This window comes from Podarcis muralis, chromosome 1 (assembly GCF_964188315.1).
Source record: "Podarcis muralis chromosome 1, rPodMur119.hap1.1, whole genome shotgun sequence".
Lineage (NCBI taxonomy): Eukaryota > Metazoa > Chordata > Lepidosauria > Squamata > Lacertidae > Podarcis > Podarcis muralis.
This window is the reverse complement of record NC_135655.1, coordinates 58,429,656-58,501,744: the sequence shown is the minus strand read 5'-3', so window position 1 is coordinate 58,501,744 and position 72,089 is coordinate 58,429,656. Positions and strand designations below refer to the sequence as shown.

At 42.5% G+C, this 72,089-nt stretch overlaps 1 protein-coding gene and 1 long non-coding RNA gene across 3 annotated transcripts; one reads left to right on the top strand and one right to left on the bottom strand.

Moving 5' to 3' along the window:
• Nucleotides 1–22,695: 22,695 nt before the first annotated feature.
• LOC114596889 (uncharacterized) lies at nucleotides 22,696–36,739 on the bottom strand. 2 transcript variants are annotated; one of them, XR_003706647.2, is made up of 4 exons: nucleotides 36,537–36,739; nucleotides 26,972–27,057; nucleotides 26,645–26,732; nucleotides 22,696–24,882 (listed from the first exon to the last, which is right to left on the bottom strand). It is a non-coding gene; the product is annotated as an uncharacterized LOC114596889 (long non-coding RNA). The 2 variants fall into 2 exon arrangements; XR_003706646.2 differs by lacking the exon at nucleotides 36,537–36,739 and adding an exon at nucleotides 32,249–32,831.
• A 3,743-nt stretch (nucleotides 36,740–40,482) lies between these two features.
• Nucleotides 40,483–63,096, top strand: CCND1 (cyclin D1). The gene is made up of 5 exons (XM_028728711.2): nucleotides 40,483–40,984; nucleotides 42,583–42,798; nucleotides 43,760–43,919; nucleotides 50,044–50,192; nucleotides 59,621–63,096. Exons 1-5 carry the CDS (start codon nucleotides 40,787–40,789, stop codon nucleotides 59,774–59,776), a joined length of 879 nt encoding a protein of 292 aa, XP_028584544.1. The 5' UTR covers nucleotides 40,483–40,786; the 3' UTR covers nucleotides 59,777–63,096.
• The last annotated feature ends 8,993 nt before the right edge of the window (nucleotides 63,097–72,089 follow it).

Genomic DNA, 72,089 nt, shown 5'->3' with positions numbered 1-72,089 from the left:
GAACTCTTCTAGTTCAGACCAAATGCTCATCTTTCCTGCATCGTGTTCCCATGTGCCCATCCAAACGCCTACGGGGAGCCCACAAGCCGGACCTGAGTGCCAAAGTAAAACCTTGTGATTCCCAGCCATGGGTTTTCAGATGCATGCTGCCTCTGACAGTGGAGGTACAATGTAGACGTTGTTCGGGTCTCACTGGGCACAGTCTTTTGCTATCCACTTTTGCTACTTTGAACTTTTCATCCTCCTTGTGCGCTTATTTACTCACTTTGAGTTTTATGTGGACTTCTAAATGTAAAAAGTGGACAGCAAGTTGTTCCATGAAAGAGTTGGTGCATCCACTCGTTGTGATTATAGGCAACTCCCCCAAATGTATGCTAGGGTGTTAGCGGTGTAGACCAATTTTTACATATTTGAGAGGTAAAACTTAAGTTTGCTGAGCAAGAGTTGGAAAAGATATTTAAAGAAAGGAACGCCATATATTTAAACACTGAAATCAGAAAGAATTTCTGTATAATGCTCAGATGGTATAATACCTTCGAAGGTATAATACCTTCGAAGTTGAACGGAATCAGTTCTGGAAGTCCGTTCGACTTCCAAAGCATTCAACTTCCAAAGCACAGAATCGGTAGCCATGGAAACCCTGCTGGATGTTTGGCTTCCGAAAGAACGTTCGAAAACCAGAACAGTCACTTCCGGGTTTCGATCATTCGGGAGCCAAAATGTTCGAGAACTAGGCTGTTCGAAAACCAAGGTACTACTGTATTGTTATTGATCATGATGGGTCCTTTCTTATGATTTATGTTGCTATAACAGAGGCCTAATTTGGTATCAATTTATATCTTAATGTGAATTTATATCATTTATATTTTTATGATTCTTTTCTTTCCATGTTTTAGTCATCTGCTCTGTCTTTTCCTATGGTCTCAATTTCAACTTTTTGCTCTGTGAACAGAAGGATCTTTCATACGGAAAGAGTTGTGCTCATGGAAAAGGTCCTCCTGTTCTTAAAGCAAAAAGTGAGGACCCAAGTCAGTGGTGGACAACCAACAGCTGCTCCCACAATGTGGCTTCTAGTCCTGTACCCTCAGCAACTCTGCTCTTGAAGATATCTGTGCAGATTTTCAGGGTGCTTGCAAGGCTATAGAAGTTGGAGAAATCCTGTTGCGCCAGCACAAGTCCATTCCATTGGTGGGTGGCATTGTGGGATTCTACCCTATGTTTTCAGTCAAAATTATATCTAAACCGTTTTATAGAGAAATTACAGTGAGACAAATCAGAGGGGAGGGGAGTAGAGTGGATGAAAAAAGAGAGAACACATAGTTGCTGACTTCATTCAAGGCATCTTTGACCTCCTTTATGAGAAAGATGGTCAACAGTGCATTCCATATTTTAACATAAAGACGTTTGCACCAATAAGTGTTAATTGCAGTTTTCTTTGTTAGTTTTCTTTTCATTTATATTAGCATGTTGTTTTGAACTGTACCATAAGTGCCAGCTGCTATTAAAAACCGATTTGTTAATCTTTTTTAAGAAAGAGATTTTCAAAGAAGACAACAATAAACCATAGTACTGTAATGTGTTTCAGACAGGATCTGCAATGTGTCGTTTCTGCACACTGTATTTCTTTTAAAAAAGTAAAAGTAAAAAACCATTTTATATTTATGTTGAGGATCAAGATTCAGTTCTTATTTTTGCTGTTTGGGCATAATAATTTGGGGTAACTCAGGTCAATATTCATTGTGTCTTTCATTTCATCCCATTTCCTCCATCCTTTCACATCTTTCAGCCTTTTGCAAACTTTTGCTATTGTTCAGCAGTTCTGGACCCAAAGCATGCTGGCGCTTATTTCTGGGAGGATGGGAAAAAGTGATCCAGGCATTTCCTATTGGCTCAGGATCCTAGAAACACCTGCTCAAATCATGTTGGCTGTGTTATGCTTTGACCTGCCCGTTAATGGAACTAAACACAGATTTACAGTGAAAAGTATCAAACTACATGGGGAAAAATGCAGCCTCTTAAAATATAGTCATATGAACAGGCCTAATGAGGCCTATATAGTTGCAGCCTTGGAACTCCTGGAGAAAGAGCAGAGAGAAAGTTTCCGAAAAATCTTTAACTGTATGTCTGGGAAAGCCCTCTTGAAGGCACCCCCCTCCCCCCAAAAAATCCTCATGCAGGCCAGTTCTTCTGGTTTTGTTAAAAATCCTGGAGGCAGTTCACGCAGACAGTGGCGGCTGCTCCGTCCTAATAAGGGCACTGCAGATCCTGAATTCCCACACTCCAGCACAAGCCACAGAAGCCATATCATGCAACAAGCCCTCTAACCAGTGGCCACATTCAGGCAATCAAACTTGGCTTAATAAACAGCTGAGATACATGAGGGTCAGATAACTGAAGATAGCTGCTTCACTCCTGCCTTCATGTAAGGGTCAATGCAAGCCAAGAAGCCATACTTAACCATAGTTTCAAATACCTCTGAGCTGAGAATTAGTGGCTTCCAATCAAGCCAAGATATTGAAATCAGCTTCAAACCATGGTTTCCTGTTCTGGCTTGTGTGGAAGCCATAACCGTTAGCCATAGTTTCCCAGCTCAGCCCTAATGGGAACCTATGTTTAACTGCAGCTTATTGATTAGTTTGCTTGCTTGCATAAAGGGAAGAGCAAAGAGGTTGTATGCAGGTCCCCGAAGCTTGTCCAAACACAGTCACTCTACATGTGGTTGCAGCCAATTCCTACAATCGCAAGCTCATTTTAAAGACGCATTATGATGTGGAAATGAGCAGTGCTTGTGTGTGCAGTGATCACATGCAGAACTAGTAACACAAGACGGTCTTGGCACAATCAGCTGATATGCAGAAGCTCCAAGGCAGCTGCTCACCTTATTTATGCAGTTGCCGACCTGATCTTTGCGACATGTTAAGCACAGATCAAATAATTAATTTCTTTTTCTTCTTTTTTTACTAAAGTCAGTGAAGGCTTTCATGCGAGGAAGATGGAGGCTCAAGCAATGATATAAGAAATCATTCACATTTATTTAGTTAAGTAAAATTGTGCCCTGCCTTTCCACTGAAGATGTTTTATTGTGTTTTTAATATTCTGTTAGGAGCCACCCAAAGTGGCTGGGGTATAAATTTATTATTATTATTATTATTATTATTATTATTATTATTAGCCCAATGGTGGTTAACAGCAATAAAAATAACAAATCAACACTAGGAAAACAAAGCAGGAAAAGTACATCAAGGAAATAGCGCACAATTTAAAGAGTCTTAGTTTTCCACCCTAGTTTAAGTGATTATGAGAAATAAAAGGGGGGTGTTGAAGCTTGCTGGCATGCCTTAAACAGCAATAATTAATATTTACATTATTTAAAAAGGTTATTCTCCCTAAATTGGATCCAACTAATCTGTACTGAAACACTCCCAGAGTGTTAACACATCTAGCCAGAGGTAAGTTGTACTGAGTTGAATGGGACTTACTTCCAGATAAGGGTATATAGGATTGTAGCCCAAAAGCACTCCCAAAGTTATATTTGGTCTTTCCTAACCTATAATCTCATGTGCTGAACAGCATCATTCCTTGCCTTTGAAGCACACATGAAATGGTGCTAATACAGGTATGAAATGTGGAGATTAGCTCTTCTTTTGACACAACTTTCCAATAAAATCTAAATAAATACTCTATGGGCAGCTGATGCATATCCCAGAATAATACTCCCTCTTCTTGGTCACAAATAACGTACAATGAGGGAAGGTTGGCATGTCTACAAAGTTGTTTCTTTTTTTTAAAAGGGAGGCTCCTTCTGCTCCAGTGGCAGATGCATCACTTTGGGTTTCCCGTTCCAAAATGCCTTTGACAGGTCACTTCCTCAAGTCACATGCATTTATAATTGGGAATTCAGAGCTCGAAATCAGGTGTTCAGCTGATAAAAATGGCTGATGCTTGACTGAAGTCAACAAGATAATTCCGATTTGCACAAGCCAAATACGTGATCCAAGGATGACAGCATTGTTGTGTTTTTCCAAACCTCAGTTCAGCTGCGGCTGGTTGTACAGAAAACCCCATGTACAAGCCCTGCAGCTTTTAGAGTATTTAAGCCCTGCTTTCCAGTATAATAGGATGGTTCTTTTAAGTACAGCAACCTTTACGGATTTGATCTTTCTGGAAAGTAATTCAGAAAGTAATTCATGGGGGGGAAGAAAGGTACAAAGCATACTGGCCGCATATAACACAGCAGGGCTGAAATGATGCCATTCTCAAATAATCCTTTTATAATCCTTTCCTTTGCAGACATGTTGCTTTATAAACATGACCACCCTGGGCACCTTTTGGAAAAGCCTGTTCAAAGTTTATTTAACACTGACTTTGGGTTAGATTTACAGCTTTTGGGCCTGTTAGCCAGCAAATAACATAAGGGCTTTCCGTATACAGCTTTTAACATGGTGACATTGCCTTTCATTTAGCATAAGTGATTGTATACGTTAGACTGTCAAATCACTGCATGTAGTTTTTTGTGGTCAGGGACTTGTTTTATCATAGAATTCTGCTGAACCACTTCCAAACCAGAACTCCCATGTGTCTAATTATATTGTATTCCCATTATATAAACTTTATTTTTTAAGACCAAAAACATATGAAATAATGATGGGAATAAGCCCTTCCTAGACCACCTCCTCTTATTTGTGGGAAGAAAAGTTTACAGGAGGGACTCAAAGGCTGTCATTAGTGCACAGGTAGGATGGATGGACAATCATGTGATCACAATCTCCCAAGAACTTTGAAACACAATCCCCCCCCCCCCATTTCTAGAAGGTTTTAAAGTTAAGGCAGGCAGATGAAGAGAATCTGTGCAAAGGTCAGGAGGGAAGAAGAAGCTTGCTGGAAATGCTTCACTTTCAGCATATATGGAGATCAGCATCCATGGAGGAAATAAATATTTAGGTCAAGGCTACTTCCAGTGTAGCATTTTGCAATGAAGAATTCAACAGGAGATACAGCAATAGAAATGTACAGTACGCATATAAGGTCATTTCCATCAAGGGGACGGGGGGTGGGGGGTGGGACCACCATTGTTGTTAAGCGTCGTCTGCAGGGCTATTTCTGCTCTTCCCAAGTCAGTGATTTATTCCAATACTAAAAGTTTAACAGAAAATTCCCCCAAAGAAGGAAGCCTTAGACTAACATGACAAGCTTGTTTGTTTGTTTGTTTGTTTATTTGTTTGCTTGTTTTATGGCATTTATTAGTTGCCTACTTTTTTTTACGAAAAGGACGAAATAATACGAACATTTAAACCAACTAAGAACACCAGGTCAAAATAAAAACCTAAAAACACATCTTTAATGTATATAATAAGGCAGGTCTAACAAAACCCACCTGACCCAAAAAATAAAATAAAAAGCATTGAAGAAGCCACAGATGTACGCAATGCCCTCCAAATTAAAGGACAACGAATTAAACATGCTGAATAAGCATAGGGGAGGGAATCCTGTGGAGGTGTCCTTTTACAAAAATGATACAGTGAGGTTAAATTTTGAGCCTATCTGGCACTGAGGAGTTGGTCTTCTTGTTCAAAATCATCCATAAATGTCAATCAGACAAGATGGTTTCATCTTCTCTGAGAACTTAGTACGGATGACAAAAGAAAGAATAAAGACCATAGGAAGCTTTCTTATACTGAGTCAGGCCATTGGTCCATCACATTCAGTGCTGTCCACACCGACTCATAACAGCTCTCTGGGTTTCAGGCAGAGACCTGCTGGGAGCTTTGTATACATAGGAAGTGCTCTGCCATTGCCTTTTTTTTTTAATCCTGAACTCCACAGAAGTATATCTTACTGAAAAATAAAACCCTCAAAACCAAGTCTGTAATCACTACAGTTCAGGAACAAGTGAGCAGATCAAAGCACACACCACCAAGCACATGAGTCATCCGAGATAAAAGCTTAAAATCTCTCAAGGAGAGCCAATGTAAGGTGATATGAAGCAAAGTCCTCAAGGTAGGCTTTGGCAGTAGCTCCCGAGTGGAACATTTCTGCCCCAACCTGTGTGAGGAAGAGGTTGAAGCAGGAGGGCAGCAGTTTACCCTTATCATTGGGCAGTCCCCTGTGTAAATCAGTTCTAGTCTGCAGGGCAAACCAATGATAAAAGCATCTTGGTTTCTTCTCTCCCACTTCAGAACAAGGTACTCTACTACTATTTCCACAAAGTTAAAGGTGCAATGATACGGAGAGAAAAGATTTGTCTAGCAATCTGATTTAATATTCAGTTAAGGGGTTAAAAAAAAGAAAGATGAAAGTGATTTTGTTTAAGATCCTGGTTTGTCCCAGACCTGTTAACGTGCAATTTGAAAGAAATTTGAAAAAACGTGCAATTTGGAAAAAAATGATAATAGGATTGTTTGTTTCATGTTCCATTCGGTTGCCTTTGGACTGCAGAGAGGAAGGGAAGCCTCTATCATGCACCAGGGGATCAAGAGTCACTGGAAGGTCCCACACCAAGTCTTCTAGGAAAAATATCTTAACAAGTCCAGCCTGGCCTCACCTATGGCTAAAGAAGGAGCAGCTACAGGGAGCTTTCTTCCACTAACCCTCCCTACCAGGAAGAACACTGTTTTCCATATGCCAGTTCTCTGGGGCCTGCAAGGTACAAGGGAAGCATGCTATAGCCATCTATCAGCCAAAGGATTAAGGGCTGCTGGGTTGTGCATATATCTGAGTTTGTGAGTGTACTCCCATTTGGGATGATTGTATTATTACAATAATTTTATTATTACAATTAGGGATGTACACAAAACACAATATTTAGTTCAGATCCCAAATCAGTACATCATAAAACAGCCTGATTCAGCTCGGACTAATCTGGAGGGTGCTCAATTTGTCTTAGGGAACAATTCCCTATTTACTGTTGGGAAAATGAAAAAAACAACTGTGACATTTTCCCCTGTTCACAGAAATGGATGGAATTTGCTGGCACATGAGCCCTACCATAGTAGATAAACCTGCTAAATTACAGAGGAGTGGGCATGTAAAAGCATATAATATATAATATATCCATCCAACACTCTTAAGCAGAAGTATTCCAACGACACTATTAGTTCCCTTTGAAATCAAGGAGGCTAAACTGACTTAAATCACAATACATCAGATTAACTGGGAAAGGAGCTGAGTGTTCAGTAGGATAAACAGCACTGCATATTGATACCCATCATACTTTTTCTTGGGGCACTTGCTAGCCACATCCTACCTGCTGATCATGCTCTCCATTCAGCAAGCATGCGTAATGGGCAAATGCATGTAGACCCTGTCTATGTATTTACATCAGTATCACATGAGGTCCCTCCTCACACTCACCAAACATGCAGTCCCCAGAGGAAGTCTCCATAAGCCCCTTGACCATTCTTTTAACACATGACAGGGATGTCCGAATCATCCCTACAGTTTTGCAACACTGGAGTGAAATATATTCCTCTATGCAATAATACATTCATGATTTAAGGAAGCATCTCAAGAGTAATGCGTAGATTCGAAGAGGCAGACTCCTGTATACTACAACATTCATAGAATCATAGAATTGTTGAGTTGGAAGGGACCCCAAAGGACATCAAGTTCCAAGCCCCTGCATTGCAGGAATCTCAACATTCTAACTGTGCAATCCATAAAGCATGTTTACTCAGAAGTAAGTCTCAGTGCATTGAATGTGACTTGCTTTCTATCTGGTATTTTTCTTTCTTTCAGAGTGCTGTTTATGAGTCATCCCTCACATTTAACTATTCTACCTCATAATCCATTAAGAAGTTGATGGATGTCTTATGAATCCTCTATGTGCCTTCATAACATGCATTTTGAAGAATGTCCTTTCAATAGCTCGGCAAACATTCAAAGAAAAAGGATTGACTGGAATGCAAATGTGCACATCTGGAAACAGACTATGATTAAGGTGTTTTTTTTACAGTATGTTTATGTTTTCAGGAGTTTTATATTATGCATGCTTTGTCTCCTGGAAGGCATGTTTAACCCCAGCTTCTCGGGAATAGAAAGACATAAGGGGAAATACAGGGTTCACCTACAAAAGTCATTAGGTTTCAATCAGAGATGAGATACCTGGTTGGACTTCGATAACCATCAGCCCAAGCCAGCATGGCTAATGCTGAGGGATGATGGGAGTTGTAGTCCAACAACATCTGGATGACCACAGGCTCCCCAGGGATGACAAAAAGTAAATTGAGTGAATAATTGGGGGGGGGGGGGTTAGTCAGAAAAATTTTAAAAAATCACTGTGATTCATATATTGGTAACTTTGTGATTGGACTTCTGTAATGCGCTCTACATAGGCCTTTCCTTGTTCTAGAAGTTGCAGCTGATTCAGAAAGCTGTGCCCAGGTTGTTGAGTAGAATACCTGAGTGCACATATATAGCACCTATGTGCTATGTGGAGGGAACTGCACTGTGCCTATCAGATGCTGGACCATGTTCAAGGTCTTGATGTTAACATTTAAAGCCCTGAACAACTCAGAACCAGGTTACCTGAAAGACCTCCTGCCACAGTACAGATCTGTAGAATTACTGCAATCTTCATGTGGGGAAATTCTGCCGGTGAGACTGACTCAAAAGTGGACATTTGCTGCTGTTTCACCAATGCAATGGAACACCCTCCCCTCTGCCATATGCGAAGCAGCAACCATCAGTTAACCTCAGATGTCTTGTAAAGACTTACCTGCAGGATTTACCTAGACCATACAATCAGACCCCTGGTTTTTTATTTGCTTTTACCTGTTTTATTATGCTGCTGTTGGTTTTAAGCGGCATTTTGTGTTCATGCTGTTGTGTCCAGATCAAGGGAGCAGGACCCAAAACAGAAACAGCTCCCCAGGGGGGGCAGAGCCACAAAGCTAGCTTCCTGGCAGGTGAGTCATTGTTGCTTCCTGGGAGGGAGAGGCCAGCATGGTACAAACAATGGCAGGAGTGTGGGATTTGCTCTGCTGGTGTGTTTGCACTGCACTAACCTCCCCGCTGCCTCACCTCTCCCCATGTTCCTCCCGGTAACCAACAGTGACTCACCTGCCAGGAAACTAGCATGGTGGATCAGCCCCATCCTCTCTCTCCTGAAATCCTTCCCAACAAGATAGTTGATGCTAGATGGCTCAGTGGCAGTGGCGTAGGGGGAGGGTATGCTCCGCCACACAATTGCTATCAGTCATCCAAAGTTTGAACTTCCCCAAGAGTCACAAAGCAAAATATCTCTGACCGGTGCTCTAGTCCTTGTGTAGAGCAATGGGAATTAGCGATCAAGCAGCATATCCATGATTAAGAATGCTTTCATGCATCTCCACCTGCTGGCTGGCATTTCATTCATTTCAGTCCTCTCGAGGGATAATAACCACGCGGCTCTGAAATAAAACACGTTTGTTGAAAACAAAGATTTACTGAATGAATAAGGGCTATAATAATACATAGTATGATAGACAGCACTTTAGCTTACCAATAAATGCAGTGGATCTGCTTATAACCATGGTTAAAGCCTGCGACAAAAAAGCAGAAGTCAAACTAAATCCTTACAACTCCTATTGTTATAGTAATAGATGTCTAAAACAGAGAGCAGAGTGTTTTGCAGCACGTTGTCCTGATTTCCAGATTCCAAACAGCTGCTCCTGTGGTTCCTTTTACTGTCTACTTCCTTTTGCTTGCTATTTTAAAAGCACCTTTTAAACGGTCTTCTGATTAGAAAACAAGAGAATGGGACCTTCTCAGCAGAGGATTGGTTTATAACAGAATGCAGGACTCTAGTTTCATCAGGTGGGATTCGATCACACACAGGCAAATTTAGGATGGGCAATGTTGATTTGACGCTCTTGTGCAACAAATCTGCTTTCCTCTCCCCCCAAAAATGGACTTTTTTCAATAAGGAAACAGGGGAGGAATGCAATGGAAAGTGTGGGATAGCAGTTGTTTGACACATCGTCATATAACCTCCCTGCAAATAAACAGCCAACATTGTCTAACCTTCCCAGAAACTTTATGTAAATGAATCAGGGTGAATGCTCAATAAACAGGTAGCCTACAAGCAAGTACCAGTCCATTTTCTCTATACGTATCTGATTAGGCAGAAAGGCAGGATGCAAACAGGGGGAGAAGGGATAACCATAACTTTAAAAATTGCTGGGGAAGATAAGCCTACTAATGAAGGAGTAAAGAATGACATGAGCTGGGCATGGGATGAGCAACATCTACTGGCCCCTTGGCTCACCCAGGGCCAGCCCTACTATATGACACACTGCAGCAGCCACCTCTACTGGGCTGCTGGCCTCAAGCATGCTCTCCCATTGCCAGCATTGATGTAAGACTCAACCACCAGCCTAATTGGCTTCTGAATATGGAATCAGGTGTGTGGGGGTGCCAATTTATCCTTTGCCTCAGGCAGCAAAATGTCTTGAGCCAGACCTGGACTCACTTCTCTGGCTTTCATACTCAAGCAACCTAAAGGACCAGTTCCTGGGGATATTCTTGTTAGACTCTGTCCACCCTGTAATTTATGTCCCTTGGGTACATTGGTCAAATGAGAATGCAAATCCTAACCCCACTTAACTGGACATAAGCCCCATTGGATTCAGTAGGCCTTACTTCTGTATCAACGTAATTAGGATTCTGCTGTAAGTTGAGAAGCAGATGCAAGAAGCAGCCGCAAGTGTTCTCTGCATATAGCTGCTCATTAACTTATACAGCGAAGAAGAGGGTCTGTTCTTTACATGCAAAGGAGCATGTGAGGCACAGGCCGTGAAACCCATTTCTCTGTCCCATCTTACCTCACTGTGCTCCACTGCTTTTGGAAACCTTCTCCCAGACTGGCTTGCTTCCAGTATCAGAGCCAGGTTGGGAGAAGCGGCTTAAAGCAAGGAAGCTTCTCCTCCTTGTGGACGCTCCTTTTCATGTAAATAATCGGTTTCCCCCACCCCACCCTTCTTTCCAATTCCCACTTTATATGTCAGTGGAGCAGACACATGCAGATGGCTGTCCCATCATGTCGAGTTTGGCCCCCAGACTGGAACTCCTACATTTTTTGGCAGCTTGACGTCAGAGCCATTATTTGCTGTGTCTGTTGGTGGAGAGCTTCAGCATTTAAACTGCCTTTTGGAAATCCTCAATGATTTACACTAGCTAAGGGGCTAGCCAGCTGTTCGTACACATCTTCGCATAAGCAACCACCCAGCGCTCAACTGGAGATAAAGGCTGTTTTCCCAACAGCATTAGAAACAATCCAAGGCATGAATTCTTTTGTAATAGGAATGTCAAGAGTTCAGTTACTAATGACTTGTAACCTTGCTGGGCTGGGATCACTCTGTCTGGAGCAGGTTTCTTTATCCTAGTCAGTTTGGTAGGTCTACCAGAAGTACCACAAGAGAGATATGCAATGCTGTCTACTCCTCCATGGCTACACTACTTTGTGACCTTTCCAAAAGTTTCCTTTCTCCTTCTTTAGTTCCCCACTGCATTGCTTAAGGGCAAAATCACTTTAAAAACGCTGTTGCACGCCACGCCTATCTCTGAGGGGTGCGAGATTTCAGGGGTTCCAGGCTCTTACCCAGGTTTTTGTGTTTCCTTCAGAATGAGGTACAAAGGAGACTGTGGTATCGTTATGATATATGGTTTATTTGCACATATACATAACCTGAGCCTGTGATGGAGGGGCTCACAGCAGGAACACTCCAAGAGGGCCTTGCTTCCCCCATAGCCACAGCCTTGGATTCAAACATCGTTCTGACTCTCTGGCTTCTCAGCCTGTTGCTTCCTGCTCCTAGCTCACATCTCTCAACTCTCACCTTTGTCTTTCTAACTAGCAGCCACTTGAAGGAGGGCTCCCAACCCCCAGATCACCCAGCCCACCCATGTGTCATCTGGCACAGATCCACTTCATAGAATCATAGAATCATAGAGTTGGAATAGACCACAAGGGCCATCGAGTCCAACCCCCCTGCCAAGCAGGAAACACCATCAGAGCACTCCTGACATATGGCTGTCAAGCCTCTGCTTAAAGACCTCCAAAGAAGGAGACTCCACCACACTCCTTGGCAGCAAATTCCACTGTCGAACAGCTCTTACTGTCAGGAAGTTCTTCCTAATGTTTAGGTAGAATCTTCTTTCTTGTAGTTTGGATCCATTGCTCCGTGTCCGCTTCTCTGGAGCAGCAGAAAACAACCTTTCTCCCTCCTCTATGTGACATCCTTTTATATATTTGAACATGGCTATCATATCACCCCTTAACCTCCTCTTCTCCAGGCTAAACATGCCCAGCTCCCTTAGCCGTTCCTCATAAGGCATTGTTTCCAGGCCTTTGACCATTTTGGTTGCCCTCCTCTGGACACGTTCCAGTTTGTCAGTGTCCTTCTTTTGTTCCCCTTAATGGCCTGTTACCTAGACCAGGCATAGGCAACCTTCAGCCCTCCAGATGTTTTGGACTACAATTCCCATCATTCCTGACCACTGGTCCTGTTAGCTGGGGAACATGGGAGTTGTAGGCCAAAACATCTGGAGGGCCAAAGGTTGCCTATGCCTGACCTAGACTATCACCGCACCAGGAATTCTGGGAATTTTAATCCTTGCTTATATTTTAACACTTGCGAGAGCCCAGGATTGGAAGGGTATCAGCACACAGCCTACTCCGACTTGCCCAAATTCTTAACAATACACAACAACATCACCCTGTTACACTACACCAAGGGTTGGATCCAACAAAGTTGTCCTGTCAGCACAAGGTCTTCGGTTTACACATTGGCACTGCCTCTCCTCCCCTGTGCACCCTCCCCCAACAGAACTGAGGGGTGAATTTTGCATGTAGTTTTCAGGCAAATATACTATCTGTCCAGAAGAGGACAGATCTCAACATGACTTCAACTTCTAACTCCCCATTAACTGGAATCATGATCGGTTCATGCGTCAAATCCACTTTTTTGCCACTTACATAAATTACCATAGCCGTTAAATGATTGTTATGTATCGTTTATTATTATGTGTGATCATTCATACAATATAATATAAGATCTATAATGCTTTTGCTTTTACCGCTGGTACGGTTTGTGTAATGGTTCAGCCACAAAAATTCTTTTCTCTGCCATGTGGCTTCTTCCATTCAGGGATCCTGTCTGGGATAAAAGAGTTTAAAGTAGGGAAAGAAATAAAGGTCTGGTAGAAGGGACTCGTAGGGGAGGATTAGCAGGCATGTGAAAGTTTAAGCTTCCCACCTCTGCTCTCTCTGATTATACTTGTCAAATGCTCTTCCCAGCCACACATTAGCTGTATGAGAGAACACAGGTCTATTGGGCCCATAAAGCATAGAGCATCCTTTGCAGGTAACTTTGGAAGAAATATCCATGATTAGAAACTGAAGGAATTATGCCTTCGGCTCTATGTATAGGGTATTGCCAGGTTCTGCTGATAAGATCATTCCTTTCCCCATATTTTTGCATCACTAGGGCACTAAAAGAAAGCATTTTGGCAGATACGGTGTTCCTCATATAGAGTAATGGAGGTGGTACATCGCCATAGGAAAGCATGAAAGGACACCGACTGGAATAGAATTTCCTTGTACTAATTTATATTAGTATGATCATTTATTTATATACATTTAGTTATATGCTTAATGTCAAGATGACATCTAAGTGGTTTGCCAAAAAAAAGACAACAATTGCACAACATTGCACAGAATAATTAAAACTACACCATAATTAAAATACATAATAAGGTGATGCTATCAAAACGTTAAAATATAAATGTATGTGATTAAGATATGCTGTAAAATAAAACAAGTATAGCTATTTTGTATCGATATGTATATACACATATTTAAATTTAAGTTTTAATAAAGAAATGAATACTATGCATCTCACCATAGTTGGGAAAGACCATGACCAGGTGTGTGCCTCCTCAGTTTGTTTCCCAGGTACTAACTGTTGATGGACAGCTTCAAGGCCCATCCTGTTCCTTCTTGTGGTTCTTTTATCTTTAAACTACACTTGGACTGGACAGAGAAACTATTTGCTTGAGAGCTATGAAACCTGGGATCAAATCTCTTTTTGGCTGACTGGATGGCTTTGGACCAGTCATAAACTCTTGGCCTCATTTACCTCAGACTTCTTTCCACCACCCACCCAGGAATCACTCAAAGAAAGAGTGAAATACAAATGAATATATATGGAGAAAAGTGAGTGAGAGAGAACCTGGAAAATTAAATATTAAATTAACACTTAAATTTAAATTAAGATCTTCCCCTTCCTGAGGCTCTCATTTCCTGAACAGAGCATGCATTCACTCAAGGTACCAAATTTTCAAGGCTTTGATTTTCAGAAAGTGTTGAACCATCTACCGTATTTTAAATTCTATCTTGGAAATCCTAATTTCTTAATAATAATAAAAATTAAACCCCAACCTTGAAGTGCTTTAAGCAGACATAGGAACAATGAAGGCATCCCAGGTCACCAGTCACTTTCAACAATCTTGGGCTAGGATCATTATTAAAGAGAGACCTCTGCTGCATTTTCACGTTATCCACAATAAGCTCTGATTACAATATTGCCCACGGCCATTTGAGTCATTACTGTACACTTCATGAGAAATCGAAGTATGAGAGCTATGGAAATTAAACTCCCTGACCTGAACACATTTTTTCCCTCTTTGATGTCAGTCTGAATAGCTGTTTTGACTGGGATATAATTTTACTTTTTAGGCATACAAGCTCTCATGACAGCTACAACACTTGACTTTTGGAACCTTAAAAGCCACGCATTGTTTTTGGTCCCCTGAATGACAGGGAAGTCAGAATAGTCACAAGAATTTTGTAAATGCTGTGGTTCACAAAACTGTTCTTGTGGCAATGTTCATATCAGACTTCTGTTTCTCAGAGGTAGACCATACTACCTGTCAATGCCCAGGCACCTCAAGAAGGATGATACTGATGATGATGATGATGATATAGCTGCTAGGAAAATTTCATGGTTTTATTGTATAATTTACCACTGAAATAACCGAACATTGATTTTCCAAAACTCCTTTATGTTTAGTAGCACCTTAAAGACCAACTAAGTTAGTTCTTGGTATGAGCTTTCGTGTGCATGCACACTTCTTCAGATACACACAAGTGTGCATGCACACGAAAGCTCATACCAAGAACTAACTTAGTTGGTCTTTAAGGTGCTACTGGAAGGAATTTTTTTTGTTTTGACTATGGCAGACCAACACGGCTACCTATCTGTAACTGGAACTCCTTTATGTTTGTGAATGTTCACACAGTATTATACTCTTAAAATTATGTTCCTGTGGTGGTGGTGGGGTGAACAGATGGACAATGAAAGTGGACCCTGAGATCTCTCATGTTTGCAAGGAGATTTATATTGCGAGCCTGAAAGGATAAACATTCACATCTACTTTTCAGTCTCTGACGTCCTCACTGCCCTTTCTACATTTGAACATATACATTTAATCGTCCATCTCCTTTAGATTCCTATTTGGACACATGGACTGCCTATATTAATTTATATTTTTAAGCTGTTATTAACTAATACTCAATATTTGTTATCAGATGCAAGTCTTAAGAACCACAAAAGATATAATAATTGGAAAAGGTTTATTGAATATATGGAAAATAACTGTGTACTGCTGAAAACGCATTAAGGTAAAATCAACAGGTCAAATAAATTTGATGGATGCAATAATGGAAAACCGATTGGTATAGTTTTTGTAAAATATGCAGGGATATAAGATATGTAAAATGAAGCATGGAAGAGAAGTCATTGATATCTTAGGTATGTAAAATGTTTATTTGAAATTGTAAAACAGAAAATTTAATAAAAAATATATTTTAAATAATAATAATAATAATAATACTATCAGTTTGGGAATATATTCTTAGTTATCCTGGAAGCATCTTACAAAGAACAATTCAAATTAATCATATCATTTCTTCATATTTCTTTCACACTGTCACATAAACAAATATTCTGATGCACCAAAAAACGAGAAGAAAATGGGACAGTCATGGCAACAGGCACTACCATTAGGGAAAGCGAGGGAGCTGCCTCAGGCAGCAGATGCTGCGAAGCAGGGAGTGGTGGGGAGGTACAAGAGGGTAGTCATGGGGCTACCCTGCACCTGCTAATCTAGCTTTCTGCCCACCAGTATGGTGAAAAGCACTGTCCAGTTGCCACTGCTGAAGCAAGCTTCAAGCACCAGTCCAATTGGCTTCTATACATAGAATGGGGGTGGGGAGATGACCATCTTCTCCTTTGCCTCAGGCAGCAAAATGTCTTGGACATTTTGTATAGGACATTTTCTTGCTCTCATTGTCAATGAGAATATTTCTTTACCAAGCTTTTAAAAGTTGGATCCACCCAAGACATCCATATACGGTGGTACCTCGGTTTAAGAACAGTCCGGTTTAAGAACGATTTGGTTTACAAACTCCACAAAACCGGAAATAGTGTCCTGGTTTGAGAACTTTACCTCTGTCTAAGAACGGAATCCGAATGGTGGAAGGGCACCGGCGGCGGGAGGCCTCATTAGGGAAAGAACACCTCAGTTTAAGAACGGTTTCGGTTTAAGAATGGTCTTCCAGAACGGATTAAGTTCGTAAACCGAGGTACCACTGTACTCTCCACCCCAATATTCAATTGTACTGTAGAACATCTGCAAGGAGACCCTGCACATGGACAGCCAATGTGTTGTCCTCCTTGCCAATGTTTATACTGATTTTGTAGATCTCAGAAGTTAAGGCCAGAAGATGCATAGACATGGAGGGTAAGGCCAGTGTGAACAGTCGCACTCCTCCTCCTTGGCTGTGGGATATGAGTGGCGAGCTTGTGAACAGCCCATTAGTGCCTGCTTTTCCCCCAGGAAATTAGGTCCCATGGTCTTCTCCCATGGTCTTCTCCCATGGTCTTCTCCCACTTTGTTAGTTTAGATACTGAGAGTTGACCCAGTGAGCATCATGGCTGACTGAGGATTTGAACCCAGATCTCCCTGGTCACAGTCTAACACTCAGAGTAGCTTTCTGTGGGCTGATCCATGCCTCTAACCCAGTTTCATGCAGTGTTTGTTTATCTTCAGAAAGGTATGTGGAACCTACCTGAAGTGAGATACAGACCATCATTCATAACATCTGCGCTCCCAAGAACATCCCCACTTTGGAGTTACTCAGTTTCAACATGTTATTGAAATATGTGCCATGTTCCCCTCTCCACAAGCAACTCGGCAACCTCGAAAGCACAAGGAAACATCACAACCCTCTAATGCAGATATTCCAAGTAAATGAAACCTTTTTCAGTGTGGTTGCCTTTGTAATAACAGCCTTCTTATATGGTAGATACTTACATAACAGAAGATGAAAAGACATTTTATAGCCTTCTGGCCAGAGGACTGAAAATTAACGGCATACCTGTGGCTATTCAAAGCCAGGGAGGGAGTCACTTTTGGGCCATGGGAAACTCCAGGCGTTTTGCTTCTTCATTCCTGCCTCTTGACTAGCCTCTACTATTTGCATAGGCCTGGTTTCTTTTTCATGAAGCTGATACATTTCAAAGTAAAACAAATCTCCCAACATCTGGATGGTAAAACAAATTCTGAAGAAAGCTTAATAATGGATTTAAGTAATGAATTAATGAATTAACCTTATGTAATGCATTTTTTTAAAAAAAATACAATTGTATGAATAAAAACTAATTTTTTAAAAATATTGAAGCTTCTCATCACATGTCAGCCCGAATAGTATGTGTCAGATCACTGGGAACTAGAAAGCACTTGCATTTTGAAAATGGCATGCATTGTCATGTGTGACGAATGCATCCACATATACTTTGCTGCTGAAAATATATAACAGGAATGGTCGGTGGCGCATCAAAATGGCCTCCCGACAGTAGCGTCACGGCTACTTACCAAGTCAGTGAAGAAGCTGCTGGTGCACCCTGAGTACTCTCTTAAAACATGAAGGTAAAGTGGCTGACGAACATATTGTCGATCTTTTATTTTTATTGTTATTTTTAAGAAGCACAAAACACCTCTTTTGAACTGGGACAATCTTTGTCTCACCATCTTAACTTTAGATTTATTCATTTCAGGAATATATAAGCTGCCTTTTTAGGACAAAACCAACCCAAGGTGACTTCCAACAGAATACGAGCAATATAGAAATATAATGAAATGAAGAAAACATGATGATGAATCAACAGAAACCAGCAATGACCTTAAAACACTAGGCCCAGTAAAAACATACAAATGTAATAACCGAAGTAGAGATAAAAGCAGCACCAATAATACAGCATCCCAATAATATTGTGAGAAAGTCACAATGAACCAATAAGTTTTTAGGACCTGCTTAAAGGTGATGGCACCTGCCTTCAAGTTTTACAAAATCACTAAAGGGTTGGATATGTGCAAATCATGTGAACAGCAGCATTCTGGGATAAATATGTCACCTTTTCGGAGGGGCAGGTGAGGGTGAGCAAAGATAGGCGAAAGGAAAAGAGAGGGCACTAGGAGACAGTGACCACTAATATTCCCAAGAGCCTCTATTATTGTTTGGCTGAGTTAGAATGCCTATGTACATTGACACAGAACTATTTAGAAGGGAGATAAGGAACTCAGTTCACATTTGGCTTCCATTTCAACATGCCTGTTGTTTCACTGGTGATTGGAAATTTTGCTTAGCCTTTTGACCATAGTCAAAAATGCTGTTGTTGTTGTTAGGGGTTGAAGAAGTATGTAAAGGTGTTTAACCATCCCTGATAAACTCTATTGCAAGAGTGTCTAATCTTCCTTTACCTGATAGTTCCCTGGTTAGGAATGCGCCTGCATGACCTCTCAAACCTCCCCAATTGGTCTTCTGTTTATCTCAATTTTGTGCAAAGAAGGTTGGAAACATTTTCTTTTCTCTTTTGTATGTCAAAATGAAGTTCCATGCTTCCGGAATGGGGGATAGAACGGGTGTACAAAACATATTAAAAAAGAGTAAAACTACTTTCCTCGTGAAAGGTCTTTTCAGGGCCGGCCCTGAAGACTGAAACTTGCTGCTAGCACCAGAGTCACACAACCCCGGTAAGCAGGTTTCAGCAGGGGTGGCCCCTTCCCATTTCGCCTCAGGTGGCAAAATATTCCGGGCTGCCCCTAGGTCTTCTACACATATAACAATCACTAACACGATACATGTCACGTGCATTGGGGGATTCTGGGGCCTTCGTTCCTTTGACACTCCACTCCACCAGGAATGGAGAATGTGTGGCCCTCCAGATATTGATGGCTTCCAACTCCCCCCCACCCCCAGCCAGCTTGGCCCATAATCAGGTATGATGCAAGCTGAGGTCCAGCCCTCTTTATTCACACTGGAAAGTCATTCAACTCAAGGTCACGAGCTTGAAGGTCTTTGGATCAGTGAGTGACTTTCTCCAGAACCATGCCAGCTAGAGGGAGAGAGGTTGAGTTTCTTTGGGATTATAGGGCTGAGAATTCTTTGGGTGGGGGGGAAGAATGTGTTTTGAAGGTGCTTCAGAAGTATAGTGTGTGCATAGCCCAAGACTGCTCCTCCACAGGAGCTAAATGCTAGCAAGTGTTTCCCTAGGGCAAGAGTGGGGTACCTGTGGCCCTCCAGCTGTTGTCAACTCTAACCCCCATTATCTTCAGATATTATGACCCAAAAGTCTAGGATGATGGAAGCTGCAGTCCAGCAGCATTTGGAGGGCCACAGCTTCCCCAACCCTGCTGTACGTTATGGTACTGGCAACTTTTTAATGTACACATCAGACATCAAGAGGAGGATTTTTTCCCCCTCAAGCCTTGGTACTACAATGCTTACATTTCTAGAGTAGAGATTAGAAGCAACAACACTGTGCACTTGGGGGGGGGGGGCTTTTTCATTCACATCTTGCCGTGTAAATCCCCATATTCTGCTCCTTTCCTGCTGGATTTCTGGTTTCATTGCAACAGACAGTGCAAGGCAAAGGCAGTCTTTTTCAGACCATAAATAATATAAATCCAAAGCAAAATCTTACCTCATACTTCAGGACAAATAACTCCCTTGGGGAAAGCCCACGTTCTAGCTTAAAGCACATGCTGATATTTGAAAAGTCCAACACCCCAACCAAGTCCCTTTGTAATAAACTCTTACACTGTACCTTTAAAACTTAATGGTCTGTGAAAGTTATTATTGGATGTTTTTAGCATGACGTGCCATTCAGACTCAAGTTTATGAAGTGCACGAGGGCTGCTTCAAAATGACATAGGAATCACTGTGCAGCCTAGGTGGGGTTGTTTGATGGCCTTATATGCACCTATTTGTGTATCTCTTTTAAATCTGAAATAAAATCCTGAATTGCCCAGAATAACCAATTTTCACTTATTAGGATACCATGTGTGCATGTGTATCCCATCCACAAAATAATGTATGTATTGTGATGTTTGCACATATAAGGGAATCCAGTTCACAGCAAATCTTTGAAAATACAGTAGTTTTTCAGCATTTCAAGCAAAGCACACATACACTTTTCATTTTAAAAACCCCACACATAAATAAAATATTGTTTATCATCTTATAGAAGAATAATAGTGAAGTGAATAATTAATGAATTTATATCCTTTCTCCCAAATAAGTCCAGGCCAGCAAACCACCCAGAAAAATTGTGTTACTGAGCAACCTACATAAATGGCACAAACAAACAAAATAAAATTATTATTATTATTATTATTATTATTATTATTATTATTACACTGCCTCTCAACCATATTCTCAGGTATTTGTACAAAGAATTTAAAAGTTGAAAATTGCTGTGGTAGATAAGATGGAAATGTGTTTTTGAAAAAGAGATAGCTTTTGAAGGCTTCCATGCTAGAATGCAACCGAGGCAGGGGCATTTAAATGGATGGTTCTTCTAGACTGTTGCTGTTTTTGGGTGGGATTCCTTTTATACCAGCAAATTTAAGTTGCACAATGATAGTTGATTGGGAGGTCTTGCGCAATGAACCAGCTCCATCCCAAAATTACCCCCTCCCTTTTGGCAATAAGGAAAGTGACAGGAAAATGCACTGGAAACTGTGGGCTAACACATGCTTTGGCCCAGCGTTGTCTAACCTAACTGTGAGGTAAGCCAACATCATCTAACCTCCTTGCAAACAAATCAGGATGAATGCCCAGGAAAACAGGGTGTCTGGAAGCACCCAGAGATTCAGCACTAGCACAGAATATAGTGCTATGTCCTCCAGCAGTGCTTTTGCCACACAAATCCTCCTCTGACTACTCACAAGGAAGTCCAGCTCAACAAAGGTCCTTTCCAATCTTAACTTAAAATTCCAAGGTCCTGTGTATTGTTGCTTCCTGTTGAGCGTGGCTGGGGAATTAGTGATGAGCACTTTTATTTGTCTTTGGAAGAATCTCTGAAGTCTTATACACTCTTATCTAGGGGTCCCAGTGAACACAGCGGGGATTTCTTCAGAGTAGACCTGTATAAGATTGCACTGTTAATTGCCCTCACGTCAGTTTCTGGCCCGTAGGGAGTAGGCTTTAATTACTGATTTCCTCACATTTTTTCCTTGACATTTTTATACTGAACTAGCATACAGAACGTAAGGGGGAAACAGCAATTAAAGCTTCTCTCCGCTGATGCCTCAGCTACAACATATTCCCTAGGCTACAAAAAATTGGGCAGGATGTATGAACTGGAAGCTTGTTAAGGAAAGGCACAGCAGCTCCGAAAAGCCTTCAGAGCACTTAGCCTGTCCACAATGGTGCCTGCAACACATTTGATTGCAAAAAGAGAGACGCTAACCAGGTCTTTCTTGACATTGATGCATGCAGGGGTAGCCAACGTGGTGCTCCCCAGATGTTGTTGGACTTCAGTTCCAGTCAGCCCCAGCTGGCGTGGGCAAAGGTGTTTTGGTGAGAGGTACTTTAGTGAGACCTACCTTAGGAGATGTTTGGCCAAGAGGTGAATCGGAAAATAGGAAAATGGAAAGTATCTCTCCATTGTATTTTTCATCTGTCTACCAGTGGCTGGCTGAAGGTCACCTCGTAAATTTCATGGCCAAGAGAGCATTGGAATCATACTCTTCAGGTCCTAGTCCAACACTCCCATAGCTTTTAGGGTTCTTGCCTTGTTTGTTTTTCATAGTTACTACCTATATCCCATGCTTCCACTGAAGAACAGCGCTCAAGGCAGCTCACCCCAAACCGCCAGCAATGGAGGACGTAACATGAAATAATGATGATCGAAGGACACAAAATCAGAGACGGTGATGGCAGGTCAGATAACTTCAAAACAAGGAGCAGCATTATTTAACCTTCCAACGGGTAGGTTAGAATGATATATAAAAAGAAGCCTAAGGTCAACAAGCTTTGTGGCTGAAAAAGGAATTCTGATCTTGGTCTCTCTCCCCCCCCCCCCCCCAGTATAGTATAACAACACTCTGTTTCTTATGCCACACTATCATCTAGCCAGCTTGCACTTCAGCTGGGGCCCCCACTTTTCTAAGTGCCTCCCCTCAACTCACCCTGGCTCTTTATAGTTCTCCTCAGCTGGGAAAGGGGTCTAGCATAATCACTGCTTACTAGGGGTGTTATTTCCAGAAAGAGGAAAGCTACGTAAGATAGTTGAGTACGGTTCAGTTCCATCGGATCAGAAGGACATGGACGCACACAACACTTGAGTAATGTATGCCCGCTGTGATCTGGTGCAAACTGCAAAGTATTATTATTTATTATTTATTGAATTTATATACCTGGAGGTCTCAGGGCGGTTCACAGAACAAAATCAAAATATAAAACCATGAAATATATAATCAAAATAAAACAACAACCCAATAACATGCCCCCCAAATAAACATTTTAAAAGGGAAAAGGGCAATAAAATGTATAGTCAGGCAGCATTTATATATTTTTCTTCCTATACTTTGAGCAATATGCTTGAACACTTTACTCAAGTTATAAAATGGGAATAGTAAGTAACCAACACCACAGGACTGTTGTGAGAGGAAATGCAGTGAACACTGGTAATTTACGGGCAAACTGAAAATGCTGAATAAATGATTAAGTGTGGTGCAATTATTTTCTGGGTCTCATGTGTATTTTTAAAACATTCAGTTTCAATCCATAAGAAGTCAGCATTAAAGGGAGAATAAATGAGAGATAAAGGTTTGAGCATTTTAAAAACACATAAACAATGCACACTTGCAGATAGAAAGAAACTGAAGCCAGGGCCTGAAATGTTTTTGCTCTGCATTTAAAGTCAGAAACAGGAGCAAATTCTTTCATACTTTCCCAGACTATAGCAATGCCCTTGACAGTCAGATAACCCATAGTCCGCAAAATCTGAAATATGTCATCAAGACTTTATTTTACTGCCCAATGTTCCTTGGCCCTGTTGCGTCTCTCAGGCTCTGCTCACCCCCACAAAGCTTACTAGACTATACAAGCAAAAGCTAAGCCAATGAGAGGAAGGGGTGGGCTAAGACATCAAAAGAAGATGCGGTGAAAAGGGGAGCAGGGCTACATACGCCACGGAATGGAGCAGTACAGAAAACAGTGAAGTAAAATATGACGGAGCAATCTTGCTTTTGCCTCCCACTTCCGTGAACAATGGGAGGTTCAGGGACGCCTTCAGCAAGAGTCTGGGGGAGCGGATCAGGGAGAGAGCTTTGCAGACTTAGGATGATTTTGTTAAAGCAACAACAGCAACACAATACTATTAATCTGAAATGTCTAAGTTGAAAAGTCGGAGGTGCAGCAGCAAGTATAGACACCGCTGGTCTCAGACTATCGTTTCAAAGGCCAGCTACCTGAGCGCACAGGCTAGACAGCTGTCTTCAACCCAGCAGCTGCCACAGAACTATTGTCCAGCCCTGTGGACAGTGGCAATACATGTTATGTGGAGCTACCATTGGGCTTGGTCCAGAAGCTTCAGCTGATGCAACATATTGACAGCTAGACTGTTAGTCTAGTCGTTTCTGGTGCTTGCAGTGGCTGCTCATATGCTACCAGGCCAAGTTGCTGTTAGGTTAGGCTTTACTTGAAAATTTACATCCATGAATCAAATTAAATTATTAAGTAAAGCAGCGTTGTCTTAAGGTGAGACAGTTATCTTAAAATTCAACAACATAGAAGGGAAGGTCCCCCCAATATATGGTGGCTCACATTGCTCAATCCATACTTTCTATCAGACCTCTCTGAGTTGGCCCACCTCTTCACCATAGTCACCATTGCCCTTTCAGTGACACACTCCCTCTGGGTCCAGTGTTCCCAGAAAGAACATCAGGAGGAAGGTGGAGGATGCTGTTCCAGCTTCTCACTCTTGCCACTGCTTGCCTGCCCAGAAAGGCAACAGTAGGACCAGGAAGGAAGGAAGGAAGGAAGGAAGGAAGGAAGGAAGGAAGGAAGGAAGGAAGGAAGGAAGGAAGATATATGATTTTAAATAGTATAAGCACATTACAAACAACAATTCAAAATCCAAATATCAAGATTATTCTGAATCTCCTGACTTCCCCCCATCCCTTCCAGGGGTCCTGATGGTAATATTTACACCTGTATATCAATATTTATCCAAATTCTTATCCTTCTAAATTATCCATACTTTCTGTTACTTTACAAGTGTGGTTAATATCCTGCCAGTGTTTTAACCCGCTTGCAGTGGTCTTGTAAATAAATCATAAACTTTTCCCATTTTCTTTCAAAGTTCATGTCTTCTTGATTTCTAAGCTTCCCAGTTAATTTTGCCATTTTGACATAGTCCATCATCTTGGTTTGCCATTATTCTCTGGTCGGGGCTGTTTCTTCCTTCCATCTCTGGGCTAGTAGTATCCATGTAGCTGCTGTCGCATACATGAACAATCTTTTCTGGTCCTTTGGAATCTCGGTACCTATAATTCCTAATAAATAAGCTTCTGGTTTTTTAACAAAAGTTATTTTAAACATTTTTTTCATTTCATTATATATCAACCCCCCCCCCCAAGAAAATTAATTACTTTACATATCCACCACATATGATAAAAGGTACCTTCTTTTTCTTTACATTTCCAGCAAGTTTTTGTGCTCATTCTTTACATTTTTGCTAATTTAGCAAGGGTCAAATACCAAGGAAACTCTATTTTTTCAATTATGAAGAAGAATATGTATAATTTGGTACCCTGTTTTGTTGATCAAATAAAAAAAGGGTGACATATAAATGGTCCGTATGTGAGTTTCCCATATAAACCTTGTTAACCAAAATATGATGTAATGTAGATGCTATTGAAAACTGGTACTCTCATTCCCCCCCCCCCCAATTAACATAAATATTCCTGCCTTTCATTTCCTTTGTATCCCTAATCTTTTGTTCATTTAATTCACTGGTAAGTGCTAAGCAAGCAAGCAAAAAAAAAAAAAAAAAGGCCCCACCTTCCCAAGTGAAGATTACCCAACAAAAGAAATTCATTTGGGCTAAATAGGAGGCCATTATCATACCTTGCATTCCCTGCTGTCACAAACTATATTTCCATGGGCAAATGAACAGGTAAAACTCCCCAGATTGGGGAACAAGGCACATCTTTGAGGACTCTGTTGAAAACCTCAAAGTAAACAGCAATCTGGAATGTATTAAGGACAGTTTAGATGTAAATGGTTCTAACCTTCACAAGAACTGTATTTTATCTTTACCTGTTTTATTGGGAAGGTCTTTCAAATTATTGCATTAATATCCCACCTTCATTGACAGAATTCAAGGCAGCATACGCAGGTTGATGTACCCAGTGTTGGCTTTGCACCTGCAGAATGCACTTCCTCTCGTCCAAGTCAAAGCACTGAATTTTCAAAGCCCCATGCCCACCACCAACTGCAGTACTCTGTGCCACCTTCCAGAGGGTTCACCAGCACACACAAATTGGGAACACAAAAATAGGTAGGAGAGCTCAGCAAAAATGGGGTGCCTTGCCTTACATGAGTTGAAGCACTTTCTGCTAGTGCAAAGGCACCATCCATGGTTCCCAGGAGGTCTCCCAGCCAGGCACTGAGACACAGATCTGATGATTGTGAACCTAGATGATGTTCTATGCCTATAGCGTACATGGGATTTTGTTTGTACCTGGGATGGAGGGAGGGGAACAGTGTTTGTCTACTGGCACATTCAAAGTTTCTTCCACAGATATGGCCACTGTTTCTTCTTTTGTTAAAAAACATATCTATTTAAAATGTATGTCTTGCTTTTCCAACTGAAGCTCATAGTAGGTTAGTGGAACAATCATTAAAATAATATAATAAAATATTTAAATAAGAAAACAAACATCTGTACAACCAATACAAAAAAACACTAAGCAGAATAGCTTCTAATGGTAAAAGGTGTTGCCGTAAGTCATTGCTGCTAATGTTGGTAACTTTAGTAATTGCTTCTAATCTGATTATGTTTTCTCATTACTGTATCTTACGAAATCTGGTACCCCACTTTGAAGGAGCAACCACACTTTAAAAGGTGGTATATAGATCAGCCAATAGACAGACTAAGAGAAGTAAAGGAAATACTTTGCAAAACCATGTTTAACTTTCCATTCTAACAGCTAAAGGCGGCCTGCACTAGCAAGTAAACCCAGGAAGCAAGTTTCACAATTGCAAGAGCGGAACAGAAAAGGCTAAGAGCAATGCTTCATTGAAATACCTGACCATACAGGTGGTTGGTGAAGGGTGTCAAATGGGAAGATGCATGGCTGGTTCAGGCTATCCCTAGAAAAACTAGCATCTTGGATTTTGCCTGGAAACCAAAGTGCCAAAGCATATCAGTGATACCCATTGCTTGATAACAATCAAATCAGTAGCCTCAAGAAATACAGTAAGTTTAGAATCCTCAGGAATAGCCCCACAAAGCCCACATGTTACAACAATTTAAAATCCAGTATTAGAAATGGTTAAAGCAAATTACGGTCCTGGGAATAGGGTGGATCCTGTAAACACACAGTGTTGATAATCCATGCTATAAAAGTAGGTGAATACCTCTGCAGGGGCTGTAACTTGGCAGGTTATCAGACACACTTGTCCAAGGATCCTGTCTGCATCCTCTCAGGCAACAAAACCTGAAACTGACCCAAAACAATTCCGGTAAACAGGAGTTATGAGAAACCTCTGGCCCAGACTGCAGCAATGATGGAGTCCAAGCCACATCACAACAAACTCTGTCTCTTAACTGCCTTCAAATTAGGCACGGTCAGCAATTGAAAATATGCAATAGACAACAGTAATACCAGCGTGTAAAAGCACCCAGGAGAAAACAAGCTACAGTTCAGAAAAAGAGAGACTGCGCCACTTTCTTCCCAATGTATTTTATTTTGGGAGGAAATGTTTTCTCAACCCAATGCAAGACTTACAGATCTGGAAATTAGCTATGCATTGATTGTTAAGTTTATACAGTATAAACAAACTTTTAAACTCTCCCCCCACTCCAGATACTTTATTACAGCTGTTTACACATAATTACTATATTACATTTTTATCCTGCCCTTCCTCCAAGCAACTCAGGGCAACATACATGGTTGTGCCTCTGCCCATTTTATTCATACAAATACACCATGAAAGATGGTGACTGGCCTATAGCCACCAGTATGTTTCATGGCTGAGTGGGCCTTTGAACTCATGAGCCACATTGGGTTGGACCTGGTCTAAGGTTTCGGTGGCTTGTTTTCTGGTGGTGATCCTAACAGATTCGAAGCACAGGACTTCTAAACAAAGCAGAGAAAAGCATAGTGCTAAAGTTATGGGAAAGGGTACCTAGAAACAAATCTGTTGATACTGTAGGGGCGCTCCTCAATCTATGGCTCAGCCACAATAAATAGGTAGCTATCATTCTCACCTCCCAGAAAGTCCCCCAAACCAGTTAGCTCCAGATCATTTTCTCAGGAGATCAGGCGGACTGAGAAAGGTGGTTAGAGATTTCAAAGCAGTGGCCACCAGTCAGGGATGTTGTAGTAGTTAATTCCCTACATTAGCAGGGGCTTAGACAACATGACCCTTTAGGGTTCCTTCCCACTGTATAATTCTGCTTAGGACAAAGTTAAATGGTGATTGCTGACCAGGTCTGTATAGCTTGAAAGCTGTGATCTTATATACATTTACAAGTCCCGCTAAACTTGAGTAGAATTGCGCTGCTAGTCAAAGAGCATTCAAACGCGCAGGAAAAACATGCATGCATTCAAAGGAAACTGGCACATTCTAGGAAACGCCGCTCAAATTAAAAATTGGCCGTGTCTTGTTTTACATACAGTCAATCAATCAAATTCAAAAGCTGATTTTTCTTTAAACTATTTGGGTCAAATTTTTCTTCATGTCTCTTGTCATAGCCTAAGAAGACCTTATCAACACAGATGAAGCCAAAAGTTCCCTTTCTTCATTCAAAGAAAAGTGAGTTTTAAGTGTTCTTCAGAAGATAACAAAACCCAAGGTACTCTCCAGTCCAGTGTCCTTGTGCTGAGTCACTTTAACTATTAACATCCTGGCCTACATTTGTTGTTATTTACATTCTGGAATCACAATGCAATTAATGACTCTGCAGTGATGTCCAAGTGCCCTTCTCCTATAACTGCATGTCTGTCTTTTGAAGCATTCATATGCTAAGGCCCTTCACAGAAAGTGACTATTGTTCCTCTTTGGCCTTCCTTCATCTCCACTCAGGCTAGTCTATTTAAATGACAACATTCAAAAGGTTAACCAAGCCACCCAAGTGCCTTTTTTAAAAAAAGAAAATAAAGGAAATCCAAGTCTAGTAAAAGCAATAAAAAAGCAGAGTAAATTGCAGCTGGCTAAATGCCAGATGAAAATTAAGAGGGAAAATTTGAAAACCAATATGCAGCCAAGACTACGGAGGTGCGAGAAAAGAAAAGAAAGACATTTCGATTAGACTTGCAAATGTTCATAATCTTCCGGTGAAAGTTATACTTTTGCATCACTTCTTCACAAAGAATAGGGGGATAAAAAAAAAAAAGCCACCCCGTCATAAAGATGAGATTATGGGGAAGGCGGGAGTGAATCAATAAAGGAGGCACTATGGAACAAACTCAGTTAAGGTCTTGGGGGCAATCTGGAGAATGTTAGGAAAAAAACTAAATCCTATTGAAATCAATGGAACTCACACTGGCATTTAAGTTGAAAAGTGCTTCCCAAAGACTTGGTCGGCACTGATCTTTCCCCCAGATCAGTACTTTGCTAAATTATATTAATAATTGGGCTAGCCTTATTTCAGTTTGAAAAAGACCCTACATCATACTGTAACAGGTTGTGCCTACTGAGAGGCTCCAGTTCTGCTTGGGTTGATATTGGTGGCAAAATGTCTGTTACCACATACAAAAATAGGATCTAAACCAAGCACATGAAAGTGATTTTGTTATTTTTTTAAAAAGAAAATCAATTAAACAGCTGCCACATTCCAGCTATTCTCTTTTAAGTACTTGAGAGCCAGTGTACTGTAGTAGGTGAACTGTTCTGAGTATCAAGTTTGAGGATATTGGGTAGTTTTAGGTTCAAATCCCCAATCACCCATGGAGTTCTCAGTCTGAGGTACTGTTTAGTGAACCTCAAAAGGATATTCCAATAACAAACCACAGTGTCACATAAATGGTGGAGCAAATTTGCTTTCTGATGCTCCAGAGGTTAGGACCCAAAAGAACGGGTTCAATGAACAAGAGGATTTTGACTAAATGTTAAAAGCAGACTGCTTCAGACACTGGTGGAAACTCATTGCTAGAGGTTTTTATGCAGAGCGTGAATGGCCACCTCTAAGTTATATTGTGTCTGATTTTCTGCATTGAACTATAGTCAGATTATCTCCTTTCCATCGCTATGAGTCTGTGAAATAGGCCATTCAGTAGTATTTCAACCATATACATATTTAAAGTTTTCATTTTCAATCGCATATACTGATGCGGTGAGGGAGAAGGGGAATTTTTACTTGCCCCATATTCTGCTGCAGATTTTATTTCACTGGGGGACAGCAAGGGTAGGACAACTCTGTAATTCAGACCAAATATTTGGTTGCACATTTGTTATGCATAGAATTTATCCAAAGCAACCTCTCCATTCCTTAGCTGCTTTGAGATGCATCTCACTTTGGGAAGCATTCACAAATTCACTTAACATTGATTAAAGGTAAAGGGACCCCTGACCATTAGGTCCAGTCGCGGTCAACTCTGGGGTTGAAGTGCTCATCTCGCTTTACTGGCCGAGGGAGCCGGCGTACAGCTTCCGGGTCATGTGGCCAGCATGACTAAATCGCTTCTGGCAAACCAGAGCAGTGCATGGAAAAGCCGTTTACCTTCCCGCTGGAGCGGTACCTATTTATCTACTTGCACTTTGACGTGCTTTCAAACTGCTAGGTTGGCAGGAGCTGGGACCGAGCAACGGGAGCTCACCCCGTTGTGGGGATTCGAACCACCGACCTTCTGATCAGCAAGCCCTAGGCTCTGTGGTTTAACCCACAGTGCCACCCGCATCCCTAACACTGATTAATGACCCCTTATTGCTCTTTTGTTCACACAGAGTTGTTAGGATTCTTTGAAAAGCCTTTAGAATGCTACTTTTTTTAAAAAGGCAGAATACAGTTCTTCCTCACCCTTGCCAGTGATTGAGAGAACAATCCTACATTAAATACATTGTAAGAAATGGGGATGGATGGGTGTGTGTGTGCGCGCGCGCGCGCGTGGAATTGGTAACCAATGCAGTCAGGCCAGGACTGGTGTTATGTGCTCAGACCCATCTTGCCCCAGTGAGCAACCTGGCCTCTGAATTCTGCAGTAGCTGAAGTTTCTGAGCAGTCTGCAAAGGCAGCCCATGTATAACACTGCAATGCGTAACCTAGATGTTACCAAAGCAAAGACAAAGCTGATAGGAGATACTTCATGCCACCACAGCCACTTGAGCCTTGAGTAATAGATTCAGAAATACCCGCAAGCTACTCACCTGTTCCGTGCCCATCACAATATGATTTATGCAGGGACCAAGCAAATGTATTGACTCCCCATGAGGACTTTGCACCCACTTGGCTCCTCCTCAGTCATTTTAGCTCTGTGTAGCAGGATTTCATCATGCAGGATTTGGCTTAGTGTTGGTCTGAACAGGATCATAATTAAGCACGCTCCTCAAATACAATCAAGAACAAGTCTTGGCTACAAATTGTGGCTGGGGAGAAGAGGGCTTAACCACGATCCTGTGTTTGGACAACACGCAGTGCCAAACCTGGGCTAAGCTGCCATGCTATGCTAAGCTAATAGGACCAGGGGAGGAGCAAAGGGGATGTAATGTCTAGGAGCCAGCATGTTTGCACTGTGTCATGGTTTGATTTATCCCCACGTGCAAATGGAGCAATCAAATCACACAATTCAAATATGGTCAGAGGCAGTAATGCTTTTGAACACCAGTTGCTGGAAACTGCAGGAGGGGGAAATGTACTTGCGCTCTGTGGCTACTGTGGGGACAGGATGCTGAACTAGTGGGCCTGATCCAGCGGGCTTTTCTTACATTCTAATGTTTATACTAAATAAACCATCTCACCCCTTGCTTTTCCCTGTAAGACCAATTGCAGTCGTTAACAGGTTTACCACACGTATCAGCCAGTCACCCATTCCCACCACCCTTCTGAGTAATACCCCTCCCCACCCTCTCACTATATATAAGGGTCTGGTAACTTCTGTTTCAGTGTATCTGTAGGAAGTGTGCATGCACACAAAAGCTCATACCAATAACAAACTTAGTTGGTCTCTAAGCTGCTACTGGAAGGAATTTTTTTATTTTGTTTATGCTAAATAAGTGTGTGAATTAGCTGTATTTAAGGCATTATGGTGAAAAGCAGTCCATAAATGCGATAAATTAGTAAAATAAAAATGTCTGCACCATGCTTCCTCAAGTTGCTCAGGATGACACACAAGCAGCTTTCCCACTTTCTCTTCCCAACCACCCTGTGATGGAGGTTGCACCAAGGTAGCAATGTGAGATGTTTTAAACATGTTTTGTTGAGAGTTCCAGGGGTTATTTGTGCTTGCGACAGCACTGAGGGTGTGCCCTCCTCTCGCCCAGTTCCAAGCAATGAGTGAAGGTTCCAACTCCACAACTCACCTGGCACACTGATGAACAGTCATTAGATGCGATATATAAATTGCAAGTAATAGTAAAGTAAAGCTGGCATCTCCCAGGGACACGTTAGCAGGCTTGCACATTTGCATATATGCATCCACACATTTTATCTTGACACTGCAAACTTGGGGGGAGGGGAAAGAAATAATCACCAACCTTTCAGAAATACTGATGTTATCAAGTCCTGGAACAGCTGAGTCACAACCTGGTGCTTGACTGATCAACTCTTCTCAGCTATCTGAAGTATTTACAATGCGTCATCAAGATGGTTTTGGTCTTTCCCTCTAAATGCCAGTTACTTAGTGAGTTCTTGTTATTCCTCTCTACTGGCGTGTTTTACTGGTGAGTTCAGGTTTCCTACCTGAGTGTGACATGGATCAATAAAGGGACTTTCTTCAGCAGAAGGTACAAGACTTTTCATATGTGGTGGGCATGTGAATGGGTGCAACCATTTTGGGAAGGGATATTTACAAAACAGAATAAAGCAAAATCACAAACCAGGATGTGCAATGCAATCCATGCCTAGGTTTATGAACAATCTTCAAAGATATTCAGCAAGGAACTCACCATTTTTTCTTCTGGTAGCGGCACAATTACTTATAGCAAAGAACCAGAAAGGACTTGATCACTTGCACATCACACAATGGAAACAGAAGATATGGACAATTGCTTTATCTGAGACACTAACTAACAGAGTAAAAAGGTAAAGGTACCCCTGACCGTAAGGTCCTGTCACGGACGACGCCCTCAATGACGTATCCAATATGGACAATCCTGTTGGATTATGGCACCCTTTTATACAATATTCAAATGAAAACCCTGATGATTGGCAACAGTCAACTATGCATTTATGGGGAAATTTGATGCATTAGTCTTCTGTTTGGGGGGGGATAGGAAGGGGGGAAATCAATTGTATTGTTGTTGTTTATGTTCATGCTCATATTTTTCTTGAAAAATTAATGAAATTAAAATAAAGGGACTTCTAAATATTCTCTCTTTCATTTAGAGGACAGAAAAAGGAGCAGGGGACAACCATGGAGTTTTCATGGTCCGTGCCGGATAGGATTCTGAATGCATTGAGGCTGCAACCAAATGCAAACCTTGTAGGAAGTAAGTCCTACTGAACTCAACGGGACTTAGTTCTGAGGAAATATGTTTAGGATTGCACTGTGATTGTCTCAAGGGTCTAACTCTAGAAAAATGTGTGTGTTAATGACAGTAATTTTCTTGGAATACGAGGGAAGAGAACCATGTTGAGCTGCATGTCCATTGGAAGTGTCACTTTGGGGCCGTGGGTGTAGGTGAGCTGGTTGAATTCAATCCAAGATACAACATTATGATTCCTGCCCACCTGTGCCAGGGAAGGAGGTAGGCATGCCTCCAAGGGAGAACGCTAGCAGTAAAGGAGAAAATGGCAGCAATTCACTTAGTTGGGCAAAAAGTACAGGGGTCTGCTCAGGGGCACTGTAAAAGCATGGTAAGGGGAACACAGGAATGTCAGACTATTTGGCCACCTGTCCAAGTATTGCTACTCTGACTGGCAACAGCTCTTCAGCATCTTTGGCAGAGGTCTTTCACATACTTTACCTCCTGCTTTTCTAACTGGAGAGGCCAAGGATTCCACCCGAGACCTTTGGCATGCAAAGCATGTGCTCTCTTGCTGAACTATGACTACTCCCATTGCAGCACCTGAAATTGTCCCTGGATTGCCATCTTCTTCTGGCAGGGGAAGGAAACCTATTTTTTAGATATTTAGTTAGATATTTTTGCCTTCTTTTCAATGCAAAAAAAGGGGAGGCTTGGCAAAGCAGCTTACAATATTGCTTAGATTACAATGTTAGCGAAAAATATAATTTTGGAACCGTAACAAATAGTATTACCAAATATATTTTATCTGAGTCCAGTTCTATGACTAGGTATTCCCCAGCAGTAGATCCTAAGTATGCCCTAGAATGTTCATAATGGGAGCCTCCGAGAACTGAAGCTGCTCCAACCCAGGTTTTGGGGTACTTTAGAACAGCTGTGAGGGACCCTGCAGCCCTCAGCATGTTGCTGGATGCCAATTCCCATAATGGCCAAGGATCAGGGAATGATGGGAATCGGAGTCCAGCAACATCTGGATTCAATGGCACCAGACTCCCTGTCCATGTATGGCAAAAACACAACCCACTATATTGTATGCAATTGTATGCCTACAAGATTTGTACAGTGGACACTCGGATTGCAAAAGTGATCCGTGCGGGATGCACATTCGCAACCCGCAGCATTTGCAACCTGCAGTGGCACGTCTGTGCATGCGCGGGTTGCGATTCGGCGCTTCTGCGCAAAACGCGATTTAGTGCTTCTGCGCATGCATGACCACCAAAACCCGGAAGTAATCCGTTCCGGTACTTCCAGGTTCCCGTGGTCCGTAACCCCAAAAAAATGCAACCTGAAGCGTCTGTAACCCGAGGTATGACTGTATACTGCTTGGCATTTACTGTACTCCCTTTCTGATTCACAAGCACAATTAAGTAAATAGCGCTTAACAAACTGGTCAGGGAGAGTACAGCACAATATGTGCATAGGGCTCCTTTGCCAATGAGAGCGGCAGGAAGACTCTTAGTGACTCCTTCTGTATCAGGGAAGATTATTACATTCTCTTCTTCTACGCCCCTACAATTGTGTTGTTCAGTTTACTTCCCAGTCCAAATCCTAAAACTTGTATTTTAAAAATAATAAAGCTTACTGCTCATAAGCAAAGCACCGGGCTCTATTACAGCATTAGCAACAAAAAAACTGGCCTTCCCTTTAGTCTTAAAAAAACCTACACAAAACTATTGTTGGAAAGTTTTCCAAGGCTCTCAAAACAGCAGCTGCTGCGGTGAAAACAGCGAGCTTCCCTTTCACAGTTCCGACGGGTCCTCGTCTTAGAGACATTACGGTGCGCGGTGGTGATAAGAGAAACCATGTGGGCTTGTTAACTTAGGCACAGGCAGGAATGATAGGAATTCGCAGCGCTTCCATTTAATGATCAGAGCACAGAAGCCTCAATTAAAGCGATATCGCCCAATATTTCTCCCAGCTTCGGGTTCGATACAAAGCCCACAAACCTTGCCTAACCTACGAGCCTCGGCGTTAACTTTTAACGCGCTTAGGATCCCTCCCGGTTTAGCGTGGGAAAATAAGGAGAACCGGAGCATTAAATGAGCAGTGTCTTTTCTTATAAAAATACAGATGCTATTCAGCGCCCCCCCCCCGCTCTTAAAACAAACACAAAGGGAGCAGACTACAGACGTATCGTATATTAAACATCTCCAAAAGCACTTTGAAACCGGTAGCATCCCCTCCCCCTCCCCTCCCCACTCTCATAGTTTCGGAAATTATCGAAAGAGCCCAGAATTTTCCCCGCCGCCCCCCCAACTCCGCCGCAATCATCATATGCATTATCCGGTTGCATTTTGATCCATCTCTTTTATTCAAGTACAATGTAGGCAGTGGCCCTTACGTAAGGGGGACCCTTTGCTATTTTGCTTTTTTAAGTAGGAATGCGCAAAAGAAAGCCCGAGATTATGTAGCTTCGCTCGCCAGACGAGAAAGCTGAGAGAGGAAACTCGTCTTAACCGCAACTCTCCAGCGCAGCAACAGATAACTTCTGCTTTCTTGCTTGCATCCCCCTGATTGGAAGAAGGTTGCATATACTTTTCTCCTTTTTTATTTTTTGGAAAGCGAGGCGGAGGGGGGGGGCGGGGAGAGACACAAGAGGAAAAATGTTCATTACATCATGAGAAAGTGCCTACACACACACACACACACACGTTTCAACTTCCTGATGTTGCTGCTATATCCAATCCAAGCAAGATCAGGCAGAATTTCTCACCGCGAGAGCGGGAGAAAAGCACTATTAGACGGCGTCGGGAAGGGGGTGGCTGGGTGGGTTGAGGATTTCACGCATTAAGCACGTCGCTGGGGTCGGTTTGGGAGGCAATGCCTTGCGAGAAGCGCGGCTGGCCAAGATACACGATGCTTGCAAACAATTGCAAAGGCAAGCAAGACGCAGCAAGCCTCTGGCAAACGTGCGCGCCGCGGTGTGGTAGGTAAACCTCAGGAAGAGTATGCGCCCCCGCGCAGCCCGGCCGAGGTACAACAACCCATGCGGCGCTGTGCACCGACAGACACAGATCTAACCACGGGCCCTTCCCAAATATGTGGCCGGTTTTGTTTCGTTTAGAATGCCAAAGACCTTTTCACATATAAGGGGGTGGGTTTTTTAAGGGACTCAGAAGACGCTTGCCAGAATCCACACGGGGGAGGGGGTGGTTAGAGAGAGCCAGTGTGCGTAATTGCAACATTTTCCGCCGCTCGACTGGTTATTAATGTCATCTGCACAGACGGCAGTCCTTTGCCCCCTTACCTAGGAGCAAGTCGCACTGAGCACGAGGCGGCGGGGGGGGGTGAAGCTTACTTCCGAGTAAACGAGCCTAGGAGCCCGCAGCACATGTGCCCTTAAGGGCGCCTCTTCCTCATACGCGCCTCCTCGGAGAAGAAGACGAGCGGAGAGGAACCAACTCCGAAGCCAATGCAGGCTGGAGGGAGCAGGCGAGATCGCCTGCAGCAGCCCCCTAACAGTCGCACCATGTGGGGCTCTCTTTGACTCAGCGCCCCACTCCACCTCTCCTTCCGAGTCCCTCAGGAGTGATAGCCCCACTCTTCTTCCTAAGTTTTATTCTAAAAGAGACCCACTGATTGCAACCAATATTTTGGATTTGGGGGGGTTGACAGACCGAAATATCTCGCCGCCACCTCCCGAGTTGCAACTACGAGGTGTGTTTTTTCTAAAAACTTCGGTAAAGCTGTCAGAACAAACCTAAAACTTACGTGCCGTTTATATTCGAGCTCTTGATTATTACTCCCCCCCCCCATCAAAATCCTGAGTGAAAAATGAAAGAGGGGTGCGCTTTAGCCAACACCATGTGAAAACGGAACGTGAGACCTAAAAGGAGCTGCATTTTTTAATGAGAGCCTTGGAAAGATTTAACAATGGAAAACATTGACCGAGCGGAGAAAGCGCGGAGAGGAGGGGGTGGAGCGGAGGGGGCAACGAACTCCTTTAAAGTTGCCGATCAGGTATCTCGCTCAAGGTGAGATTCCACCTACACATGTGGGAAGTGGTTTGTTTAATTTATGGCATTCTTACAAACAAAAGAAGGCTGGTTCCCGGCGCTGGGGATCGAGGGGAAAGTGCGCACATTTGAAGGGGCAGAAATGCCGGAGCGCATATGCGAAGCTGGTATATCGGATGGTCCCTTTTCCAGTTGAAAGGGCAATCGGCCCTCCTACCGTGGAAGACAGCAAGGTAATCGCTGATTTGAGTAATCCCAAATCCATGCAGGGAATGGGCAAAGGGCGAATGTCTAAATACGAATCTGTGTTTCATATCTCCTACATAACCACCTACCATCCCCACGCGCGCACCCCAAACTGCGGTTGCCCTACACTTTCCCTTTTGCGTGATCTCTTAAACCAGACACGTGCACTACGAAAGCCCCCTTCCTGGTTTCAACGTCTGCAAGGCTGCCAACGCTTTCGCAATTATTATTCGCCATTAAATAAAGAGCATCTCGGCTCTCTCCGTTTTCCCTTTTGATCGTTGACCAAGCGGGGAAGTGCAACTGTGAACGTGAGAAAAAAAGCTTCCATCAAAAGTTTCCTCTTCCCCCCGTTGCAACTCTAGCGTTCACGTTTTTCTTCGGCTCTCGCACTTTTGCCTCAACCCCTTTTGTCTTGTCAGAGAGAAATCAAACAAGTTCCTAGTTCAGATCTGCCTGATCCGCCTGGTAACAGATCTATTCCCCCATTGGCTTATGCTAATTCCAGTTTCCTCTTGTATTGGAGCCCAGTTGGGGAAAGGGGGGGGGGGGAGTTCCCTCCAGGAATTAGAGCCAATTTTGTTTTAAGTGGGCAATCTCGCTCCTGCAATATTGCCACACGCAGCAGAAGCCGGTCTTTCTGTGCAGCCGTCTCAGCTGGAGGGTGGTGGTACGAGGGGGGCTCCGGAAAAGCTGTAGCTGATACTGCTCCGTCTCATAAATCAAGGGCTCCTGCCACACCGACGCAGATTTTTATGAATGAAAAAAAACAACAACATTGCTCTCGTCGTGGATCACCCCCCCCGCCACTTTCCCCCCTCCTCTTTAAAGGACTGGAAAGGGGGACCGACTTTACAAAGCAAATATTGTTCGGTAGAAAGGGAGTGCGCGCAGCTGGCCACTGACCCGAGTTATATTTACTAAACGCAAATTAAGAAATAAAAATGTGAGTCGCAGATAAGCGGACGGAGAGCTTTTAAAACGAGGACGGAGACACTCTTGACCATCTAACGTTAGTGTGCTTTAGAAATAAGGAAAGCGAAGAGACGGGGGGGGGGGGGGTATTCCAAAAGACTTGGGAAGGTTATGCAAAAAGACATCCTTTAAGTTTGCATATCAAGGCGTGCCTGGAATTTGCGGGGAGTTTACTTAACGTTTCACAATGCCAGGCTGCGCTTCAATTAGAAGGCACCCTGGAGACAGAGAAGCTGCACAGGAAATATATATATACATGCATATCCGTATATACACTCACGTATGTCAAACAGCGATGTACTCGAACTTTGGGCATGCGCAGAAAGCTGGGCTTGCAAATTCTGCGCATTTACGCGGGAGGAAGCTCCAATGACTGGTACAGACCTTACTTCCGAGTAAACAGGACTGAGCTGTCAGACCTCCTCCCTAGGGTTTCTCCATTATATCCTCGAGTCTTCTAGAACCGTGTCCGACGGCTCTATCTTTCTTACTTTGGATGAGCCCCATTGAAGTCATTGGGACTTAATTCTAAGTAAGATTACCTAAAATGCGGTGATAATGCCTTATTCAAAGCAAACAGCAGCACATCCCCATACCTAAACGTATACCACATTTGGATGTTGAAGTGAAAGCCAGGGAGCCAGTTTTTAAAGGCGGTTTTGATAAGCGTCACATTCAGCAGTATTGCTCAATAATTGTGGCTGTGTACTGCAATCCTATATGTCTGCTCAGAAGGAACCTCCAGCTGAGTTCAATGAGACAATATCTCCCCAAAAGTGGTTGATAAGGTCCTCCTTTTCCCTCTCCAGTCTGGAAGGGTTTTTAGTTTTCCCTAGAGGATGATGATACGTTATATTAAGTTTTGGGTGGCGTGAAGTATTTCAAATGGGTTGGAATCCCACGCCTACTTACCACGTGTTTTATGATGAAGGCGCAAAGGATTAGATGCATTTAAATTAACAGTTCAAAGTATCTTTCCCTCGACTACAGCAATGAAATCTAAATTCACTCTGAAAGGGGGGGGGGGCGGATAGAAAAGTGCACTTCCCGTCCCTTCTTTGGGTTCCGGCTAAGCACGTTGGAGGAAATAATGGCCACCATTTTGCTTGTGCCATGCTCATGGCATTTCTACGGCAGGCTACCAAAAGATCCGCCACATCTTCCGGACGAAGGGCTTGCCCCGCTCCAAAATACATTAAATTGGAAACCCCATTGGCTGCAAGTTTACTTCCAAGCAAATGCATGCAGATGCAAGGCTGTATTATTATTATTTTTTTACAGAATGGTCAAGGGAAGTTGGAGACTGCAATTCTATATGCAGCAGCACTTACCTGGGACTAAACTCCATGGACAGTAATGAGACTCACGTCTAAGTAGACGTAATTTCGGAAGTCGCGGAGCCTTTGTCGCGCGTAATGAGTTTAGACTCAGGCTGCTTGGACTTCAAAATTAAACGCCACAAATAATTTGGATCGTCTTTTTATTATTGTATCTTCTCTAGTCAGTGGCAAGAACTTCGGCCCTCTGTGCAATCCTAAGTACGTACATACTCATACAAAGAAGCCCAATGTGCTTAAAGTGTATTTAGAATAGCTGCCCCGGGTTCTTTTCCTAACTTATCCAGAAAATGAGCTTGCCTTCTAAAATAATAACTTAAAAAAATAAATAAATAAACACGGCTAAGAATGCTGGTTTCCTAGATGGATGGCCCACGACGCAGATGATCTCTTCCAAACCACCGTAGTGGCGGTGGGGTCCCTTCCTTGGAAAAGGAGCCCGAAGCCCCTACTGCCTGTCCGTGTCTGTGTGTGGCCTAGTCTCATTCATCATTCGGCTGCCGGAGCCCTCTCCATTTTTAAAAAATTCTGCCTGATCCAGTGGAAAGACAATTTGGGCTTCCCCCACCACCTCTCTCTGTCTCTGTCTCTCCCTCCCTCCCTCCTTCCTTCCCCCGAAAAGGGGAAAAAAAGAAAAAGAAAGAAAGCGAGCCCTTGTCCTCATTTGCATTTGCATTAAAAGCCCTGCTTCTGTCTCCGCTAAGCAAAGGGGGAAGGACTTGCAGCCTATGGGATGGCTTTAGGGCTCTGCCCCCTGCTTTTGGCTTCTCTCCCTCTCCCTTCTCTTTCGCATTCTCCCCGCGCTTTGATCTCTGCTTAACAACAGTCACGTCACGGGGGGACTCATACAGGAGAGTTTTGTTGGAAGTTAGAAAGTTTTGCAGCCTCCAGAGGGCTGTAGCAGCAGTAGCAGCAGCAGCAAGCAGCATCTGAGGGACTCCTGGAAGGGGAAGAGCCAGAGAATCTGACTCAGTCCTTTGGAGCAAAGCTGCGCCTGCAGGAGAAGGAGCAAGGAGGAGGCGGAGGCGGCAGACATGGAACATCAGCTGCTCTGCTGTGAAGTGGAGACCATCAGGAGAGCCTACCAAGACACCAACCTGCTCAATGACAGGGTCTTGCAGACGATGCTGAAAGCAGAGGAGACCTGCTCGCCCTCGGTCTCCTACTTCAAGTGCGTGCAGAAGGAGATCTTACCATATATGAGGAAAATAGTGGCCACTTGGATGTTGGAGGTTGGTAAACGCGCTTTGCAAAAGCTTGCGCTTTCTCGCAATAAAACCATTCCGGAGTCCCAGCGTCTCTCTTCCTCTCTTTTCTGTCTTTCTTTACCCCCCCTCCAATTTCCTGCACCCTAAAACATACTGTGAAGCATTGATTTCTACCCCCCGCCACCCCCACCCTCCACGCCTTTCCCCTCTTTCCTATATAGACTTGGGCTAGATAAGCTAGAATGCAGCCTTTACGCTGTCACCAATAACGGGGGGCTTGTCGAGTTAGTATATAGAGTCAATTCGTGCAAAAAAAGAGAGGGGGGAAACGAGTTTTGGAAGTTTCAGAAAGACGCCCCCCTTCCTCGTGCCTCTGCGGGATCCTAAAGGTGGGATCGGCAGATCCCTGGAGCATGCCCCCCTCCGGATTCTTCGGCAGCCCTTCAACCTTGCCATGAATCGGACTAGGATTTTATTTTAAATTAATATCCATGGACACGTATGCAAGTGCTCCCCGTGCCAGTATTATGCGCCATCTTTGTTCTTTTATTGCAAAGGCCAAGTGTTTATTAATAATTAGAAAGGCAGGAGCCCGCGGGAGGGGGAGAGAGGAAAGTGGGGTTCCCGGGGGGACCCCGGGCAGAGGGGATCGGGCTCCTGGCTTGCAGATCTTGGGGAGTTGCTGCTGGAAACTTTTCTTTGTTCAGAGAGCAGAAGGAGCCTCTGGGCTTCCCCCTTGGAAGACATGCTTCTGCTGCACGAACTTGTCGGCAAGGTCGCCCGGCAAAAACCGGTGTGGATTTCGCCTTCCGTCGGCGACACGTGTTTGTGGGGGTTCCCATCAGGACCAGGGGCGTCTGGGCTACATTTTCAGCCCTTTTGCGAAGACCTGCGGGCTTGCGGTCTATTTTTAATTAATTTTTGAAAGCCAGGGCGCTGGCAAATGTCGCACGTTGCTTCCTGAGGGAGAGAGAGAGAAGAGGATTGGGGAGCCCTGGAGTTTGACTTCGGGGTGTCCCCCTGGAGAGTCCCCCGGGTCTCATCCCAAGGGGGATCGGTAAAGGACCCCCGCGGCGGTGTTTTCAGACTCTTTTGGGGGCTCTGCAGATTTTTTAAATATTTTTAAATATTTTTTGAAAAGATGACGTCTGGGGAAAAAGGCTTGCAGCTGCCTCACTGGACGCCACCTTTGTGTCTCGACGAAAGCGGGGGTCGGCAGCTCCCAAGTCAGGGGGAGCCAATAGGGGGCATCTAGGCCGTGGCCCCCAACGGGTTGAAACCCCCTTCCCCAATATTTTTTTGGGGGGGCTTGCCGTTCAATAGGGCTCCCCTCAAAAGCTCCAATTTTCTTTTCTTTTTTCTTGCCCGAACGCCGACCACGTTTTTGAAAGCCACATTTTGCTCAACTTGCGACTTTCTCTTTCATTTCTTCTCTTGCACCGTTTCGTCGGTTTATTTGTTTTTATTCGAGGAAATTCACTTAATTTGTTTTGTTTTTTCCCCTTCACCACCTCATAGCCACTGAAAGCAAGTTGGTTGCCAGAAGGCATGGGGAACTCCTTGAGGTTTTTTTATTTTACTTTTTAAAGTGCTGGTTTCAACAGGCTTTCTTTCCCCTGCAGGTTTGTGAGGAGCAGAAATGTGAAGAGGAGGTTTTCCCCTTGGCTATGAACTATTTGGACCGATATCTCTCCTTCGAACCCCTCAAGAAAACCCGCCTGCAACTGCTGGGAGCTACCTGCATGTTTGTGGCTTCGAAAATGAAGGAAACCATTCCTCTAACTGCAGAAAAACTGTGTATTTACACTGATAACTCCATTAGACCCAACGAATTACTGGTAATTTCCTATTTAATTTCATCAGGGAAACAAAGCTATAAACCTCAGCAAGGAAAAGAAATAGATTTATATCCCCATCATAACCCACACCTCACATTTGAGGTTTGAGAACTGTGTCTGGCTTTCCCCGGCGTGCGCTCTTCCCGCGTTATCCAGACAAACTTCTAGACTGCCTGAATGGAAATAACAGATATGGCCAATATGGTTCTTGAGATTTCTGAATGACAAAGCCAGGGGTGCATAATATCCCTTCCACATTCCTTGTGGGGCGTGAGCCCTATTGAACTCCTTAGGATTTATTTCCAAGTAAACATGTGTCAAGGAGACAGACTTGCTGAGCTGCAATCCTAAGCACACTTTTCTTTCTTTTTTTGTGGCGGGGAGTAAACAAATATTTTTAGCAACAGTGTATAAAGTCAACCTCTGGACGGCTGCAGCCCATATTGTGCAGTAGATTAACCGAATGAAAATTCCCTAATATGTTAAACCCTTATTATTAACTCACAAGGAGGAGAAATATAGTAACAAGATGGGGGAGAGGCGGAAAAATGGGTGGCTGGCGCCCTCTTGCGGTAGAAACTCATCCGGCCGGCCACATGCCTGGTTAATGGAGCGCTAGTTCAGAGCAGCTGGGTGGTGGGGGGGCTGGAGTGGTGGGGGGGGAGGGAGGGAACAGAATTATGTAATTTTCCTGTGGAAAGGCACCTTTCCCGCCTGCTTCTGTTCTCCTCCGGTGGCATTATGGCTGCTGCCATGTTTGGCAAGAGCCCATTTTTTGTTGGCGGGGCTCACCCTCCTGCACAAAGCAAGGCACCTAAAGTGAAGCAGACTTCAGGATACAGTGTCAGGATAGCTACTCTGCCAACAAACGCTGCATTTCCAGGTGCTTATAAAGGGAACTTTGTAATCACATTTTTCTCTCTTTCTCTCCTTTCTTCCTCCACTCCCTACCCCCTTGTAGCAAATGGAACTGCTTCTGGTGAATAAGCTGAAATGGAATCTGGCTGCCATGACCCCTCATGACTTTATTGAACATTTTCTAAGTAAAATGCCTGTGGCTGAGGACAGCAAGCAGATCATCCGTAAACACGCCCAGACTTTTGTGGCTCTATGTGCTACAGGTATGAGCCTTGCACTCTCCAGAAGGCGTGTTGTGTGTCTGTGTACCCCAGCAAGCACACCCTCCTCCCTTTACCCGCTGCCCAGAATCCCATAGGCGCACCCTTTAAAACTGGGCACTAAATTTTCAGCTTAGCTCATGCACTAAGCAGGTGTCTCCTTTTCCAGAACCCGGATTACTTTTGCCAAAGGTGAGTTTGCCAGAAAGAGGCATTTCCTCTCTGTTTCGAGGCTGAAAATCGCTTTGTGGTTCAGCCTGGGGGAAAGTGGCTAGATTAGTTGTCCGTTGCAGAGCGTCGTGCCCAAGAGCTTCAGGGCTGGATGGCCTTGGAAACCTGTTTTTTACCTCTCTTGTTGCTGCTGTTCTTGCCATTTTAAAGTCATTGGGGGGTGCAGGGTTTGTGTCCGCTTTCTCTGGAACATTTAGAATTGAACCTCTTCCCGCCCCTTCCCAATCCTTAAGTGCTGCTGGCAGAGGGCAGGAGCAAAGACGTAGAAGTGGGCCCAACGTAGAAGTTCTCTGGCCAAGAGCTGAGTCTCTGCTGTCCACACCCTGCTGACCACGTGCTGTGCTGAAGCCATGTGCGCTTGAAACCGCGGGAGGAGCCAGAGACTATGACAAAGCTCCAGGATTTCATAGAGAGGGGACTGGTTTTTTGTTTCAAGGGCAATCTTTGTGTGTGCGTGCGCATGCCAGCGCTTTTAAGCACTCTTCCCCCGCCCTGCCACTTCCCTTGTTGTCGTTTCATTTCTTTGATTCCTTATTCCAATCACCCTATTCCTATTCCTTATTCCTTTCACCCCCTAAACGACAAGCAGGAGGCTGAGACTGGAAATGTGTTGTTGCATTCCTAGTGTTCAGGTAGCACAGCTGGTGCTTTTTTGCAGCAGGCCAAATGGGGAAGGGGGGGTGAATATTAAAAAAGGGGGGAGAGAAATTAGTTTTCCTCCAGTGTGGCAAGAATGATTTGGAAATGGCTAAAGGACAACGAAGCAAAGGTCACCAATGCTCACGTTCCCTTTGAACGGAAGCCTGCAGTGTTAACTCTTGAGGATCAAACCGGTGTTTTTTGCATACATTCTGGGAGTGTTTATATTGGTGAAATGCGATTTGTCATTTTCCCAGGTTGGCACGGGACAATTGAGCTTGAATAGACTTCTCTGAGTTTGGAAACTTGAATTGCATTTAAAATCCAAGTTGATGCTTGAGGTTAAAGCCCAGCAGTTTGTGATGTCACACCTGAGATGTATTTGGTGGAAAGATCCAAGAAAAACAACAAGCAGATTCCCCCCCACACACACACCTCCCCTTGTTGGTTTTAAACAGGCCGTCCTACTGCAGGGGTTGGTTTAGAGAGGTAGCCGCAGACTCTCCAAAGAGAAATATGTAAATATTGTAAATATTTTTCAATCTCGCCTTTCATCCTGAGCCTAACTGTAGGACTGTATGCAGCTCAGGGTTTTCTAGAAAATGCATTCCTCACCATGCTCTTTAAAAACATAAGGGCATTTATTTGCTTTTTAAAAATAGTTTTTAGTCTTAAGCACAGTTACCTGGGAGTAAACACCACTGAATCCACTGAGACTTGCCACTGAGTAGACATGAGCAGGCGTGCTCTGTAAAAAGAATCAAGTTTTGGGATATAAAATAGATTTGTTTAGAGCAAGCTAGCAAGTCCCAATGGTGAGACAAGCCTTGTAACCACAGAGTGGGTTTTCGAGCCTGTTTGTTTGTTTGCTTCTTACCCCCAAACAGCGTCCTCTTTTGGATATGGGGATGTTTAACCTGGGTTATTGCGCTGGCAGCAGCAGTTCCACAGTGATGAAAACAAGAATAGTTCAAAGGTCGGAGGCTTGCAAAGAGCCAAGTTCTTTGATCTGCTGTCAGTGTTGTTACGTTTCTGGTTTAGAAGGCACGTCTAGAGGCCTATCTTAAACATTGTTCTAAACGCCATATGTAGAACCGGAAAATGAATTGGTGAATGCAAACCTTGTCCAGAAAAATGTTCTATGCAGGCTTTTAAAAGAAGTGTGTGGAGGTCAACAAGGGAACCCCCAATCCTAATGAAGTCAGTGGGAATTTTGCCTAAGTAAACAGTGTTTAATAGGGTTTTATGTGGTGAATTTATCCTTAACAGCCACATTTTAGAAAGAAAGAAAGAAAGAAAATTAATTGAGGGCTGCTGAGACAGAGATCTGGAAATGGCCTTTCTACAGATAGGATTGGTTTTTACTGTTTCCTCATTCTGCTATTCTAATTTGCCAAGCTCCCATCTGGATGAGTTACAAACCCTGTTTTATTAACTACTGCTGAGGCTTCATCCAAAACCCCATTGAATTAAAGGTCCGTTTGGCCATTAGAGCACAACTTCCACTTCATGCGGAATAAAGGGGGAAGGTTCCTAGAGGACTTTGCAATAGAACTACTTACTTTTAAACAGTGGGCGAAAAAGTTTAAATGAGGTGAAGGCAGGGTAAAACAAATGTTTGAGGATTTCTAGAAGTGTGGTTTTGTTCTAGATATAAAGAAGATTACAAGCAAAGGTGATGCTAAAAGGAATTCCCTTTTATGTCCTCCTCCAGCTCTCTGTCTTAACCAGACTGGATTTGCCTTGTAATTTCTCTCTCTCTCTCTCTCTTTCACGTGTGTGTGTGTGTGTGTGTGTTGTTTTGTTTTGTTTTGAATATGTTTTCTCCAAAGACTCCTTTTGTGTGGTGGGAGGCTTGGGACGGAAGAAGAAGAAGGGGGGAAAATTACCACGAGTTGTTTAGCCTAATGAATAGGGCCCTGGCATGGCCAAGGAAGGCACAGATCACACAAATGAAGTGAGCTTCATTGATCCAAGCTGAGACCACTGCTTAGGGGAAAGGCCCTGCTCTAAACAAGCAGAACGATTAATTGGGACAAATATTGGGAGATTCGGGGTTTCATTCTGTTCCTCCGGCTGTCTAAACATAATTGGGTCTGCCACTGCTGCTCCGCCCCGCCCCCCCCCCTACACTTTTCTTCCGCGGAGGATTATTATCATTATTTAATGTGATTTTGCTGGAGAAAAGCCCTCCCTTTGAAATGCGTTTGCCACAATTCGCCTATTCTGCGAGCCTTTCTAAAATTGGAAGTCTCAAGGTATGCGACCAGTTGAAACCTGTTGCATCTCGCAGCCAGTGATTTATGTTCGGAGTTTTGATTTGCCTCAATGAAAAGATTTTCATTCATAGCCCCCAGCTCTCCAGACGGATGGAATTGCTGCTCCATTTAAAAAGGAAAAGGGGGTGACTTGCCTTGTTAGGAATTTTTTTTTTTTTAAAGCGCTACAGCGCCTAGATGCCTGCTTTGTCCTCCCTTCAGGGTGGCTGGCATTCTTCTCTCTCCTCTTTCCTCCCCCCCCCTCCTCTCCTTTTAACAACACTGAAGTTGTTTATTCTTTTTGGATGAAGTCTCAGATAGGCTACTGGGGATGTGTGCTTCAATTGAGGGGCCCCCTTCCCCATTGTAGCTGTGTCAGGTCTAATTCATCTCACCGAAGCCCCCTTGTTCCTGAGCGCTCAATAGCGCAAGATGAGGCAATGGAGGCTGACAATGATGCCACACTCTTCCCTTGGGAGCATCCAATTACAGCCGAGAGGGGCCCCCTGATTAATATGCTGAAATTAGTGGTCTCTGCCACAAATAATTCCTTGTTGTGTCGCAACAAAAAGTCTGTCCATGCCGCTTGTCTAGAGTGGTTATAGGGACAGGCACAAACCGGTCATTTAAACTTCATTATTGCTTTTCCACCTTGGGAAGAAAGAGGGTGTGACTAGGAATTCCTCTTCCTTTTTCTCTCGCCACTTTAAAAGGAAGTACTTTGTGCATTCCCAAACTTGCTACTCTTTGAATGATCTCATGATCACTTTGCCCATTTTGGAGTTGGGGTTTTGGTTTGGTTTGGTTTGGTTTCCAAATTGAAAAAAAAGCAAAGTTTCCAAGATTAGAAAAAGAATCGAATCTGGGTGATGTAGAAGTCAGAATGCCAGATAAGGGTGGTCATTTCTGTGCTTCTTCAAAACCCTTTAGAAGCTGTACAGCAGTTAATTGGTTTGATGTGTATTCATCCAGTGGGGCTGATGTTGAAAATTTATTGATGCCTAGGCACAGGCCTTTGTAAAATGAAAAGTAGGAAGGTAATCTCAGGCAACATGGCATAGTGTTTAAACAGCAATACATATAGTCCATGTCTTAGGGGATCATTTAAGAGTTGAGGCTTTGAGCATTTAAACGTGTGTTGCTCTGCACCGCAGAGTGCAGATGCTCCTGAATTGTGATTTCCCTCAACAACAAACCTGAGATTGAGTCTCACGATCTACCAACTGAGCTATCTCTCACCTCCCAATATTTTAAAAGGGCATATTGCCCTACTGTCAACATTTTAAATTGGAACAAGGTGCCAATATTGGGTAGGGATACTCACAGTAGCCCTATTGAACTTAAAGGACATGACAAACTAAGGTATTTTCAATGGATCTACTCTTAGTAAGACTTAATTGAATGCAAGCCATTACATTTAAGAAGGAATGCGAAAGAAATGATTTTTGCATAGTCCTGGAGGTGATTTTGCTGATAAAATATTCTCACACTGGTTTTCCTGGAGAGCAGCTGCAAATCACAATTTAAAATATTTACGATTTTAAGAAAGTGTTCAGCACAGTAGACTGTTGGAAGGGAAATTGCAATTCTTCAGATGGTTTGGGGTTTGTAGGCGAGGAGATGAATTGCCTCCAAGCTGCTGGGAGCAGTTTCCTAAGTTGATGTACATAGGTTGGCATTTTCTGCTTTCATCCTGACAATCAGATATTGAAACATGTTCCCCCTCTCTTAATTCCTGGTCATGGTCAAATGAAGGCATGAATCAAACATGCCTGCTTAGAATGAGCCTTAGCCTCAAAATGTAAATGATTGCTTTTTTGTTGGCTGTAACGTTCTCTATGGCAGCTATAGGCCAAGCAATCATGGGAGTGGCTTTGCCGCAAGACCTACAGCAATGCAGTTTGGAAGTGGGCCCAGGCTCTTGTCAGCGTGGTGTCATATCAGAATGTAGCTTATTGTCTGCCAATTCTTGGGACCCCCTTACACTAAGTCCCCATTGCCCAGATGGAAGGCAGTCGCAGATATGGGAAAGGTTGAAGCAAAACATTTACCAGAGGAAGTGCCCATTTACATCCAATTTCTCTATTTCACTGTAGTGGTAAAGTTCTTGTATATGTGGTGTTCAAGTTTCCACCTTTATTTATTAGAAAGAGTAAAATTTTTGGTCAGCGTATGTGGTCAGAAGTATGTTTAATGGAGGATTGGAACCTTGAACTGCAGTCCCACTCACTTCAGAGTTAATCTCATTGGACTCAGCAGTGCTTTTAAAAAGTACTATACATTTGGGCTGTTGGATGCTGTTCTGCATAGATTGATTATATGAAACCACTTGAACAGAAAATTAGAAAACCTCTAAATGTGCTCTCCCTGAACAGTGTTGAAACCAGGATTCTATACTAGCTTTAAAAATTATTGGGGGGGGGGGGATTCTATACTGGCTTTGCTTGCAAACTCATGGTCTGATGATGAATGCGTTCTTTTAGCTGCCGGAGACTGAACCATCCTGAAAAACAATAGAATGCAAGATGGTGGTCCAGTTTCAAAGGAATTGCTACAGCCTTTGGTGCAATAAAGTACCACAAAGCCCTAAATCTATGCATGGGATTTGAAGAGGAGCTCTGATGGATTAGGCCAAAGGCCAATTTAGTCCATCAGCATGTTCTCACAGTGGCTGACCATATGTCTATGGGAGGCTTGCAAGCAGAACATGGATGCTAATACCAACACATCTCGTTGAAGGAAACAACTGCATGGGTGAATTTATATGCAGGTTGGTTTTCATGGGACTGTTCACAGAGCTGGGCCAAAAAATGTTCCAAGAGATGCTGTAAGAAAAGGAGTAAGCCTAGATGCATATGGACACGCTCTGTTAAGCCACCTTAGCGCCTGCCCATTGGAAACCTTTGTGCGCTGGGTCAGCCGCCTTTATTTGCACCCATGAGCGTAGGGGGGTATGTATATGCAAGCTCACTTCTATTTCTTTGTTTTCCCCCCAACAGATGTTAAGTTTATTTCAAATCCACCTTCCATGATTGCAGCTGGTAGTGTGGTAGCTGCTGTGCAAGGCCTTCACCTTGGAAACACCAACGCTTTCCTCTCTTACCAATGCCTCACACATTTCCTCTCGAAAGTCATCAAATGTGACCCGGTAAGTGATGCTTGATCCGTAGTCCTGGTGCCTCCTGGGTGGGGGCATCTAGTCTGTTTGTGGGCCTCAAATCAAAGCAAGGCTCAAAAGTTGCTTCACATCGGTCACCTTCTTCATCTTCACATTAGTACCCAAAAGTCTCCTTTATGTATTGTGTGGGCTGAATGCTACCACTAGTTCCAAGCCTTTCAATGAAGAAATACCAAGAAAGGAAAAGAGAAACTCTTAATTTAAGAGGACAAGTTCAGAGGCTGTACTGCTCTATAGATAATTAAATCGTGTGGACAAGTGCTCTTAAAATAAGTCAAGGAACTAGTGATTGCAGTGAACAGAGCTTTCTCTCTCTTTTTTTTAACCACTCCTGAGAGTCTTTATATTGCTAAATTATTTGTGGGGAAAATGTTAACAGAATTTTAATGGTTTACAACAAGGTAGACCTGCACAGTAGATCATACTGAATTCCAAGCCCTCCCCATCCCAGCTGTTTTTGTTTTGTTTTTTAAGTGCCCCATTATTTCATGAAAAGGTAGATGGTCCTCATAGGACTCTTCTTTTTGCCCCGCAGCTTCCTGGAGATGCTCATCAGTAACTAGTGAGCAATAAACCTTTCATGAATGAATGGGCAGGAAGGGAGCCTACAAGGAAGACCTAAAGTCAATGATCCATGCCCTAATGGTGTGTGAAGTTGGGGCAGAGTTTAGCTTTGTGCTGGAACAATGTGAAAGCCCAATAAAAAGATGCTTGGAAAAAGGTTCTTGTGGGGTCTCCAAGCACCAACAATGAGTCAAATAAAGTCAGCCCTGAGGCCTGCAACCAAATCTTGGAGGCACGGCTAAAACATTCCTTGTTTCATACGTCCATAAATATATAGAAAATATAAGAGTGCAGAAACAAGAGCTGTCGCAATTACAATGAGGTTCCTTAACATCCTGAGACTTCATAATGAATGGAATATTGTGCTACTTTGATTGCAAATGCTTGCTTCACTTCTGCATTATACATGGGTTCATGGTGTTATTTTTTATTTGTCTTTCATGCTGCCAAAGTTTTGGCTATAGGCAAAGGATTGGATGTGCTCAGTCAGTGCAAGCAGCATAGATGCCTGCGCTGATCCATCACCTGCCTGCATAGCAAAAGAGAGAGAATAGTGAAGACACTTTGAGAAAAGCAGCCTGCAGAAGCAATATTGGCACTAGGTTCTTTTAAATCACATCCTGCCTACTTTTGATTTGATGCCAGATTAGGAGCTGAAGGAAGCACCACAGAGCTGTGTCTTGTTTTGTAGAAAGAACGCTTCATTGAAGGCAGCGCTAACTTACATTTAGTGTCAGGGTTGCAGGATGCAGTTTACCTGAGCCTGATCTACTCTCCTCATTTTTCGTGAAGCCTTTGCAGAGCTCACAAATGATCCCCCTGTTGTCTTGAATGAAGGATGTGTTTTGTGGTAGTGCTAGGTGGATTGAGTCACCTGGTCATGCTCAAAACTGGTTGATTTCAGTGGCACAACTTCAGCTTGAAGACTGTACCTGAAGCGCTTCAGTGGCACCAGGTCTAAATTCACTCCTTAAGCCTTGGCTTCATTTCAAATGTTGGAACAAAGTGGTGTCAGCCTTAAACAGATGTTGAACTCACAAATAAGTAGAACATGTGAATGAGGAGAGCAGGGATGTGCACACTTGCTCTACCCTTTCCCAGTTGCTCTCTACACGTTTTGAGGGTGGCTGTCAAGACATGGAGGCTCCCTCAGCATTGTACAACGTCGATTTTCCAGGCTATACATTGCTTAGGGAGTGTGCCTAGGAAGAGCAGGGTCTCTACTGCAGCCTGTTGACCTCAAACTCTTGAAGCCCAATGGGGGTTAGAGTTAGTGCCCTTGCCTCTGCTGTCTCTCAACTTGTGTGGTAAACTTAAGTTGGCTTTAATACCTGAATTGCAGTCTTGTCTACCAATGAACCAAGTAGGATCTCCATTGTACTTTGCCTCTGTCCAGTACAATACATTTGACTTAGGGGTTCCGCAGCAGTTAAATGACCTGCTATCCTGCACTGATCGTGATTTTAAAGGAAATTATATTTAAGCATATTTTCATGCATAAGATGGAACTGGAGTCTATTGCATTGTGGTCTTCTGAATCATGTGAAACAAGACATTCTTATGTGGTTTGGTCAATATTTGAGCTTTTCTCAGAAAGAGGGATTTTTATAATTGAAAACAATGGTTTGGATCCAAAGGTCCTCTTCTGAAGGAGCGTTTTATACATCACACTGGAGTGTTACACAGGAAATAGGGGAGCGGGTGGCGCTGTGGTCTAAACCACTGAGCCTCTTGGGCTTGCCAATTGGAAGGTTGGTGGTTCAAATCCGGACGACAGGGTGAACTCCCATTGCTCTGTCCCAGCTTCTGCCAACCTAGCAGTTTGAAAGCACACCAGTGCAAGTAGATAAATAGGTACCACTGCGGTGGGAAGGTAAAAGGCGTTTCTGTGCACTCTCTGGCTTCCGTCACGGTGTTCTGTTGTGCCAGAAGCGGTTTAGTCATGCTGGGCACATGACCCGGAAAGCTGTCTGTGGACAAAATGCCAGCCCAGGTCCCTCGGCCTGAAGCGAGATGGGCACTGCACCCCATAGTCACCTTTGACTGGATTTAACCATCCAGGGGTCCTTTACCTTTTCACCTTACACAGGAAATATAAAACCTAAGATGCTTGGTTACTTGCTGAAAATCTTGCACAAACGGAAGCACGAGAAAATCTATGGAGCCTAGTACCTACAACACGGTGCAATTTCTTTCTGTTAGCGCTTGTCCAAGCCCTTGGGAATAGCATTCACAGCTGCTTTCCAAAGATTTTCTCTTCTTTGGATTCAACCCACCAGTGTCTTTCAAAAGAGCTATGATCCAGAGAACTCTGTTCAGTATGCACTGGGACTAAATTTTCCTGACCACAGAAAGGAGGTGAACCTCAAAAGGTGCTAGAGAAAATGGTTTGTGGTTTGTTTATTTACAGAAGCACTCAATTTCTTGCCTCATGCATTTTGAGTTACTATGTTCATCATTAGACACAGCTACAGACAAGAGTGTGATTCAAGCAATTGTATTATAAAATTTGGCACATGAACGTTATGTAGAAACACATTCTTAAAAATCTCTGAGGTTCCATGGATGTAAAAAGAAATGGCTTGATGTGTCTGTACATAATTCCAGTTTGCTAAATTTTATGTTGTCATACTTTTGAATTGTTTTTAGGTGTCTCCAAGGAGTATGGTGTACTAAAAATGCATTGGACAAAAGAAAAATGGGCTTATTCTGTAAATAAAACATTTTTATTAGCTATTGAAGCTTACCGCCCTTTGGCAGTAGGGGCTGAATGTCAGTGATGCCTCCGCTTTTCAAGCTCAGTTTTTATCTAATAGCAGCTTCTGAACTGTAGGAACGTGGCAACCTGCCTTTAACCAAGTCAGACCACTGCTGCATTGTCTGCACAGGGGACCAGCTAACTTGTGGCCTTCCACAGCTGCCACCATTCCTGGCTGAGGCTGGTGGTCCATAATCATCAGGTGGATGGGAGTTGCAGTCCAAAAATCAGGAGGGCACAAAAATCCCAAGTTTTTCTGGGTTGCTTAAAGTGCTTAGAACTTGCACTTTATCTTCTACAAGTGCATGGGTTTTCATAATGTGTCACACAGTCGTCAACTTTAAAGTTTAAAAACCACAGAGATCAACATTTCATTTCATTTGAACATCGTAAAATATACTTAAAATTCTTGGCTGGAATAGATGAGCTAGAGGATTAAAAAAAATAATAATTTACGGTTAATTTTTTACTTTTAACCACGAGAAAGTAAAAGCTAAAATTAATAGCACCTGACTGAAATTCCTTTACGGTTCATTTTGGTAGGAGTCCAATTTCCCATTTTGCTTTTGATCAGTGGTAATTAGAAGTCAGATAGCCACCATTAGACTCTTGGGCTGTCTTCCATCGGCTCTGTTCCTGACATTCATTTCAAGGCCAGAAAATTGCTACATTCAATTTGTTTTCGATGCTATCTGTTAAATACATTGGAATTTGTTTGGCTTCACACTGCGAGCATCTTGTCTGTAACCACAGTGGACCAGGCAATAAATATTGCAGGATTCTTAACTTGTCTCTGTTACTTTCTTTGATCTCCAAATCCCAAATTGACTGACATACAGCCTGATCACAGCTTAGTTATAGTAAAAAGATATGTCTTTATGTTAGTAGAGCACACTCATTTGCTCACAACTTTCAGGCCTGGTCTGAACAAGCTCTAAGTAAGCTTTCCCTAATCTGATGCCCTCTAAAGGTTGTTGGACTACAATTCTCATAATCCACAGGTTCCCTGTTTTAATGTCATTATCGATTGATGGTGCCAATAATTCAATACTAGGCAGTTGTAGCCCAATGCAATCAAATATATATTAGTTTCTAAGGAACAGGATTCCAAAAACATAATCACAGAGTCAGCACTGTATTTCTTCCCTGGATGCCTAGTGCAAAGTGAGAGCTTTTGGCAAAGTTGTTGAGCCTGCCATACATTCCAGTGATTTCCACCCGGACAGTTTCTGACTGCCGTATTCCGGCTATGCCCGGGAAATTATGGACGTATGGCAGCCCTACACTTCACATGAGGCCTTGGAGAAGATGGGATGCTGGATGAGTTTTGCTTGCTGTTTTTGAGATTCCACAGTGTCTGGCACATGGTAACTCCCTTGACATTCATGTCAAGCATTGAGAAGGGAAAGCCAGAAACAGCAAGGTTCTAGTTGGTTCCAAAGCTCAAAATTGAGTTTCCCTACTCCCTTCTCCAGCTCCAAAGGCCAGCTGGGGTCTGCTCTTGTCATGCTGAGTTTCCAAAGTGAAGTCCAATTGTGGAGCTGATACCTCAATTGTGGAGCTGATACCCCAATTGTTCCAAAGCTCAAAATTGAGTTTCAGACATCAGTACCAACTCTTGAGTTCCCTGCATCTGCTGAAAGATTTGCCAGTAATCACTGGGGAGAAGAAGCAGCGTGGAGCTAAAAATTGGCATGTCCCCTCCAGTGATAACGAATCTTTTGGTCACAATCCCTAAAACCATATGTGCTATGCACCCAGTTTTGTTTGTTTTTACAAATCTTGTGAGTGTCGAGTCACCCTCTAGCAAGCTTGATGAGCTTCAGCATTCCTCCAGCCCAAATCCTGGGAGAGGTATCAGCTCCACAATTGGGGTATCAGCTCCACAATTGAGGTATCAGCTCCACAATTGGACTTCACTTTGGAAACTCAGCATGACAAGAGCAGGCCCCAGCTGGCCTTTGGAGCTGGAGAAGAGAGTAGGGATCCCAGTATGGAATTTGCTACCACAAGAAGCAGGGGTGGCCATCAACTCAGATGGCTTTAGAAGACATTTATGGAGGAGAAAGCTTTCAGCAGCAACTATCCCTGATGGCTGTGTTCTACCACCACTGACTGAGGCAGTATGCTTTTAGGACGGGGGAATGTTGCTGTGCTCAGGTATCTGCTTGTTTCCCACAGGCTTCTAGTTGGCCACAAGATGCTAGGCAAGGTGGGCCACTGGCCTAATCCAGGAGATCCTTCCAACATTGCACTTTGCTTCAAAGGCATCTTCTGGTGGGCATGTGTTTGTGTGTGGCGATTTCCAAATCCAAGAGCAGAACTGGGGGATACATCACACTGTGTTTTCAAGTATCTTCACAGCATGAGTCCCCGTCAGGGAAAAGAGCAAAGGATAAATAAATAATAGTAGTAGTGGTGGTGGTGATGACTGCCGAGACCATTGTGTTCCTTACCTCCAAGCTTAGAAGAAGAGTTTGGGGCTTGTCTCTGTCAACACCGTAGTTGTAAGATGTGACTGCCATATTGGAAGTGTGTGACAGAAATGAACTGCATGCTTACTGTGCATAGAGATGGGAGGGGGCTGAGGATTGTCCCTGATGTCGTGCTGAGTTTTGGAAACTACAGCATGAATTTAGGGGTAAGACCTGTGCCCCCTTGGAGCAGCTGGAATTTGTGGACGCCAGAGGTCTTGCTTTGTTTAGAACTCTGACCACGTCTATAGGTTTGATAATGCTTTCTCAGTTGTTAATGTGTGTGTGTGTGTGTGAGAGAGAGAGAGAGAGAGAGAGAGAGAGAGAGAGAGAGAATATGAGTTCCTCTTAAGTGTTATAGGTAAGCCTTCCCCAACCTTGCGCCCTGCAGGTGTTTTGGACCACAGCTTCCACCAATTCCATCCAGCACAGCCCTACAGACTGGGGCTGATGCGAGTTGGTGTTCAAAACACCTGGATCTCATCAGGTTGGGAGCGACTCCTGATAGGTGGAATTGGTCTGGCCACTGAGCTTAACAGAGTCCCAACAGGGGACCTTCAAGTGATGAGTGTATCACAGGTGGGTGGCCAGCATTTGAATATGAGAAAAAATATAATATGCTTTCATTCAGTATGGAGTTGTTGACTATACTGCTCAGTTATGGTTGAATCAAACTCACAACTTTACCCAAACTTTCTGAAAGTGATAGAATTTGTTTTTAAAACCCTTGTGAAAATGCCTATATATTTCTTTTTATATTTCTTATTTGGGTTAAATAAGAATGTGTGAGATCAGAGTAGGTATGGAAACACCATATTCGTATCTATTAAGAAAAGCCAGCGCTGTGTAGGGTGCCTGTGGCATAATTGCTTTAGGATATAGGGTGTTTCTTTTTGCAATTTAAAATACTGTCTCTCTGTGAAGAGGAAATATTACACTAGAGTTTAAACCAGTAAAGGTCAAAGGTTATTTGTTTTCAGTGAGCTGTAACTGATGGTCTGATCTGCTTAGAGGTAGGATTAACCTCCCTCTCTCTCAGAAGAGGCTTGCAGAGAATTGTTTGCTTGGGTTTTTAATCTTATTTTACCCCCCAAATGCCATGTGGTAGAGAAGGTTCTTGTGGCAGCGGAATCAGTGAAAAGCTGGTAGGTCACACAAGAAGCTTCTGAATGAAGGCAGAATTGAAACAGGAAAATAAAGAAAACAGCAGGCAGGTCACCATCTCAGGAAAACAACATTCATTCTCAGTCATGCACATCCTAACACTTTTGACGGCAATTTATCATGGAAGACTGGGTTCACCGCAAGGGCTAGCACATGTCATAGGTTAAATCAGAAAAGGCAATCCCAAAAGGAAACTTCAAAGTTCTTAATACACAGAGTTAAACATATTGAAAAAAGCTTCTGCGATGTTTGTTAGAAAGACAGGAGTAAACAGTGAGCCAAAGGAATTTCGGCAGACTGCTGTGGGATTGTTTGTTTTGCCTATTTAAAGCACTTGGCACTGAAGAAGGTATCCCACCAACACACAGGGATGCATGTGCTGGTGATCAACCAGGTCTCATTCCAGTCTTAATTCCTAGTTGGCATGGCTGATCCTTTTGGGACCAATTCCAGAAAAGTAGCCATGTTAGTTTGTTGCAGAAACAACAAGGAAGAGACCTTTGGCACTCAAAGTTCATGCCGCAATCAATTTGTTACTCTTCTTAAGATGTCAAAACTCTCCTTTTTGCTGTTCTTACGCTATTTAAACGTTTCCAAATCTCCTAAAATATCCTATCTCAATGCATTTTCCTTGTAGACAGTGTGGATGAGTACTTAGCGGCCGACATATAAAATACAATAAAAGGGCTCTGGGTAGTATTTTGAAAACAGAAAAGTTTGCCATATTGTCAGAGTATGTTAAGTTCGTTGAGCTGTTTTTACAATGCCGGCATTTAACAAAATAGCTTGGTTCATCTATGATGTACTCTTTAAAGCCCTTCCTGTAGTTAGACATCAATGGATGCTTACCATTTAACTACTGGCAAAAGAAACCCCACACACAACCCTATATGTTAATAGCTTTCTATACATTCTGACCTCTGTTGCATACATGAAATGGCCTAGTTCATGTTGTGTATATGAAATCTATAGTCTTCAGCCATTTCAGACCAGAAACCTACCTATAACCCAAACATGGATTTCTTAATTTTTTACTATCTGTTTGCTTCTGCTACTTTAGATCAGGCCATACTCTGGTACTCTGTCCCCACCCATCAGTTGAAAACCAATGGTATATATGATAATAGCCATTGAATGGGAAACTAAAGATGGCTCTGGGCTTCATGCGGAATTATTTAATATGCTTAGTGTCATGTTAAGTTTTCACTTCAGAATACATTTGCCCGAAAAAGCCTATATCTGCAATGAGCATTTAAGGCTCACACAGCAAATATGGACAGTGATTCAAAGTTCAGGCTCTCTCTTAGATTTGTTTATTGACTGGGTTGTGCACTGCAGGAGGGAAGGAGGGGGGAGAGTGGTCCTTCAAACATTGCTGGACTATAATTCCCATCATCTCTAGCCTTGAGCAATGCTGGTGAGGCTGATGGGAACTGGAGTCCCAACAGTTCCCTGTGGCCTGGAGGGCTACGAATTTCCCACCCCTACTCCACAGGAAGGCTTCTTTACTCATTCAGTTGTAAGTGCAAAGGAGCTACTTCCTTTGAACTGACTGGAGAAGCGGCTCGGAGCGCCCTCGAAAGACAGACAAAGCCTCAAAACCCAGCTGGTGAATCTTCCAGTGATTACTTCATAGCTGTTGATGATACTTCTGTCCTGTAAGGAGACCTAGAGAAGATGCTCCAGTGGTCTGCTTGCTTACTGGCTTTTCTGTTGAGAATAATAGCTGTGGACCATTTAGGTTAATTAGTGGTGACCTTTTACTGAAATGAACACTTGCACCCTCTTCCATGGGTGATACTTGCGTCTTCAGCCTTGGGTGACTTGGAAGTTATATGCGCAGAAGCAGAAGTTGCATTCCACAAGTGGCAACCAGCCTTTTGCAAGGAATTGGAGACATCTGGGTGCCAAGTTTGGCACCTAACATCTCTTAACTGGCTGGCATGGCTGCAATGCCGCATCAGTCAGCTGTTATGTGGGGCAGCACAGAGCTAAAAAATGCATGGCTTTTGGTGCTGCAGGGCCCTGCGAATCACCTGGCTTGCGCCGCACCAAAAGCAGCACACGCATCGGGCACTCCCAAAACAGTTCCTACCTGTATTCATTATTTTGATATTTTGTGTGAATTGGGTCGTTGGCTGCTTTGGGCTTCCCTTGGGGAAGAAAAGCAGGTTACAAGGAATAAAGGATATAATAGCAAAGTGAACATCAGAGGCCAGGGTCACCAGGCATTCTCCTGTTTCTTCTTCCCACCTCCAAATTCATATCTGCATCACATGCATTGGGCTTTTGAGTTGGAGAACACAGTGGTGGCCACTTCTGAATTATTATGGCTTATTTATGACTTACTCTTTTCCATTTGCTTTCTAGGGATAAGTTGTTTGGCTGTGCACACTTCTCTCTGTTTTGCTAAAGTGTTTTCCCCTTCTCTTTCGCAGGATTGTTTACGAGCCTGCCAAGAACAGATTGAATCCCTCCTTGAATCTAGTCTACGCCAGGCGCAGCAACACAACATATCTTCAGAAACAAAGACTGTTGAAGATGAAGCTGATCTTTCCTGCACACCCACTGATGTTAGAGATGTGAATATTTAAGGAGGACTTCTGCAGTTGGGTTTGCTTGGCAGTACCAGCAAACATCGAAAGGGCATCTGAGAAGGAAGTGGAATCAGGATCTTCTCCCCCCCGCCCCTCCCTCCCCCCACCCAGGAAAACCTTTTCTCCAGGACTTTTTATACCAGAAGGGAAAATGTCATTCATTCTTTTCTTCGCTATTCCTTCCTACCCTTTGTGACTCTTAACAGACAACCCCCCCCCTTCACTCTCAACCGTCTTAAAAAGAAAAAAAAAATAGTATTTGCATGATCTCCAGGGGTTTGTGCTACAAAAATAGAAGATTTTATACAATAATAATCAATTAGTTTTTTATATATTAAAGTGTTTTTGTCTTTATGTTGTAAAAATAGGCATTAACACACACACACACAGTCTCTCCACGGGAGGTATTAGATTTGATTCTTGCATATTAAAAAGCCAACCATTTTTAAAGTAGAAGAGGGTGTGTTTTTTTAGATAGGTTATATGTGTTTTGGGTGTGTGTTTTTTTTCCTTTAAAAAGCATAGCTTTAATGCAGTTCTAGGCTTTTCTGTATCTTGCTTGCTTATGCATTTAGTCACTTTATAATTCATCTGTAAATGTTTATTTTATCCCCTTAGGTTTTTATCCTCTTCACCTTATAAATGGTTTTAATGTAACCTTTACGTTAGTATATGTTAGCAATCAGCATTATTATATGTTAATCTTCTGTGCCTGTGGATTACCTGTGTGTAAGGCTTCTAGGGGTTCCAGCTTAGCATAGCCAGGAAAAGATCCGACATTCTGTTCCAACATTAAAGAGAAGTTCCAATAGCTATATAATATATTTTTGTAACCTTCCTATTTTTGTAGTGTACAAAAACGTGCTGGTTTCCACCCAAACGATACACAGCCTAATTATATCCAGGTTGAATCCACAGTTTTATCTTCTTTTTTATTATTATTGTTGTTTTAAAACCATTCCATTTCAAAGCACTTTCAGTTCATTAGGTATAGGAAATACTTTCTTTTTGTGTGTGTGGGAATTTTTTTTTTCTTCAAATGGAATGGTTTGGAAATTATATATATAAATATATAAATATATATATAAAGTGCTTGTGTGCAAACTCAGAATTGCAAAGCAAGTGCATTTAACTATGGTGTGAGGAAAGGTGGGGTTGTTGTTTTTTTCTGAAGGGTTGTGTTCCAGTCAGAGAAATTGCATTCACAAAATTGCCAGGATATCTTCCTAACCTTTTCAATAGAAGAGAGATGTTTAGAAATCTTTTGGTGCCAATTCATTTTTTTAAAAAAATATAAATTTAGGGGCCTGAAAGGTTTACCTATAGGACACATATTTTGAGAATTGTCTCTAGATGTTGTACAACTGAAGGCTATTAAACACTAAAATATATAATTTATAGTTAAGGCTAAAAAGAATATTTATTGCAGAGGATGTTCAGAAGGCCAGTATAATTTGTAAAATAAATCACCCCCTTGATTCTGAGAAAACAAAAAGATCTTTCTGCCCTTGATGTTGCAGTTTTAACTCATCTTACTAAGAAATGAGGACATGTCAAGATAGTAACACATTCGGCCCAGTTGTTTCCAAAATAACCACGAGAAAGCGCCATAGTTAAAAGTGTAGAATTGGTGTACTTGAAAAGAAAAGAAAAGTTCTTAATCCAGTGTATTTCCCCTCCTTTTTTTTAATTTAGCTACAAATAGAAAATTTGCACATCTTGGCTATGTATCTTTTTTATTATTATTGTAGAAAGTAGCTGAAGGGACGTGGACATAGCTGTTGAAGTTGATGCTTGAGGAGAATGTGATGGCAAAATGTATGTGAGAAACTGCCGCTAAGGTGTTGATTGTAAAAAACAAAACAAAAAGTTTTAAAAAGGAAAAAAAAAAGGAGCGGACGCTCCCATTTTTTTTATTGAGCTGCTATGGATAAATTCCCAGCATGAATTGAAAAGAAAAATTAACATTGCTTTTCTGTATCTTTGTCATTGTGTTTTGCTGCTATTTTGTGGTCTTTTTTTTGTTTTTTGTTTTTTTTGTTATACAATGTCATATACTGCCATGTTATAGGTTTTAAATTTTCTCATAGAAAATTATATTATTGACATTTTTTGGTAGATTTTTTTTTTTTATGTGATCAATTTTTACTTAATGTGATTTACTGCTCTATTCCAAAAAAGGTTCCTGCTTCACAATACCTCATACTTCAGTTAACCGTGTTTAGATCAGGTTTTAATGTTCGTTCACAATGCCTCATAGTTCTACTGCAAGCTGCATTGGACATTATTCTGAATGGGTCTCGCGATTTGCAACTAGTTTGTGCTAATGTTAAAACAGCAGACATTTCAGAAGATCGAGTAATGTCAGGTTCTTTTGGTTATGTGTTTTTTTGTTTTGTTTTTTTATAAAGTGGATTCTTTTTTTTCTGATCTGGGGTTTATTATCATAGTAGTTTTTAAGCTGTGTTATTAGCCACATTTGATATATGAAAGGTGCATTATAATATAACTCTTATATGCCCGATGCTTTCCATCACTGGGGAATCATCATGCGGTATGATAGGTTATCTTCTGGAATTTAAGTATTGTGTGTGTTTAATCTGTTATGATATATTAGGGTTTTTGTTGATGTTAATTATAGCATAATGCTAATTTAAAAAAAAAAATACAAACAACAACCTGTAAATCTCATTAAGTAAGCCAGCTAACAGAGTTGTATGGTGAAGAATAATCTAGTTGCCTGTATGCTGCTAAACCAAAACAGAATTAGAACTTCATTTTTGAGGGCAAACGCAGTTAAGATCCTACCTAAGCTTATTCAAATGGAAAAGGACAGCAGGCTTGTAAGGCTTCTAGCATTCGCAGGACCCACGAGGACTGGATTCATTCTGTCCAAATTTCAGGAACATTTCTTACTGCTTACCTCATAGACATTTCTGTTTGTGGCATCTCTGTGTCTCTGAACCAAACAAGATTATTGAGTTAGTGGTTGTTGGTTATATTATGTTTTGCTCACTGAGAAGCGGCAGCGTGTACTGCAAAATTTTAAGTATTGTATGTACTAAAAGGCCAAATGCTGATAAGCGGGTTCACGTGCCAACAGAGATGCTTTATTTGTCACATTGTTATAACGATCTATAGAAAGCAAAACAAATCAGATTTGTATCTTTAAAAAAAATAATAATATTGTACTTATTGGCATCACTGGTCTGAAATGCACATGTTCACCAACAGACCTGTAACAGATAAGTTTCCAGCAAAAGAAAGAAGAATAAAGACCTCCCCTAAAAGTCTAGAAATAAATTTGTAAAACCCAATGCTTGTGTCCTGTGCTTTTATTCAGTGGGAACGGTTTGTGAACCACAAATCTGCTGCACTCAATTATCCTTTATGTTTAGAAGCGTTCATGGTTCAGTATAGTTCAGTTTGGTATCTGTTCTATAAAGATTGAAAGGTTGAGTAATGTTTTCACACATTGCCAGAATAAAGCAGTGATCAGAATATATTCTTGGCACAATCCTTCCCAAACTCACTAACACAATGCAAAGTTTCTATATAATGGATCACATTTTTTTAAAGAAGCCTTTATTTCATAAACATGATGCATTTACGAGGTTGTCTCAGTCCTTGACAGTGTTTTGCAAAGTTCCTAATGAAATATATGGGCCAGCATTTTCTTGCAGTTTGTTAAACATGACCAAAAAAAGCTTTCACTTTTCTATTAAGTGTAACACTAGATTCTCTACCTGCTCTGACTAATTATTTTAGTTTTAACATGTGGACCACATCCCATGCCTTTACAATACAGTGGTACCTTGGGTTACATATGCTTCAGGTTACATACGCTTCAGGTTACAGACTCTGCTAACCCAGAAATAGTGCTTCAGGTTAAGAACTTTGCTTCAGGATGAGAACAGAAATCGTGCTCTGGCGGCGCGGCAGCAGCAGGCCACCCCATTAGCTAAAGTGGTGCTTCAGGTTAAGAACAATTTCAGGTTAAGTACGGACCTCCGGAACGAATTAAGTACTTAACCCGAGGTACCACTGTACAGTCTTCTGATGTCTAGGTCCTTGCGGTTCTCTTGCGTGCCTGATTCTGTGAGTTACAACAAGTCCTGATAAGTCCTATGCTGGTGGGCAAGAGTCTCTGGATGGAGCTCCCTCTCTGAATGGGCCCTCCTCCCCACAGTTACCACTGCCTAGTCATTTCCTTTGCGGAGTCCACACAATTGCCCATTGGAAGGTACTGATCTATCTTGACAGCAGCAAAAGCCAGGGGACTCCAGGAGGTATGGCAGTGAGGACCAAGCCCTGGTGCCATCTTGGAAGATGCCAAACAATGCCAACCCCGGCGCTGGTCCTGCGTTTACCATCAAGACACCTTTGCAAGGTGAACATAATGGTTGATCAAGGATTTGAACTTTGATTTCCCTTGTCCAAACCTAACTAAATTGGTTCCAAATTTAATCCTCCAAGGCCATGCAACATGCATAGGCTTAAGGAGGGATCCATTCAAAGCTAAGCAGTTTTAAAAGTCTTCATTATTTCAGTGTGAGACAGTGGAGCATGTACTATTTGCAGCTGGACTTAAAAATTAAAAACGATTTGGACTTTTCTCCTGTTCAGTATCTGAATGATAAGGCATTAGAAATTGCACATACAGAAACTAACACTAGCAGAAGCCAATGCAACAAGTCCTGCTAGCACAACTGGACTCCTGTAGTTTTATGTTGCTGATACACGCAGGCCAGCAAAAATATATCCGCTTTTATTCAAATATCAAACAGAACCAGAACAAATTGAAAAGTGCATGATTAAGTGGGCACAAATGATAGGAGAGCTCTTGGTAGAAACGTAGGGGAAGCGGCTCACAAATTTTCTTTGAACATAGGCATAAGGAGGAAACTATATAGTAATGACAAGATGGTATAGTACTCCAGCCAAGGTACATAAAATTAGTAAGAGCCACTCTCCCTTACGTTGAAAATGTCAAGAAGAAATGGGGGGTTGTTCACATGTGGTGGAAGTGCAAGATGGTGAATAAATATCGGAAGATAATAAATCACAAATATGTTACCTATGAAATCCTGTTATGCCCAATTATAAAAAAAGTATGTCAAACAGTGAGATCAGAAGACAAAGAATTTCCTATATAGTAGCAGAAAATAGACAAAATAAGCTTTTGCCAAATTGGTAGAAATTTATATACAATACAAAAAGACACCGTTTGGGACCATGTACGTAAGTCTCCTGGGCTTACAATATATTAATATATTTGGGTAGCTGAATTAATGCAAATCAGATGTTAACATATTGAGTTCATTATAAGAAAGGTTAATGAATGTTTGAAATGAAGTGTTAAACCTTTTAATAGATCAAGAGATTAAGATGATTGGGTTAAGAAAGCTCTCTGTAGGACTTGAGTTTTTATAGATTGAATATAGTTTTTGTTATGTACTTGATTTATTTTTCGTTTGTATATGTCTGGTGATATGGATTCAACTGTAACTTTTGGAATATGGATGATTTGGATAGAGCTTCGGCAATCACTCGTAGCCGAGTAAGATTGTCTTCCATAAGCACGGTTTTAACAATGTGTCTGTAAGTGACTGTGGAGGCCAATTCTGGACCCACATGTCCTTCCACAGTGGGGACATAGGTTTCCGGGCAGGAGTTGATCACGGTGTGGATTTGCCAAGCGTGCCTTCCTCTTAGCACGTTTCTCCCTTTGGTTCTAAGTTGGAGTGTCTTCAAAGTCCAGAAGAAGAATGCACTTAATCTTTTTACGTGTCCCTTTAGGTCTTGCATGAGTAAAAGCATATTAAAAAGTTCACAACTCTCCCCTTAATTTTTGTTGTTACGCTATAGCAATGAGCATTCATCCTGATTTGCTTACAGGGTGTTTACACACCTTTCTGTCAATAATTCATTCATCCCACACTTTTTGATGCATCCAATGCATTTTTAATCACTTGCCAAATTGTTAAAAGAGCGTTGTGTGTGGTTTTTATTTTTTAAGTAGATTTATTGCTCTGGGACATGCCCTAGAATTCACTTTATTTGTGCAAACCCATGTGCTCAAATCCCTGCTACAAAATAGTGACACAAGTCTAGCGGTGGCCTCTCTTTGGATTCTCAGAGATAACCCTGGAAGATCATTCCATCCAGCCTGACTGAGGAGATGCTCCCCAAGTGGTGCCAGTTAATTCCAGTGCTTCCTAGTATCCTTCCTGGGCAGTGAGAGAAGCTTGTTTCCCTTGCCTTAGGCTTGCCTTAGGCTTGCCACCACAGACTGAAATGCAGGGTCCATATGTACCTTAAAACGGAATAAGTGCATAATGAATTGGCTCAGTTTTTATATAACAGTATATTGCTTTTATGAAGGAGAAAATGCATTTCTAGAACATGCAACCACATAAAATATTATCTTATTTAAAACAGATTATATAAACTCACAGATTTTTTAAAAAAAAATAAGTGTGGTCCGTGTTTATATTTTACAGATTGCATCACATGGCATAGCTCTTGCGGGCAAAAGATACGCTGGAGAGGCAATGTCAACAAACCAGTTATGCCATTGTTGCTATTTTCTAGTTTATGAGTTGGGGGCAAGGGGAGTAGGCTATATGCAGAGACCTTCCTGAGCCCTGGATCCAGCAAGTGTTAAAATAGAAGTCAGGTTAGCTCCCTGATGAGGTGATCGCCTGGGTGATGGGCCATTAAGGGAACCCAAGGAAAGGGGCTCTGTGTGAGATGGCAAATGGGAGGTGCCCCTCCACCAGCTCATGGTTAGTTAGCAGGAAAAGCCATAGTTGAGTTGCAGTGATGGTGGATAGAAGAAAAAAACAGCAGACTGGAGACAGAGGCAGAGCAACATTTGATTTCTGTCTGAATTCAAGGCTATGGGCCCTGCAGGACTTGACATCTTTTCGCAGGGCCTGTAAGACAGAGCTGTTCCACCAGGCCTTTGGTCAGGGCGCAGCCTGACTCCCTCCTTTGGCAATCTCTACAAAGCTTTAGTCTATGGTTGCCATCAATTTGTATTTTAATTAATTTTTAGAATGTATTTATAATGTTGTACTGTTTTAGTGTTGTTAGCCGCCCTGAGCCCGGCTTCGGCTGGGGAGGGCGGGATATAAATAAAATTTATTATTATTATTATTACTATGGGAGAAAGAAGACCTTTTTGTGGTGTTGATGTTGTACGCTCCATCTTACGCTCAGGTGGTATATATGTGTAAATAAACCTTATATCATAAAGACACCACAGTCTCTGTTGTGCCAAATGGAAACATGAACCCTTGGTAAGTGCCTGGAACCCCTGCAATTTTGGCACTGCTCAGGGATTGGGGTGGCATGTTACTCTATTGTCAAATCTCGACTGCAACGACCATAGAAAGATGCAGTCTTGCATTACTTTCAGGGAGTGGGCTACCTCTCTGGTAGCTGTTCACTATGACCAAATGGTATATGTGGCTGCATTTGCTTATAAAAATAGTAAATTGGGCCTTTAAAAAAGTGTGCCTATACCAAAATTTGTGTTGGTTTTTTTTTTTGGGGGGGGGGATATTTAAAAGCCAGTTAGAGAACAATGTAGGCATGTGTTTTTAAACTACTGTTCGTGCAGTCTGGTCAGGACTGTGTGACACAGTATACAGTGTTTTGTCATCCAAGGAATGTCTTTGATCAAGAGTTTATGCAAGAAGGGGGGAGCCATGAAACCCTAATCCGTTCCCACAGTCCAGTAAACGTGAGCTGGACAAACACTGGACAATAGCAGTAAAGCTTGCTGTTGGAACAATAGCACCAACTAAAAAAATTAAAGGGCTGCTGACTCACAGTTCCTACATTCAAGAAAGATTCCATGCAATATTGATTAGTCCCCAGATTCAGAGGGGGCCGAAAGATTTAAAACTTTCATTATACCTTCAGATTATTTGAAGAAAGCACTCACTCATGTTCCAACGAAAAGCAACAACATATGCAATCGATCTCCATTTTGTACCAATGCTAGATAAGGAGGCTGTCTAGGCATCACACAATCTTTTCCTCAACAAGGGCCCTAAAAATAGGCAGACCCATTGGAAAATATAATTGTTGTGTCTGCTATGAAATCATTGAGCCCCAGTATGAAACACTTCTAAATTCTATTCAGCAAGACAAAAGATAGATGCTGCTCCCAAAATGTATTCAAGCAGGATTTATAGTTAAGAAGCATGATGGGACATTATTTGGGGAAAGGAAAATGAACGCTTCGGGGGAAACCAGGTACAATTAAAAACAATAAGAAATGGTTGTTGTAACATTTCTGCTTTTAGGACAGTCTATCTAAAATTGGTATTCCCAAAATTGAAAAGGCTGAGGGCTACTTTGTACTTGATAGCTCCCTTTGAAGTGCAGAGTAGGCTTTTTCTACCTTACAAATACTAAGTAGAGAGCTGACATGTGCAACACTGTTTGTTGTACTCACCGTCACCTTATAATTTTTAGTTTATAGGAATTCTCTAAACAGGAAGTTGACATTTCTCAAGAGTTCTCCCGCTTCATTTCAGAGGCAGTTGAGTATACAAAGGATAAGTTTGTTTTCATTGGCAGGTGACATTGCCATTCATAAGAAAACTGTGTGAAGATGTTTTCATACAACCAAGCTATCGCTAGAGAACCATAATCATTTTATGAGACGTGTGGTTTTGTAAATGATGGTCATGGCCATACGAATTCTCTCATCCAGCTATTTCAGAAACATCCCCAAATGTCAGGATTTGACACACAAACATAGCACCTGTAACGTTTTCAAACTGAGAAAGTTACTGTTAATTTGCTGACAATTTCTAGCTGATTATGTCATACCATACAATTGTACAGCATAAAAGCGTGTTAATTACACATAGAGGGTTACCTAGCTGATAATTTCTTCCTCTCACTTCAAGTATCTATAGGACCATACCAAGACATTTTGTTGCCTGAAGTGAAGGACAATATGGCACCTCACAAGTTTATTTAATTTTATCGGAACACCGGTGATAGAATAGCACCCTCCACCACAGGACAGCTGGTTAACTTAGTGACACACAAAGCTTGGCCCTTCAACGCCTCAGGACCATTCCTTATCCCCCAGTATCTGCTGCCTGAGGTGGCCCTGGGCTCTGCATTATAGGAAGAACTACAAATAGGTAGAAGATGCTTTGAGGACACTGAGAAGATTTTGGGATGAAAGCAATAGTAGTACTGGTAAAAAGCATATTACAAGTGGCAGGCACACTTGGTATATGGCACACTAGCAATCCTTGTAACAGCTTTGGGACAGTATTTTTGTGAGGGTACGGTGATGTTGGGAGCTGAAACTGCACACTACATTTAAAGCAGCACCATACCATTTGAAGCACTCAGGGCTTCCCACCCCCCAAATGCTGGGATCTGCTGAGAATTGCTAGGAGACCGCCCCCCATAGAACTGCAGTGGTACCTCGGTTTACTGATGCTTCAAGTTACAGACGCTTCAGCTTACAAACTCTACTAACCCAGAAATAGTACCTCGGGTTAAGAACTTTGCTTCATGTTGAGAACAGAAATTGCACGGTGGTTGCACGGCGGCAGCAGGAAGCGCCATTAGCTAAAGTGGTGCCTCAGGTTAAGAAGTTTCAGGTTAAGAACAGACCTCCAGAACGAATTAAGTTGTAACCCAAAGTACCACTGTATGTTAACAGTCAGTCCCTCTTATCAGGGAACTGTAGCTTTGTGAGGGGAATAAAAAAAGGTAAAGGACCCCTGACAGTTAAGTCCAGTCGCAAACGACTCTGGGATTGTGGCACTCATCTCGCTTTACTGGCCAAGGAAGCCGACGTTTGTCCGCAGACAGTTTTTCTGGGTCATGTGGCCAGCATGACTAAGCCGCTTCTGGCAAACCAGAGCAGCGCACGGAAACGCTGTTTACCTTCCTACCGGAGCGGTACCTATTTATCTACTTGCACTTTGACGTGCTTTCGAACTGCTAGGTTGGCAGGAGCAGAGACCAAGCAACGGGAGCTCAACCTGTCACGGGGATTTGAACCGCCGACCTTCCGATCGACAATCCCTAGGCTCAGTGGTTTAGACCACAGCACCACCCTAACAACTTTCAGCACCCTTAACAAACTGCTGTTCCCAGAATTCTTCGAGGGGCAGCCCACAGCTGTTCTAAGTGGCATATTGCAGATGAAATTTTCAAACTCATATACCTTATTTCTGGCCTCTAAACTGTTCCCTCATTTCTCATAAATTGTTTATCTTGTATTCACCATATTCTTCTGGTCATTCTGAATATTTTTATTTGCTGCTGTTTAAAAATAATCATGAAATAAAAACGGCAGCAATCGTATTACTCCCCTGCTGTTTGCTTCCTGCCTGGACTACTATGTGAAAAATTAATATTCAAGCCCAGAAACCAGATATTAAGAACGTCTGCAAGATTGGCTCTCTGCTCCTACTGGTATTCAAATGATGCCCAGAGATCTCTTACGCTTATCTGATTTACCCCCACAGCCCTTTGAACTACAAGGAATGTACCCTCACAGTTTAAACTCTGGAATTCAGGAGGCAGGAATTGGCCTCAGAGAACAAATGCTCTTGGGGAAGGAATTCACTGAACTCAGCCTCCAGATCTACTGGATTCTTTAAACTATGAGGGAGAATGTTCCATTCATTTTACCTCATTTTACCTGGCAATTTACCTCAGAATAAGATCCACTAAACATAGGACAGGTAGGTAACCTAATGCCAGGAGGCTGGATGGGGCCCAATCGCCTTCTCAATCTAGCCTGCAGACAGTCCATGAATCATTGTGTTTTTACATGAGTAGAATGTGTCCTTTTATTTAAAATGCATCTCTGGGTTATTTATGGGGTCTGCCTGAGGTTTTTACACGAGTAGAATGTGTGCTTTTATTTAAAATGCATCTCTGGGTTATTTGTGGGGCATAGGAATTTGTTCATATTACCGTATTTTTCAAAATATAGTCCAGCCTCCCACATGGTCTGAGGGATGGTGGACTGGCCCATGGCTGAATAAGGCTGCTGACCCCTGACATAGGAGGACTCACTTCTCAGTAAACATACATAGGACTATGCTGTTAGTGAACAAGTGAGCAGAATACTGCCACCCCTCATACATCCATATGCAAAAGGTCCAGAGCCATGGTTCCCAACGTGGGGCACACGCCCCACAGGAGGGCAATTTTTAAGGGGGGCAATTTGAGAATGAGTTGTAAACAGCTAATGGCCTTTTAGGCTTCCTCCACATGAATAGTTTTTGAAAAATAAGAATTAGGGTATATGTCGGGGGGGGGGAGGAATCAGGATTTTAGAGATGCTGAGGTGGGGCATGGCCAAAAAAAAAAGGCTGGGAACCACTGGTCTAGAGGTTTATGTTAAAAGGGGACACAATGTTCTGCCCTAGACTCATCGTCAGGAATGGTGGGTTAGAAGGCTTTTAAATGAAATAAATAGCTCACCCTTAGGTCCCACTGAAATCAATATGTGTAACTAACTCTCACCCAAAAATTGTGATTTTATTCATTTTGGGGTGAGGTGCTGTTGTTTTTTGCAGCTACCATGGATGGTTATTTCTATAGATGTCGGCTGTGTGTTTTTAATGTTATAAACACTCTTGAGGGCAGGATTGAGCTACTTTGGCAGGATGTAAGTGATTAAAAAAATATTAAAATTAATTAATGGTCCATTTTAAGGAATGTGAGCAATGAAGCTGCACTTGGGCAAAATTGCTATAAGGTCCTATTATATTTGCACTCATGAAAGCTATTGAAGTTATTTAACTCGTAATACCGAAAATTACCCCCCCCCCTTTACAGGCTGCAATCATATACACATATACCTGGGGGAAAGCTCCATTGACCTCAGTAGTTTATGGTAAATACACGGGGGTGGAAAACCTCAAGCCTAGGGGCTGAACGCAATCCTCCCAGACAGTGTCCCCTTCCAAGGTCCTTGAACTGTAACTTTATCTTGCTTGCAAGGATGGTGAGTGGCGTGTGTCCAGCCACAGATGTATCCAGCAGCCATAATTCCCAGAAGGCTGCCCATGAAGGAATGCAGCCCTTGGGCTGAAAATGCCCCCCCCCCCCGCCTAGGGTCACCCTTTACATATTAATGCATTTAAATATTTTTGTGATCTTTGGTTTGACTACTTTGCCAACTGTATATTCCTACATCCCTGCAAGGAAAGTTCACATGGCATTCTAACTAATAGTCAAAAGGACCATCAAGCCAAGTGGCATTAACGACGTTTAAAGTCTTCTAAACCTCAAGCTATTCTGC

Excerpts from the sequence above, each read along its gene's own strand:
- CCND1 (XM_028728711.2), top strand. The coding sequence starts at position 40,787 with ATGGAACATCAGCTGCTCTGCTGTGAAGTGGAGACCATCAGGAGAGCC. Across the intron at positions 40,985-42,582 it reads TGGCCACTTGGATGTTGGAG|GTTTGTGAGGAGCAGAAATG; the intron begins GTTGGTAAACGC and ends TTTCCCCTGCAG. Across the intron at positions 50,193-59,620 it reads AAGTCATCAAATGTGACCCG|GATTGTTTACGAGCCTGCCA; the intron begins GTAAGTGATGCT and ends TCTCTTTCGCAG.